The sequence below is a fragment of the Mustela nivalis genome (genome assembly GCF_964662115.1).
Source record: "Mustela nivalis genome assembly, contig: HAP1_SCAFFOLD_1769, whole genome shotgun sequence".
Taxonomy (NCBI): Eukaryota; Metazoa; Chordata; class Mammalia; order Carnivora; family Mustelidae; genus Mustela; species Mustela nivalis.
The window spans coordinates 31,919-99,686 of NW_028134895.1; the positions used below are offsets into that span (position 1 = coordinate 31,919).

General features: G+C 55.1%; 1 protein-coding gene across 1 annotated transcript; it reads right to left on the minus strand.

The window, feature by feature from the left end:
- Positions 1-23,274: 23,274 nt before the first annotated feature.
- Positions 23,275-59,170, minus strand: LOC309858030 (uncharacterized protein; the record flags this gene model as incomplete). The annotated part of the gene is made up of 6 exons (XM_082750727.1): positions 23,275-23,519; positions 23,823-23,920; positions 33,331-33,419; positions 50,505-50,692; positions 54,024-54,197; positions 59,107-59,170. 6 exons carry the CDS (start codon positions 59,168-59,170, stop codon positions 23,410-23,412), a joined length of 723 nt encoding a protein of 240 aa, XP_082606853.1. The 3' UTR covers positions 23,275-23,409.
- Positions 59,171-67,768: the final 8,598 nt, after the last annotated feature.

Genomic DNA, 67,768 nt, shown 5'->3' on the forward strand with positions numbered 1-67,768 from the left:
GCAGCTGAAGAAGCCTGGGTACCCGGGAAAGGGAGGCCTCTGGAGGGGTGGGGCCTCAACCCGAGGGGTTCGGGTGTTGGCTCCCAGTCCTCAGAGGGTAGCCTGAGCCTCCACGTGGTTCTTGGAGCACAACCCGGCACCCGCATAGGGGTGGCCCACTCCCCCGACCCCTTTCTCCTCCGCCCACCGTTCCGCCGAGGCTGGTCTCCCTCTAGTTGAAGGGTGAACTAAGGAGGTGGTGCAGGCAGGCGGCAATTCACTTCCGGGGCTCCCCGTTTTGCCACTGCAGTTTGCGCCCTGAAAACCATTTTCCTGATACCAACAGCAAATCATCCCGATTCTATCGGGTTTGTATTTATTTCTTTGTTTAGGCTTTATCAAATTGAGATGGCCGCTTTGCACACCGTAGGTTTGACACTTTGGCACAAGTTAATTCCTGCTAATACGGTCTCACTTTGAAGGCTCTGGAATCTGAGTTGGGCACCATTCCACCTTTCGGAGGTCCTATAACTGACCTCTGCCGTTTGAATATTTACTCCCATTTTTTCCCCCTCAGTAAGCCATCAAATCAGCAAAGCTGAGAAATAGTTGACCATGCACGTTTTTACCGTAGTAAGAGGTCTACATGTATGTATATTCTACTGAACTCTGTTCTTCAACCAATGCGCAACCCATTTGTACAGACACCATCAGGATCAAAAGGAACACACACGTTTTCCTGTCCAAACACGGGATCTAGGCTGGAGTCCCCTGACATTTCTAATAAGCGGTCATTCCGCCTCATGGAATACTTCCTGAGGGAGCCTGGTACATTCGCCAACACCTCTCTTAGAAAAGCCTCTCCAGCAAATATAGTTTCTGACCCACACATGATGCAACAGAGAAGTTATTCTGAATAATTTGCTTCCGTTCATGCAACATAAGAAAAACAAACATTAGGGTGGCCACCGCAACACCCCAGCTGTGAGTTTTCTATAGGACCTTTTGTGTTGGTCTGCTAAAACAGCCCTAACCACGTAGCCCTTGCGGGGTCATGACCAAGACAGGTCTATCTTCTCAGTTTTGGAAGACAGCCACTCAAGATCAAGGTGTCAGCACGTTTGGTTTCTCCTGAGGCCTGTCTCCCCAGCATGAGGGGAGTGGCTTTGTGCCCATGTCACTGACTGACCACAGTGCAGTGGCCCGACTTCAACTCTGCGGTCCCTGTGCTATTTTCCCTCACTTTTCCCTTCCATCCCCCAGCCTCTCCCGGCCCACTATGAGACATTTTTCAAAACGTAGTGAATCTCTTTTGGGGGGAAAAATTATGATTTCACTTTCAGTGGCCAGCAGTATTTCCCTCAGGATGTGTTAGTTGAGCACCAGCTGTGAACAGGATGAGAAAGTGATCACAGAACACAAAACTTCTGTGCCCTTTGAGAACTTACGTTCCGGTGAAGGAAGACACAAGAAGCCAACAAAGGAAAGCACTGGGTCTGTCTGGAGCTGTTAAGTGCTGGGCAGAATAATAAATATGTAATATGATAGATATATAATAAATATAAATCATAAATTGGGGAATGGGTGGAGGATGGATGGAGGTGAAGTCCAGGCTAAGTCAGTGTAATGAAGCGATCCAGTACACAGTCACTTGGACTGGTTACTCTTCTCTCTCAGCATCTCTGCTCCACAGTCACTCAGGTGCCCCGATACCTTCTGCATCGTTGCTCTGCCCTCCCCCTAAGATAACGTCTTCGTGCATATAGCTGTAGCCGGATCCCTGGCATGTCCAGGTTCCAGCCTGAGGAAAGTGGTCAAAAAGGAAGCCTAAGGCCAACATTTCCTTCCAGGGGAGTGAGTTACACCAGTCACTCACGGGAACCTGCTCACGAGGCTGTACCTGCTTGCAAGGGAAGTGGAGAATGTCGTCTTCATCAGGCAACCAGGTGACCAGAAAGAAGAGAGGGGCCTGGTGTGGTCAGGGGGAGCTTCCAGTCCAGTCAATGTTCTTTGTGAGTAAAGATTTGGGATTTTTTTTTAAATAAACAGGGGAGTTGGGGGTACTTTCAAGGGAAGACCTGGAAGAAGTAAAGGAGGGAGCCATACAGTTTTCTGACAGGAAAGAGACACATGCAGGAAACAGGAGGGACATGGGGGGCGGTGGCAGGGAGACCAGAGACGAAGGTCAGAGAAGTCACCTGACCAAGGAGGCCTCTAAGGCCTTGGCCGTGGTCCATCTTTCAATCAGAGTGGCAAGAGAAGCCACGGGAGATCTGCGAGCAGGAGTCTTGAACAAGAAGGGGCCATAAGACCTAATGTCCAGCATCAGGCTGACTGACGCTCCCCACCACTCCACGCCCTGTGGTCCCTTCTGCCTCCCTCCTGCATCATCTCAGAGCCCCAAGGCTCAACCCTCACCACAAGACACCACCTCCAAGAGATAGAACACCGGTTTTCCAACACCCACCTTCCAACTCTTCATGACTGCACGTGGCACAGACTGTGACAGGGGCTTGCCTGCCCATGCCTCTGACTAGATCATGAGTTCTCAGTGCAAGAACTTTGCTCACCTTCTCACAAAACAAACTGAGGGTTGCTGGGGGGAGAGGGTTTGGGAGAAGGGGGTTGGGATTATGGACATTGGGGAGGGTATGTGCTTCGGTGAGTGCTATAAAGTGTGTAAACCTGGCGATTCACAGACCTGTACCCCTGTGGATAAAAATATATGTTTATAAAAATTATAAAAAATTAAAAATTAAAAAAAGTAAATAAAGAGACTGTCTTTTTCCATTGGAAAAAAAAAAAAAAAAGAACTGTGCTCACCTGTTTGGTCCACCTGTGGCTGAGTACACAGCTGTGAACCCAGTAGAGAAATCAGAACTTGTCTTCCCGAATTATTTAATTACTATTAGAAGGAAAAAGGACTATGCCCACCAAGCTCTCCCTGACATTGAAAACCAGAGCCTGGAGCCCATTGACCTGCCTTCTCTCTGAGTTTCCTGAATCCTGCACCTCCAGGGAAACGTACATCCAACCACAACCCATGAAAAAGCTCAGAACATGCCAGAACATTAACCTAGCTCTGCATGGAAGCCATGCTTGAATGGAGATCTAGAATTTTCAAAGAACCTGATGCGCCCTCTGAGAGGAGCTACAGCCTGGGGTGGGGAACAGGAGGAGTGCACTCACTTGGCTGCCATGCCAAGTGTCCTATTGGGTACTGATGCATTCCACCAGTGCACTAGGAATGGAGGCTACAGGTGGGGAGAAGATACAGTCTTTGTATTCAAAAGTCTATAGTCCATGGAGATGCTGACAAATAAATATGCAGTTAGTGTCATGGGACAGATGTAAGACTGGAGGGCACATAGGACCTGTGTGAATAACTTGGAGGGGAGTCAGGAAGGGACTGTTCCCCACTGGCCCGCAGGTACATGGAAAGCACCCAGCATCATGAATCTATCACAGTACGCCAACGATGACAACAGAGATGGCTTCACCCATATCATCACACAGGTTTCAAATATAAGTGTGACCACACTGGGTGTTTGGGGACAACACAGCAAAAAGGGAATTCCCATGTTGCTGCTGTAGCAGCGTACGTTGCTGTGTATTAACCACGTCTTTGTTTTCCGTGTTCCGGCATGTTGACACGGGGCCTTGCTGACCATGGAGAGACAGCCCCTCCCCAAGATTAGTAAACCAGAGCCCACACACCCCACCACCTCCTCTACATGCTCTCACACTCTGGCCACTCCTGGCCTCCCCGCCTCCCAGCCACCTGGGGCTGCCCTGTGTGTCTCTTGAGACTTCCATGACTCCTGTTTCTAGAAAACCATGAGTGGGACAAGCTGCTTCTGCCTGATGGTCATTTCCTCCATCTGTGCATCCAACCACAGTGCACAGCCACAAAGCCTGGGCTCCCTTAAAGCATGCATGCCCCTTGGAGGGCGGCAGGCCAAGCCTCAGCTCCCAGAAGCAGCTCTGGTAGCTAAACAATGAGGCTCACACCTGGGAAGCAGCTGGGATGGGTCCCATTCTTAACTGGTCACATTCATGGCAGGTATTCTATGATGGTGGGAAATTTGGAGCAGCCTGGTGCAGGGGAAGGCACTCAGGGGAGCCCTGCAGCCCCCATCTAAGCATATCTCCCTAATGGACGAGCTGAGACACGACGGGGCCAAGGCCACAGGAGTGGTTTCCTCTCTCCCCGCCAGCCTGGGGCAGTGATGCCCAGCAAGGGAACCTCGGAGGTAAGGTCCACCTCCTCCATGGTGGTCATTCAGGGACATAGGCACAAAGCCACTTAACTATCTGAAGTTCGTGGCTTTCAGGAGCCTCTGGTAGTGCTTTCAGAAAGACCTGCAGGGGTTAATTACATTAAAAGTGTTATCTTCCTGACCTTTTTTTCATCTCATCACCTTGCCTTTTCTCCTGTTTTAAGATTCTTCCCTTTAAAGCCACCCTCAGCGCAGCACAAACCAGTTACTCAACGTTCACCCAGCATTCATTCAGCTTCCTTACAAACCTAGCCCTGTAGCACTTACACGTGGCTTCTGCTTATTCGTTCAGCAAATATGTTTTCCGTCCCAGTGCGGAAGATGCTCTCCGGGCCATGGAGAACTAGGACGGAACAAACCAATGATGCTGGTCTTCCTGGAGCGCACATTCCACAGAGGGACACTGCCGTGACTCATCCCCACTCCCCATGCTTCCAGCCCGGAAAGGATGTCCTTCACCTGGGACGTTCCTGATGTTTCAGGACTTTTCTTCTGGAAATGGTTGCCATCTACTGGGAATCTCTAAATTGACAGAGAGCAGGAACAAGGTCTTAATCTTCACATCCATCATGACGCCAAGGGCAACGATTATCCGCTGAATGAAGGAAGGGCGTGTCTTTCCACAGAAACACAACCAGTGTGGCCAAAGCAGGCACTGGACGTGCTTCAGTGAGTGATGGGGACATTTTCTCAGGGGACTTCCTGGCAGAGGACTTTGTAAATATTCACAAAGCCCCCATGTGTAACCCTGCAGTGGACCTGGGACCACCAAGGACAGGGGTGGGTGCAGTCATGGGGCTGTCCTCAGTGGGAATGAGAGTTCTCAGTGGGGATGTCCTTCTGGTCAGGGAGGTAAGAGAAGACTTCAAGAAGAAGTCTTGGGACCAAGACTTCAAGAAGAAGCCCCGTTCCTTTGGGGGGGGGGACAGTTACTGATGTTGCCCAGAACAGTGGCCATGTAGAGACCCAGATGGATAGACCAAGGTGCCTCTAGCCACCTCCTACTGATAGTAGCCTGGCCGAGACCCTGCCCCAGCTCTCCATGTGGGTGCCCGGGCTGGAACTGGGGGCTAGGGGAGGGCCGAGGGTGCGCACCTACTGATAGTAGCCTGGCCGAGACCCTGCCCCAGCTCTCCATGTGGGTGCCCGGGCTGGAACTGGGGGCTAGTGGAGGGCCGAGGGTGCGCACCCAGCTGCTAACTCCAGCAAAGGGCTCACGTACACGGGCATTATGCTACACGCAGACCCAGTGGACCACCCCGGCCAGATCCCCATGGCACAGCGGTCCCCCTTGTTCAGAGCTTCCTGAAAAACACTTTTCCTTTGAAGTTAAAAACCCCAGGCTCAACTGTAACCAACCAGGGGAGGGAAAGACAGACTTTAAAAACTCCATGCTTTTTTTAAAAGTTTTAACAAACTTAAACTTCAGAAAAACTTCAACAAAATGCCTGTTCTCTTGAGGATGAAAAAGTGACCCCTTACCGGGTACATGATGACATGCAACTCTTCCCCCCACGTTTCTACCAGAAAAACCTCTCTGGATGTTTAGCATTGCAAACTCTTTCCAATAAGATTCCAAAAGTAAGTAACTGTGCCGTTTTGCGTGTCTGGGTCACCATTAGCTAGGAAAGTGCTATTTTGACTCTTTCTTTTCTTCACAAGAATTGGCTAATTACCATCTGCTTTTAATTGCACAAAGGTGACAAATGGGAAAACCATCAAAATCCTGAAGTGCCGCTCCACCGCCAATGCCTAAAATCCTCTCCTGCCCCCCTTGACCACACTGGATTCCACAGCTCTGGTTTGGGTCCTCACTCCATCACCACGGGATGCCCCATCTGTGCCCCCTGTGTAGTACATCCCGTGTGTGCCCGCCGGAGGCCAGCCCCACCTGCGCGGCAGCCGCATGGGCTTGGCAGGGACCACGCTCACAGGGATGCTTCCGCATCCACTCCACCTGCTTACGTGCGGAAGCTCCCACGTGGAAGGTTCGAACCGTGCCTAAATGCTGGTCTCCATGGAAACCCGACTTTCATGGTGCCAGGCTCCTATCCCACTATTTTCTTTTTTTAAAGAAGTTTACAGACTACAGCTTTCATTCTTCGTAGGGCATGAGCCTAAGGTTTCCGCTGACCGCCCGTGGTGCTCACATGAGATTGGTTTTCCTTCACTGTTTGGTGGCTCTTGGATTGTTAGTGCGTCCGTGTCTTGCGTGCGCGCTTGGAGAGTGGCGCTGTGCCGTATTTGTAGATACTGTTACTCTGGGGCATCTGTGTTCTTGGGCGAGGTGAAGAAAACATGGGGAGGGCATGAAATACTGAATTTCTGTGAAACTATTCCAAAGCTGCATTTGGAAAATTCATAATTTACCCTCATATCCAGCCAGTGAGAAAAACACCTTGGACCCAGAAATTATCTTCTTAAAAAAGGCGATCTCAAAGGAATGCAATAGAAATATACCATGATATATATTATATATGGGGCAATTTTAAATTTACTAGTAGCCACATTAAAACAAGCAATATGTGAAATTAACTTTGACAATGTATTTTCTTTAATTTAAGAGAGAGAGAAAGAGAGAACAGGCAGGGGAAGTAGCAGGCAGGGAAAGAACCAGATTCCCCACTGAGCAGGGAGACGGATCTGGGGCTCGATCCCAGGACCCTGGGATCATGACTTGAGCCGAAGGCAGAGGCTTAACCATCTGAGCCACCCAGACACCCCAATAATGTATCTTCTTTAGTTCCTTTTTGTGTTTGAAATAGCATCTCGGGGCGCTTGAGGGGCTCCATTTGTGAAGCGTCTGCCTTCAGCTCAGGTTGATCCCAGGATCCTGGGTGGGAGCCTGGCATTGGGCTCCCGGCTCAGCGGGGAGTCTGCTTCCCCCTCTCCCTCTGCCTGCTCATGCTCTCTCTCACTCTTTCTCTCAAATAAATAAATAAAATATTTAAAAAAATAGCATCTCGGGGTGCCTGGGTGACTCAGTGGGTTAAAGCCTCTGCCTTCGGCTCAGGTCATGATCCCAGGGTCCTAGAATCGAGCCCCGAATAGGGCTCTCTGCTCAGCGGGGAGCCTGCTTTCCCTCTCTCTCTCTCTGCCTGCCTCTCTGCCTACTCATGATCTCTGTCAAATAGATAAATAAAATATTAAAAAAAAAAAGCATCTCAAGTATCCAGTATACAAAAGTGTTGACATATTTGGTCTACTCTCTCACAGTCAGTTTTTGAACTCCAGCATGCATTCTAGAACACTTGACAGTTGGAACCAGCCATAAAGTAGCTCTAAGAGCCAGGAGCGGTGCTGAGAGAGAACTTGAAGTGGCCAGAGCCAGCTTCCCAGGAAGCACGTAGAGCATACTCCCATTTCTGAGAGTAATCTGAATTGTGTGGTCTGAGCACGTTTGCCATATTTTCCAAAACTCCAACAAATGAAAAACAGGGGTCCCAGATCTTTATTTGGCAGAAGGCCCAAATTCTGGGGCATCAGGGAAATGCATTAGGGATTTTCCTGCCAAATAAAAAGAAAGTTGATTGTTTGCAGTATGGAGGAATGCTTGGCAGCTTAGCATTAGGAAAATATCTCTTTCATCTTCCCTGGGGGGCGGGGTGGGCATCAACTCCCCAGGGCTCCATCCAATGCCTGCCCCCTTCTGCTATGCTCCAAGCTCTCTAGCCTCCTTGGCAGCCCTCAGAGGAAATGTGTCTCCTCCCCCACCTCAGTCCAGTCCCTTCCAGGTATTTTATCTGTTGTTCCTCATCTCCAAGACTGTTGCTCCATGGAGCTGGTCACTACCATTCACTCCTGCCCAGGCTTCTCCAGGAGGAATCCACCCTCAGGTCCTGGTCCCTCGACCTCTGACCTGACCCCTCCTGGCCCCCAGCCTCTGTCCAGGTTCACCTTCCTTTTTGCTCACCTGGATCACCGAACCGATCTCCTTGCTCGTCCCTCTCCAATCCTCACTTCTCCCCAGTTTGCCCCCCACACTGCTGCCAGGCTGAGTTGCAAAACATAGACCCACTCAGGTCACTTCTTTCAGCTTCCAGACACTTCTGGGCCCCTCCCTGTTGTCTACACAGTAGATTTTCAGCTCTCTCTATAAGTAGAACTCCAGTTCTCCTCAATGAGGTGTTACCAAGAGCCCCAGGCTGTAGAGCAGGTAAAGCGTGAGCTGCTCCGGGGGGCAGAGAGGCAGAGGAGGGGCTGGGACAGAGGCCTCTGGGCTGCAAAGCTGCCCACCGGGCCTGGGGCCCACGGTAGCTGCCGCAATCCTGGAGTGGGAAGCTCTGCTCCCAGCCAGACATGGAGGTCCTCATGGAAGCCAGGCGTGGCCACAGTCCTGATGTCTTCACGTGGTGTCCCGGCTGCCCCTAACTTTCATGCCAACAGCACCTTGCGTGGAACCCTCCTGACTGACAACCCAGATGAACTCATCTTCTGAACTGGGCCTCTCTCTTCTAGGGATTCTGTTAAAGTCACTAACCACTTGTCACGTCTGTGCCCCAGATGTGTTTCTCCTGGCAACGAGGTGGGCAAGGGCTCCAGATGAACTTCTAACCCTGTGCCACGATCAAGTTAAGACTGTGAGCACCAGGAATGCCCACTTGGACCTTCACCCTGTTGCTGGATTAATCAAAATGGGTAAAGAACCCTAAAGGTCTTCAGAGCATCTCCTAGAGGCCAGAGTCGCACCACATGTGAGCCCACCGTCCAAGATGTCACCCAGAACCAAAGGGCCTGACACCCAGAGAAGGAGGCAATGCAGGCACTTGCCCAGGGAAGAGAAAATGCATGTAGCCCTGCCATGCCCGGCTGATGGGTCTGCAGGGGCGCGGCTATGGGACCAACTCTTGTCCCTGAGTGCTTCAGGCCCAGCCAGGGGAGAATGCTGGCACCCACTGCACTCCCGTTCCCCTTCCTCAGTTCAGCCTCCAAGCCCAAGAGATCTGTGAATCCCCCAAGGGTTGGGAACGAGGGAGTTGACCCCCCCATGGCGCCTCTGCAGGCCTGATTCTTGCACTGGGCGGTGACCCAACAGAAGCTGTGCGCGTGCACAGGGGTTCCTGCACGCGCGCTCACTCCTCAGGTTCCAGGTTCTAAAGCTGTGTCCTGGCAACAGGCCCCGCATTGTGCTCTAGGCCTTCAGCCGTGACTTGGCAGCTGAAGGAGAGCGCTGCGAGCCTAGTTCGCTATCCTCAGCGTCTGACCTTACCGGACTGCTCTATGGGCAACTCCTTGAGCAGGCCATGCCCCTCCCCCCATCCCCGGGCTCTGCGGGGTCCGCACCTGCCAGGAGGGCTGGTCCGCCCCCACCGGGCTCACTGTGGCCGCAGACAACTCTTGGAGGCCAGGGCTCACCCGGCGGTCCACGCCCCGGGGTCCACTCACAGGCGGTCTTCCAAGTACCCGGCAAGTTGGCATCCGCGCTCCGTCCTAGCAGCTTGGAGAAGGTACTCAGGGACCCTGGCGACCCCGCGCTTTCTTCTGGGGCTTCTTACCTCCTCCTGTAGGTGGGGCTGCCGGCTGAAATCAGTGCTGTCAGATGCCAGATCACAGATGTCCTGCCGCTGCCGCTCCGAGTCCATCGAGGACACGGTCACCCCCTGTCTGCTGCAGAAGCGGGTCATCACTGGGCTGCGGCCCTCAACACCCAGAAATGACCATGGTGACTCCACAGCGGAGCAGGTGTGCAGAAATCCCAGACAGAGCGGCAAAGGGACAGCCCAGATAGAGACTCACAGAAAGGACCCTAAAGGCACTGAGGCCCCACAGGGGGCATTTAGGCGCCTGGGGGTCCACGGAGGCCTCTCTCCCTTTGTGCCCAGGCCTGGGCCTCTGCCGAGAGCCGTCCCCCGGAAAGAGAGCTCAGAAGACCCATACAGTAAGAAGTCCCCCAGCTCCCACAGGAGCTCCTGCCCCACTCGAAATGCCATCACCAGTTCTTACAGTTCCACCAGGGGCTGCCACCTGGTCCAGAAAAAGAGGCGTCTGGCCACAAGTCAGGCCTCGCAGCCCCCGAGGTCCCCCAAAAAAGTCAGCCAAGAGAGCCTCTTGTGTCCAGCCAGAGTGCCTGCACTCTGCCAAAAGAACCAGCCGGAAAAGGCTGCCGATACCACCACGGGGCAGAAGGCAGCGCAGAGGAACTATTCATCCCCAGCTGACTGTTCCAGGCCCCGAAAACGCAAGTTTCCTCTGCTGCCACACAGGCGAGGGGAGCCTCTGAGGCTGCCATCACCCCCTGAGCCGGGGTTTCGAGTGACGGTTGAGGACCTGGACCGGGAAAGAAAAGCTGCTCTCCAGCGCATCCAAGATGCTCTTCGAGGGGACACAGAGGCCACCTGCAGCTGTGGCCCAGCTAGCCCATCCAGTGCCTTGGCCCTGCCTGCTGCAGTGGCTGCTCCGCTGCCAGCCTCTGACTCCCAGGTCACCTCCAGGGACTGCTCCAGTTCTTCCCAGCCTCTCCCTTTGGGGTCTCACCCTGGCTGCAGTGGGAGCAACGTTGCATCTACCCAGGCCCCCTCGATGCCGTCCGGGGACATCACAGCCTCAGTCACAGTCCCCCCAGGGCTGCCTGCACTGCCTGGAGGTAGGGGCAACCTGGGATCCACTGCCCAGGCCCCACTCTGGGCTGTTGGTGGGCAGTGGCCCGGAGCCAGCACCCTTCAAATCTCTCCCGCGCATGGACAGCCGGCAGCTCAGGCTCCAGACCCACTCCAGGCCCTGAGCACGGCAGTAGTCCAGCTGTCCTTGGGCAGTGGCACCCAGGTAGGTTATGTGGTTCCCTTACCCACATCTGCCTCCCGGGGGATCCGTGCCAGTGCCCAGCCAGGCTCGGTAACCTCCTCTGCTGTCCTCGCCCCTGGCGCAGCTGCTGCCCCTGGCTTGACAGCGGCCCCCCAGTTGCCCAGCGCTGTGCCCAATGCTGGGCCCAACAACCAGCACCCTGGCCCCCCAACTGGCACCACAATGCCGGCCCCCATCAGCATGGGGCTTTCGGCAGCACCCACAGTTTTGGGGAGAGGAGATTATGTTGCAGGCCTGTGCACCAGATTAGGGGCTCTCTGCATCACAGCAGCAACAAGCAGGGCCCCAAATGGCCCACAGGGCTCCAGGGCAAGCCTGGGCCCAAACACAGGGGGCCGCCCATGCCAGAGCACCTTGTCGGGGACCGCTGGAGCCAGCACGACGAACCAGCCTGTGTCGGGAGCCCCGAGTTTCCCTCCCTTCAGTCACATCCCCAGGAACCTGAGCCGGAAGAGGTCCAGATCGGACGGCTACAGCACTTCCAGCAAGGCCGCCTGCAGGGATGGGAGCATCCTGGCCTTTCCTCCTAGTGGCTCCACGTCTCTGGTCAGCAAGGCCCAGAGCAGCCTTGCCACCAAGACCCCCTCATCCCCTGCCCTGCGACTGATTAAGTGCAAAAGAGCTGCAACATGTAATAATCCATCTTCGGCCACATCACAGTCCACTGCAGCTGCCCCTGGCTTGGCGGTTGCCGCCCAGGTACTTGGCACCGTGTCCCATGCTGGGCCCAAAAGCCAGCAGCCCGGCCCCCCAATTGGGACCGCAATGCAGGCCACCATCAGCATGGGGCTTTCGGCAGCACCCCCAGTTTGGGGGAGAGGGGATGATGTTGCCGATCTGTGCTCCAGATTTGGAGCACTCTGCATCTCAGCATCAACGAGCAGGGCCCCAGGTGGCCCGCAGGGCTCCAGGGCAAGCCTGGGCCCGAACACAGGGGGCCGCCCACGCCAGAGCACCCTGTCGGGGACCACGGGAGCCAGCACAACGAACGAGCCTGTGTCGGGAGCCCCGAGTGCTCCTCCTCCTAGTCACATCCCCAGGCACAAGACCAAGGGGAGGTCCAGATCGGAGGGCGGCACTTCCAGCAAGGCTGCCCACGGGGACGGGGGCGTCCTGGCCACTCCTCCTAGCACCATCGCCTTTGTGGTCAGCACGGCCCACACCAGCCTTGCCACCAAGACCCCCTCATCCCCTGCCCAGAGATTGACTAGGTGCAGAAGAGCTTCAGCGGGCAACAAGATATCTTCCTGCACATCCCAGCCGACTGACGCTGCCCCTGCCTTCACAGCGGCCCCCCAAATGCCCAGCACTGTGTCCCATGCTGGGCCCAACAGCCAGCACACCGGCCCCCAAACTGACACCACAATGCCGGCCACCATCAGCATGAGGCTTTCGGCAGCACCCCCAGTTTTGGGGAGAGGGGATGATGTTGCCGATCTGTGCTCCAGATTTGGGGCACTCTGCATCTCAGCATCAACGAGCAGGGCCCCAGGTGGCCCGCAGGGCTCCAGGGCAAGCCTGGGCCCGAACACAGGGGGCCGCCCACGCCAGAGCACCCTGTCGGGGACCACGGGAGCCAGCACAACGAATGAGCCTGTGTCGGGAGCCCCGAGTGCTCCTCCTCCTAGTCACATCCCCAGGCACAAGACCAAGGGGAGGTCCAGATCGGAGGGCGGCACTTCCAGCAAGGCTGCCCACGGGGACGGGGGCGTCCTGGCCACTCCTCCTAGCACCATCGCCTTTGTGGTCAGCACGGCCCACACCAGCCTTGCCACCAAGACCCCCTCATCCCCTGCCCAGAGATTGACTAGGTGCAGAAGAGCTTCAGCGGGCAACAAGATATCTTCCTGCACATCCCAGCCGACTGACGCTGCCCCTGCCTTCACAGCGGCCCCCCAAATGCCCAGCACTGTGTCCCATGCTGGGCCCAACAGCCAGCACACCGGCCCCCAAACTGACACCACAATGCCGGCCACCATCAGCATGAGGCTTTCGGCAGCAACCCCAGTTTTGGGGAGAGGGGATGATATTGCCGATCTGTGCTCCAGATTTGGGGCACTCTGCATCTCAGCATCAACGAGCAGGGCCCCAGGTGGCCCGCAGAGCTCCAGGGCAAGCCTGGGCCCGAACACAGGGGGCCGACCACGCCAGAGCACCCTGTCGGGGACCACGGGAGCCAGCACAATGAACCAGCCTGTGTCGAGAGCCCCGAGTGCTCCTCCTCCTAGTCACATCCCCAGGCACAAGACCAAGGGGAGGTCCAGATCGGAGGGCGGCACTTCCAGCAAGGCTGCCCACGGGGACGGGGGCGTCCTGGCCACTCCTCCTAGCACCACCGCCTTTGTGGTCAGCATGGCCCACACCAGCCTTGCCACCAAGACCCCCTCATCCCCTGCCCAGAGATTGACTAGGTGCAGAAGAGCTTCAGCGGGCAACAAGATATCTTCCTGCACATCCCAGCCGACTGCCGCTGCCCCTGCCTTCACAGTGGCCCCCCAAATGCCCAGCACTGTGTCCCATGCTGGGCCCAACAGCCAGCACCCCGGCCTCCAAACTGACACCACAATGCCGGCCACCATCAGCATGAGGCTTTCGGCAGCAACCCCAGTTTTGGGGAGAGGGGATGATGTTGCCGATCTGTGCTCCAGATTTGGGGCACTCTGCATCTCAGCATCAACGAGCAGGGCCCCAGGTGGCCCGCAGGGCTCCAGGGCATGCCTGGGCCCAAACAGAGGGGGCCGCCCACGCCAGAGCACCCTGTCGGGGACCACGGGAGCCAGCACAATGAACCAGCCTGTGTCGGGAGCCCCGAGTGCTCCTCCTCCTAGTCATATCCCCAGGCACAAGACCAAGGGGAGGTCCAGATCAGAGGGCGGCACTTCCAGCAAGGCTGCCCACGGGGACGTGGGGGTCCTGGCCACTCCTCCTAGCACCACCGCCTTTGTGGTCAGCACGGCCCACACCAGCCTTGCCACCAAGACCCCCTCATCCCCTGCCCAGAGATTGACTAGGTGCAGAAGAGCTTCAGCGGGCAACAAGCCATCTTCCTGCACATCCCAGCCCACTGTCGCTGCCCCTGCCTTCACAGCGGCCCCCCAAATGCCCAGCACTGTGTCCCATGCTGGGCCCAACAGCCAGCACCCCGGCCCCCAAACTGAAACCTCAATGCCGGCCACCATCAGCTTGGGGCTTTCGGCAGCACCCCCAGTTTTGGGGAGAGGGGATGATGTTGCCGATCTGTGCTCCAGATTTGGGGCACTCTGCATCTCAGCATCAACGAGCAGGGCCCCAGGTGGCCCGCAGAGCTCCAGGGCAAGCCTGGGCCCGAACACAGGGGGCCGACCACGCCAGAGCACCCTGTCGGGGACCACGGGAGCCAGCACAATGAACCAGCCTGTGTCGGGAGCCCCGAGTGCTCTTCCTCCTAGTCACATCCCCAGGCACAAGACCAAGGGGAGGTCCAGATCGGAGGGCGGCACTTCCAGCAAGGCTGCCCACGGGGACGGGGGCGTCTTGGCCACTCCTCCTAGCACCACTGCCTTTGTGGTCAGCACGGCCCACACCAGCCTTGCCACCAAGACCCCCTCATCCCCTGCCCAGAGATTGACTAGGTGCAGAAGAGCTTCAGCGGGCAACAAGATATCTTCCTGCACATCCCAGCCCACTGCCGCTGCCCCTGCCTTGACAGCGGCCCCCCAAATGCCCAGCACTGTGTCCCATGCTGGGCCCAACAGCCAGCACACCGGCCCCCAAACTGACACCACAATGCCGGCCACCATCAGCATGGGGCTTTCGGCAGCACCCCCAGTTTTGGGGAGAGGGGATGATATTGCCGATCTGTGCTCCAGATTTGGGGCACTCTGCATCGCAGAAGCAACGAGCAGGGCCCCAAGTGGCCTGTAGGGCTCCAGGGCAAGCCTGGGCCCGAACACAGGGGGCCGACCACACCAGAGCACCCTGTCGGGGTCCACGGGAGCCAGCACAACGAACCAGCCTCTGTCGGGAGCCCTGAGTGCTCCTCCCTCTAGTCACATTCCCAGGCACCAGACCAAGGAGAGGTCCAGATCGGCCGGCGGCTTTTCCAGCAAGGCTGCCCACGGGGACGGGGGCGTCCTGGCCTCTCCTCCTAGCACCACCATTTTTGTGGTCAGCACGGCCCACACCAGCCTTGCCACCAAGAACCCGTCATCCCGTGCCCAGCACCTAAGAGGACGTAAAAGAGCTGCACCGTGCAAGAAACCATCTTCTCCCCCATCATAGCCCACCTCTTAAGGGCCTAAAGGGAGAGGCTTGGCTGAGCCAATAACTACCTGGAGACATATCTAGTGGTGTACTTCCACCTTCCAACATTGGGAAAACTTCCCAATCCCTGACCTACCATTTTTAAGGAAGGTGGGGGCCTGAAGCCTCGTCTGTGATCCCAGGGGCCATGGGCCTTCGGACAGTACACGGTAATCGGGTCCCTTGGGCCTCCAGTCCCACAGCTCCTGGGACTCCTGCCGCTGCCCACAGATTTCCCCTCCCCTCTCCCCACGTTCCTCTCAGAACCTTTAGGTAGTGTTCATTTCATTAATAAAAGCCTGTTCTAGTTTCTCTGCATAGCTCTCTTGAGTCTCCTCTGTGGGTCATGTGGGCAAAAGTTGGGGGCCGAATGGAGGCTGGCATGGGAAGCCAGACGCCACCGTTTCCAGGTTCCCGTGGCCCAGCGGAGCGGGTAGGGCTGGAAGGACAGACCCTCGAAGAGTGAGAGTAGGTTTTCCGTTTCGGGGATGGGCCTGGGAGAACACTGGCCTGGGGAGGGCAAACTGGGGAGACTCACCCTTGCCTATTGGAAGCGCTGCTCCTCTCTCACTGGGGACCCCACGGAATCTTCTTGCTTCACAGCCCTAGGGCGATGTAAAGACACTCCTGGCCTAGAGTATGGGTCTGGCATCCACGACTGTGGCTCAGGGCAAAGGAGGACAGCTTTGCCTTGAGGGTCTGACAGCTCCCTGAGCGGTGAGTGACATCCCACTTCATACAAGCACCAGGCCTCCCTCCGTGCATCTCTTCCCTCTGCCAGGCATTTGGGGGCCCCTTCCGGATGGCACTCAGGAGAAGAATGAGGAAGAAACAAGTCACCTGGGAGAGGGAGGGAGCAAGGACGACGCTGAAAGTACTGTCACCCCCAAAACTCCTCAGTCCCATATTGATTAGATACAAGATCACAGACAACGAACGAGGAGGTTATACATTAGTCTTGGGTCTTGTAGGTCAACCAGAAGGAATGGGAGTCCTACATCGACCATAGTCTTGCCGGTAAACAGAGTAGGCTGTGCCTGGCCCAGCAGCATGGAATTTTTGGCGGAGAAAAACTCACTCATATGTTTTTAGCTAAGTTTTATCAAGGCCTGAGACAAAATTAAGGAGAAATTATGCCATAAACTAGAAATTCCCAATCTATCAGGGTAGCACACCCATCAAGGACAACACAATTATTAGTAGATCAGAACATTCTGCGGGTACCGCCCATTATCTGTGTTGAATAAATGGAAGATAACAAGAGTCAGGTGGAGCTCTCTACTACTTTGTTGAATCCTTAAAAGGGACACTTGAAAACAGGTGCCAGAAGCAGTAGGAAGCCTGATACCTTCGAAATTCACCAGCGGATAAGAAAGGCAAGCATCCTAACTGCACCCCTCCTCTGTTTCAGTGCATTGCTGCAAGAAAAACTTTAGAAATTTCCTTTGCTTTTTTTGGATAGCCCAGATATCCATTACACACTCCTTGTAAAACCCCTCATCCAAGATCCACTCCACTAAGGAGCACACTCCCAAAGCAAGAGTTAGCTACACTCCCAGTCTAAAATTATTTACTCCCCTAATTGAAATATTTACTGAATCTGAACAACAGTGTAACCACTTTATAGTTGTCATATCCTTTTATGAGGTCAAGAAGAACACAGAATTGCCTAACTAGACGAGAGCCTAGAACAGTATCATCAAAACCAAGTATTCAAGGAAAACACCCACCAACTGTTCAAAAGTACAAGGTCACGAGTATAAAATAAAGGGCAGCTGTCCTAAGACCATATGCTAATGAAGCCATGTCCTGTATTTATTGTACATGGAGTTTGGGGCTTGTCAAAACAAAGCCCTCCTGCCCACCAACCCAGGTTCTTCCTTGTGGCTGATGGCATCTTGTTAGAAAACATCTTAAATTTTTAAAATGCCCATCACCTGCTGCCAAACAAGCCTGATAGTTTCAAGTGAACTGAGCTACACCACATAGTTCTGAGCATGGACGGTTTTAAGAAATAAAGTGGAATCCTCAAAAAATTCCACAGGGAGTGAGCAGTCAATCTAGATAACTTTCCATCTGCCCAAGCTCAGACATAATCTTTAAAAAAAATTAGTTTTACATGGCTTTCTGGTTTGTTGACACAAGTAACTTAATAAAATTGTTTTGCTAAAACCCTGATTTTTTTCCCCTTTGAACTCACACAGTATCTACATATTCCATTAGTTGCTTTTAATACTTCACTTGTCCTTTAAAAAAATCTTTTAAAAGGAAGAGAGGGGTGTAAAGATATGCAGGTAAATACAATAAGTGCTTTTCTCTAAATAAGCTGCCAGCATGTTCATTGCTGTATTGCTTTTATTAGTAAAATATTGGAAGCACCTTAAATAGTTTTCATGAGGGAACTAGCTAAATAGTTATTGATATATAAAGGACTGCAATACAACTATTTTTTTTTAAGTAGCTCTATCTGTACTATCATGAAAGATTTCCATTACAGCATTCAGTGAAAAAATTAAGTGACAGAACAACATGTATAAATGTGAAACCATGAATGTAAAAAACAAAAATATATTTGTGTGCTTGAAAGTTTGAAAGGATTTTACCAATATCTGAGAAAGAGATGGATAGAAGGGAATTACTTTTTGCTGTATACCTGTCTATGATATTTGTTTTTACTACAAGTAAGAATCAGATTGTAAAATAAAGAAAAATGTAAACCTAGAAAAAATCTCTAAGTGCACAAAAGATATACATAGGAAAATGGATACTTATATTTTCCAGTATGCTTTTTAAAATCTACTATCTAGAATTTTATATCATGGGACATATTATATATATGTAATTTCAATAAAGTAAATTTTCTAAAAAAAAAAAAAAAAGAGTGCATGCAGAGGGGGCAGAGGGAGAGAAGGAATCTCAAGCAGACTCCATTGAGCGTGGAGCCCAATGCAGAGCTCAATCCAACGACCCCGAGATCATGACCTGAGCCAAAATCAAGAGCTGGACACTGAACAGACTGAGACACCCAGGCACCCCCCAGAGGCAACTTTAGATCCTTATCAGTGACCCTGAGCCAGCATGTATCACCCTCAAAGTCACCCCACCCTGGACTCTGCAAACTGCTTCTCTGTTCACTAGGTGGCTGGGAGCTGAACTCTGTTGCATGAGCTATGGACACGTATACACTCATTCACATGCAGAGACGATCACACTCACAGGCAGACACACATGATCACATACGTACACACACGACCCACATGCTCACTTGGAGATACACGTGTACATGTACACACATGTCCCCATGCACTAACACACAGACACAAACACACGGGTATGTGCATGTTCACGCTCACACACACATGATCAAAGTCACACACACCGGCACCTACTCAGAGGTCTGTCCAGCTCCACAATACAGACAGGAGGGTGGGTCTTGTGGGCATCCTGAAGGCTGCGGAGGCCCCTCCCTCCAGAGCCCAGGCTTTGTTCCCCCATCTGTGCTGCCTTTAATGCTCTCAGGTTTAAACCCCCTTGGCTGGAGGACAGCTGGACAGTCAGTGCTCACTCTCAGGTGAGTCCTTCTGTCCCGGGTGACCCGTTTGGCCGGGTCAATGCCCTCCAGGAGACCCACGCCTGCTGCCTTGGGAAGTTGTTCATTTGGGCTTCACGATGGGAGGAAGCTGAACAATCATAAGAATGCGTTTCTGCAAATTTTGGATTTACCTAAAGACACAAGCATGTGCCTATTAGGCATGGGGGAAATTATCAGCGAATGTTTTAAAAGAACCAATAAAAAGGAAAATATCATTGCTCGTTGTTTTTTATGGATCCTAATGTTTCTTTCTTTTTTGTTTTCTAATGGAAACATCAACAAACTCCCCTCCTAGATGCCGGCCACTAACTGACACAGTCAGCACACGGTAATGCAGGCACGCGGGTACCCGCCTGTCATAATTCATCTTCAAAACTGAAATTGGCCCAACAAAGAGCACAAAATCACTGCAAAGAGCAGATTCAATAAAAAACCGATTTCACTCTCTTTTCCAAAGCAACAAGCCGGGGACGGGAGCTCTTAAGTACATATCAGGTCGCTTCTCCGATTGCCACTCCCACCCCAATTTGATGAATTCTCAGCTATTTACTGAGGACCTACTCCACTGGAATCATTAGTTAGGTACTGGAGGAAAGCAAAGTTTGAGGCAAATTCCCCATGGCCAGGAAGCACAGTCAGGTGGGGAAGGAGATAAGTTACACTGTTATGAAAGCCCCAGAAGAGAGGCAGTGTGGGTGACTCCTGCCAGGGAATCAGGGAGGGCTTTATGGAGGAGGTGGCATTTACACGTGATGGAGAGGCAGGAAGAGGGTGGGCAGGAGCTCAGACTAGCACGGGGGCAGTTTTAGCGGAGTGCAGGGGGTAGTGCGGGAGCGTGCAGAAAGGCAGGTGGAAGGTCCCTGATTGTGGAAGAAGCAGGTGTTGAAATTTGTAGGTGAAACCTGAGCCCCCTTCCCCTCCTACGGTATGGTAGGACAGCAACCTGCCCCCTGCCAGGCCCTGGGTGGTCCAGCTCCCTTGGCTGCAGGCCTGCCCCCAGGAGCCCAGAAGGGCAATGCAAAGGACTCAGCCAATGCTGCTAATCAGAGGAGGCGGGGGCGGGGGGGGGCCTGGGGGGGCTGTCACTGGGGTCACTGCTCACATGGGGCACAGGCCCCACAGTCAACCCCACAGCAGATGGCTCCCGGCGCTTCCAAGGCAAAAGGTTTTGGAGCATTTACTGTTCAGTGATTCTCTCCACCTCTGCTGCTGACATTCCCCTCCTTGAATGTTCAAATGTGCCAGGAAGAGACACTGAAGAGAAATGTTCAGGGGCACAGGAGGGAAATGCTAATGAGAGCCACAAAGCAGAATCCCAGGGAAGGGGAAGTCTCCTGAAGGAGTGGCAACCTGGTTGCTCCCTAACAGGGAAGTCAATTTGGTGACTGGGCAAGAGACTGTCAGAAAAGCGGGGCCCGGGGAACAGAGGCCGGGTGGCAGCCAAGGGTGGTGGGAAGGAGACCCACGCTGGTGCAGGTCTGCTCGCCCGCCGGCCATCCAGACCTCCAAGGGGTATTTGCTAACAGACCGACTGACTGTGGGGAAACTAGGGGTCACAGCTTCTCTGCAGGGGAAGGCAGGTGCTGCTGGGACCTTTCCGTCTCGGAGGATCTTGGCAACATGTGGAATGTGTCCCTCAGGAACGCCCCACCTACACCTGTGGCTCTCACCTTTCTGGGGCAGAAACCCGGACTTGGGGGATCTGGGAGATATTTGCCCTTTCCCTCCCCATGCACATTCCACCTGTTGCCCACTCCGTGTGTCCCCTCTGCTTCTCCTGCGTTTCTCTGCTCCCCCTACCCCACCCAACGACCCCATGGTTTCCTCTGGGACAGACTGAATCTCCAGTTTGGAGGATTCACTGCCTCATTCTAGATCTTATTTCTCAGCCTTCCCCCAGCCCCATGCCCCTCCCAAGACCCCCAGCCCCATCCCCCCACCCCACAGCCCCTTCCCCCAGCCCTTGCCCAGGCACCACAGCCCCTCCCCCCCACCCCACAGCCCTTTTCCCAGGCACCACAGCCCCTCCCCCATCCCCAGAGCCCTTCCCAGGCACCAAAGCCCCACCCCTGGCCCCATGCCCTTCCCAGGCCCTCAGCCCCTCCCCCCACCCCACAGCCCTTCCCCCCAGCCCTTGCCCAGGCACCACAGCCCCTCCACCCCACCCTAAAGCCCTTTCCCAGGCACCACAGCCCCTCCCCCATCCCCAGAGCCCCATGGCCAGGCCCTGCTCCCTCCCTGCCCTTGGGAGGGAGGTGCACCATGGTGGTCCACATGGGTGGACCATGTGACCTGTCTGGGCTAATGAACTATTCTTGATGCAATGCCTCCGGAGGCTTGCCACGTCCTTGTGCCCTGGAGTTGGGCAAGCTTTCATTCCTGGGATCCCCCAAGAAGGTTATGCACCAGGCAGAGGCGTCACTTCAGATATGGCCTCTGCAGAAAGCTGAGGAAAAGACCCAAGTCTATTCAGGAGCCTAAAGAATGCCCCGCTCGCCCGCCCCAGAATGAGGGTAGCCCAGATCAGCTGTAGCGAGGTGAACCCGCAGAGCCCTGGTCATGAGAAGAAATAGCCTTTGTCTCAAGTCACGGAGGGTCGGATGCTTTGTTACATGGCGTGGCTGCTCTGTTTGCGGGCTGGTGCAACCCTGGTCATCCAAGCTCCCCCCCTTCCTCCTTAAGCCCAACTGTCATAGGGATGCTCGCTGTAGCAGGAAAGACTTCCCCATGAGAGAGATTCTGACTTTCTTCCAGAGGCTTATTCCTTAGTTCACGTGCCAACATACGGAGATCCATGCTCAGCCTTAGCAGGGGCGACAAGAGGCAAGAGCGGGGTGGTTCTGCAGGAGGCTGAGACATACGCCCTTTCTTCGAGAGTGAGAGAGCAGGGCCAGAAGCCAGCAATCACATGGCAGGGTACCGGCCAAGTTTCTGACCCAAGAGCAGACCACGGGGAGACAAAGTCATCATTCTGCAGATGCCCGTGTTTCTTCTTAAAGACAAATTATCTCTATTTTTTAAAAAAATCCCCAGTAATTACGAGTATCCCTTCTTCTGCACACACCGCATGAGCCAGTGAGGAACTGGAATGCAACACAGCCTTCCCATATGTCAGTACCAGTTACGCCTTCTTTTAAAGCGTGTTCTGTGCATCCTTCTGGAAGGAGGTGAATGAAATGTTCTTGTAAATGGACAAACGATTCACGGGATCATGACTACTTCTCACCAGCTGCATCAATTCTAGGCAGCGATGGGACTTGGTGAGATATTATTTACAACTTGTTAAAAACACTCCTTGAGACACTTCGGGCCTTGTTTGGTCCTGGTGAGCTCAGCTGCACGTGGCTGGGATGGCAGTCGGCCGAAACTGGTCCTCCCGGCACACCCACGCTGCCTGGGCCCAGAGGAACTGCATGCCGGCATGGGGAGGTTTCTGGAACTCTTTCCTCTGAGAGGGAGGACGGGGAAGCCTGAGACATGCACGGGACTTTACTGGGCCATCAACGAGGCATTCGATCAGGCATCGATCCAAGTGACATTCTGTCTGGTGATGGGGTCACAGCTACACAGGGCAAAGGACAAACACACAGTCCTGCTCTCAGGTTGCCTATGGTCTCACAGAGATACGGTTCCCCGTCTATTAGGTAGTCTTCAGGAAAGAAATGACCTGGCTTGCCTGTCCCTTAATCTCCTCCTCCGTCAAATTATGAAAATGAAAATGGTCATCACATCCCAGGACGGTGGGGACAGCCATGTCAGCCAACACATGTCCACCATACCCCCTTGTTCCCTGAGAGGACCCTGAGCTTGTTGGGGCGGCCATGCTTCCTGATGATGGCTCACCTTCTCAGGCTCCCTGCGGCCACGTGGGCCACGCGCCCCGGTTCCTGTCCGTGAGCACAGATAGAAATTTTGGTGAGCGCATTCCTTTCTGAGTAAAAGGACAAAGTTTCGCGAGAGACGCTGCTCATTTGCCTTCTCTCCAGAAACACCTGAATGGAACCTCTGACCACGTGGGACCAAGGGGACAGTGACGGGCTGGAGGGGCCTTGGGCTCCGGACGTGCTCCTGGGCACCTGTCAGCCGTGTTCTACTTAGTTCCAGACAGCTCTTGCTTCAGCAGCTGTCTCACGGGTGAACGTGCTCTGGACAGTGTGAGCCCACAGACTGCAAGGTGTGCAGGAAGTACTCCTTGGGGCCGCACTGTGTGGTTACTAATGCCGTGAGCACCCAGGACGGTGGCGTGGTGAGCGGGTGCGGACGCCAGATGCTTCACGGGGTCTGCAGTCCCAGCCAGTGCCACGGGCTCTGAGCCTCAGAGGTCTTTCCAGGCGGACCCCTCTGCTCCTCCCAGCTGTCCTGCCCTCCACGGGGCTTCTACATTGGCCGTTCCAGGAGGATCCAAGCCGGAGCCCTGGCTTCCGTCCTGCACGAATCGTCCGCCTCGCTTATTTCCAATGGGGGTCTGCTCCCAGCTCACTCCCAGATGAGAACCTCCCGGAGGGACCCCTCACCATCAGTAGCCCCTTGACGTTCCCGTCCTTCGGGCCCGAGTGCCGACACTGCCACGGACATTTCAGCAAGGCCTGGGGAGACACAAAACATACCTCACTTTCAAAAATTCAATCCTAAGAAAAAAAAAAGAACCATGCAATGTTTGCTTTTTTACTGTGATATATTCTTGTTAACTTCAATATAAAAATGTTTTAACTTCCCTGCTGATGGAAAGAATTAATTGTATTCGAGGAAGATGCTGGGTGTTCAGCCGCAGTTTTGCGCGCCCCCTCAGAGGGCGTTCGGGAGCTCCCTGTCCTGTCGTCCATGGGACGTGGGTGCCCTCCTGTGACCCCTTGTTCCACACACCGTCCCGTCCTCATGGAGCGTCGTACCTCCCTGGCCACTGGCAAACTCCCGGGTGTGCTCCCGTCTGAGAGAGCCCAGCAGGCCGGCTGTGCTAACCGCTTCGGCCTCTGGTCCCACCACACACCTGTCAAGCACAGGGAACATTCTGTTCATCGTGGAAGGCTTCCAGTTACTCGTGTGTGACCAACGATCCCCACACCTAGAGACCCCTCCTCCCGAGGGGGACAGGTGCCCCAGGAGCAAGCGGGCACCAGCTGCCTGGACGCGCCTCGGTACCACAAGCGGGGAGGCGTGAGGACAAAGAGAGCGTCTGAGAACGGATGTGCCGGCCGGTGACGTCCCCACGCACCCTCGCAAGCCGTCTCTGCCCCGCACCCGAGTGTGGAGGTTGAGGCTGGGGCAGGAGGGCAGGGAGGGACCTGCTTGCTGCTGGGAGGGACCCGGCACGGAGGGACCCGTCTCCCGCTCCCCGTCCCTGGTATTTCTTATCCCCAACCCCACACGGGAAACAGAGTGCTTGGTGTTCATTCTGAGCGCAGGTCAGTGGTCTGTACAGGAAACCGGGATGGGCTCTGGTGTTGGCCACATCCCCCCAGAGCCACTTCTGTGTCTCCCACTCTCAGGGGCCCAGCAGAACAAGGGGGGCTCTAGGTGTCTCCCCCAAGCCCCTCCCCTCGGCCCTCTGGAGGGGCAGGCTGCCCTCCGGGATCTGTCCATGGCTGTGGGCTAAGTGTCCGAGGTCTAACAGCCCCTCGTCTGCCATTAAGAGCTCCGTTATGGGAGCCTTCATAGCAGGTGTCATTGAACAGACATTAAGACCCAACTGGCCATGGTTAAGGGGACCATTAGCACATGCCTGATGTTTGCCCTGACAAAGGGTGACCCAGCCAAGCACTCATGTGATAATGGGCTGGGAAACACTCCCTGGGGCGAAGAAACAGGATGGGGGGGGCCGGAAGGGCACGCCCTGCCTGGGGCCCTCAGAGCATCTGAGGACTCTAAGTCAGCCTCGCCCTGGCCTCCCTGGGTCTCTGGCGCTCGACCAAGGAGGTGGGGACCGCTGCCTGCCCCACCAGCCAGAGCATGCTCCGGGGAAGCCTGCCTTGTGACGGCAGGACAAAGGGTCACGCTGCCTCAGTTTCCCCTGAGCTGACGGGTCTTTGGGAGCCGAGACCAGCGTCAAAGCGAGCTGAGCTCATTTATGCTTCTGTGGGTCTGAAGGGGGCAGGCCCGTCAGGGCACCGACACCCCACCTCCAGCAGAACTGTGCATCCGCATAGGTGGCCGGCCCCACCAACCCACTCTCCCACCTGCAGCCTTCCATGACCAGGAGGCGGCGCAGTGTGGGGTGCAGATGGGCGCTTTGGGTTCAGGTCTCCCTGGGTTCGACGCCCAGCTCTGCCCCCTGCGAGTCAGGCTCCTCTTTTCTGTTCCCTTGGGGCGCTGCGCATACCATCCCTCTGGCCGCCCAGTTCCCTCTGCTCTGTGTTCATGCCTGCACCTGCTGGAGAGTGGAGAGCCCAGGGTCTCCTGGACCCTGCCACTCCCCAAGGGAGCAGACACCCCCTAAATCACGTTCCATCCATGAAGGTCCTTCCCCTGGGCCACGCCCGATGGCGAGCACAGCCGGAGACTATCCGCAAAGCCACCAACCTGCCCGCTGACCAGACCTTGAGCCCCCACCTGCGTACCCAGCCCCGGCCATGCGCTCAGCTCACTCCTGCCATGCTTTCTGCTCCCAGCGCCCCAGGTACCACTTCCTCCTACCTGCTCCTCCTCCTCCCCTTTCTGAGCCCTTCCCTGCCCCCACCCTGCCTCCTCCCAGGCGGTCCCTCCCCCTGAACCTATGGCTCCCCATAGCCTCTATGTCCCTCAGCCTGTAGGCCCCTTCTGCGGGGCACGTGCCTTCAGGAACCTGCCTCGGGCAGCCGGGTCCTCCTCCTCCTCTCTCTCTGCCATGTGCTGTGGTGACCAGCAGTGTATGTGAACGTGCTCTTGCCAGACTCATCCCAGCCCTAACTGAACGTCAGGTGCACTCTACCCGCCCGCTGAGCCAGTCCCAGGGCTGCGCCCTGCCGAAGGGGTGGGAAGGTCAGCACACCTCGTGCCGGGCCTGTAACCTTGCACACTTAGCCCCCAGCCACGGACAGCCTATACTCCCCCTGCCTGGAGTGCAGGGTACTCCCACGGGCCGCGGCCAGCCAAGCCCGCAGTGTTTCCCGTGGGTCATCCAGCCCCTCTCACGTGCACAAGTGCCTCCTCTAAGATTTCTCGTTCCCCGTGAGTGGTGGCGCTTTTACTCTTAGGACCGCGCTCACTGCGTCAGACATCGCGGTCCGGAAGGGGCTGAACAGTGGCTGCTAGAGAGGCACGTCTGCGTTCGCGACTCTGCAACCTGTGGCGGATACCTTTAACGGGTCTTGCCTAATGTAAATAAACGAAGGATCTCAACATGAGACGGTCCTGGATCATCCCCCAACCCAGACACAAGCGTCCTTTCCAGATACACACACACAGGACAGGACACACGGACACAGAGACAGATGGAGGGACGCAGCCATAACCACGGACCCTGGGGCCACAGCGGCTGTGCAGGGCCAGACAGACCCTGCCTCAGAGCCTGGCCTGAGTGGCTGCTGTGGCCTCGCCTCGCGCATGGACATACGGCCCCCCCGGACACTGATTCCGGATGCCCCACGGACACTTAAGGGGCAGCGGGCAGCTTGTTAGAGTCTCGTGGGTACTGAGGGGCTGAGTCCCAGCCTCCCCGTGAAATGGGGGGGGTAGTTGGTAAAAACAACCGTTTGCCCCTTGGGTTGCTCTGGACTTAAGGGTGTAGAAGAATGGACCCATGGACAGCAGGGAGGGCCCACGTGGGACACAGCATGTGCGTGGAAGGCACCTGCTGTAACAGTCCGTCTGCGGGGTCCCCAGCTCAAGCGCTCTGGTCTCCGGGGTCTCCGGGCTCACACGCTCTGGTCTGAGGGATTCCCCTTCTCATGCACTGTGGTCTGCAGGTTCACCCAGTCTCGTGCTCTTGTCTGTGAGGTCTCCCGCTCATGCACTCTGGTGTGCGGGGTATCCTGGGCTCCCGGTCTCTGGTCTGTAGGGACCCTGGCTCACCCGTACTGATCTGCAGAGTCCTCTGCTCATGAGCCCTGGTCTAGTGGGTCCACTGCTCACATGATCGAGTCTGTAAGGTCTCCGGCTCGTAAGCTCTGGTCCGCGAGGTCTCCCCGACTCTGCACTCTGGTCTGCGGAATTTCCGTGGCTCATGCGCTCTGGTCTGTGGGGTCTCCCCCTCACGCACCCTGGTCTGCAGCACCTCCCTGCCTTGGGCGCTCTGGACTGTGGGGTCCCCTGCTCACGAACCCTGGTCTGTGGGGGTCTCCTGCTAACGCACTCTCATCTGTGGGGTCTCCCCAGCTCTCGTGCTCTAGTCTGGGGGGTCTCCCCAGCTCTACACTCTGGTCTATGGGGTCTCCCCAGCTCATAAGCTCTAGTCGGCAGGGTCTCCCCAGCTCACTCACTCTGGTCTGCGGGGTCTGCCCCTCATACACTCTGTGTCCACCCCGCCACACAGCATGTGTTTCCCAGCCACCACACTGCTGACACTCCCTGCTGAGAGGCTGTCCTGGGCTCTGTAAGATTTGAGTGGTGTCCTTCCACTGCATTCGCCCCGGCTTGGCTCCCTGTCATGCGGAACGACCCTGGCTCACTCTGGCCCAGGTTGGGAGACACCGCTGCCCTGGTGGAGAATAGCCTACTAGGTGGAGGGGCCAGGACTTCAGAACCTGGTGCTCCTGAGTGCAGTGGGCTTGAGATGCAGGCAGGGGTGCCGGGTGGAGCACTGGAGCCAGCAGATGGTTAGCAAAGGCCCTGGGGTGGGCAGGCCATGCAGGCGGTACACAGACAGGGACCCGGATCGCCCTGGACAGTGGCACCAGCTGCACGGTGACTGCAGGTGCTTCGTGAAGCTGCGATGTGACGGGAGCCATCTGCCCGTCACGGGGTTGGCTGCCCCGTGGCTGTTCCTGCTGTTCCAGCCAGCTGAGTAAACCCTTAATGGGATGCGGGACAAAACATCTCTTCACGGGGCTGCAAAGCCTCCCAATCAACTCTTCAAATAAGAGTCACACGCCCAGGATGGGGGTGGGAGTGTGCAGTGTGATTTGGAGCAGTGTCTCTGCCAGGGCTGAGATTTCTGTCGTGGTGATAGAGGTTCCTAAAGACCCGGGTCCCCCCGGCCTGGGATGACGATACTAGCTGTTTACAGACAAAGCTGAATTGGAAAAAGAGAGACCACGCTTGGGGAATGTCACTTCATTTTCCTTTCCTGTGACTGCGGTCCAATCCACGGCGGTGCCAGCCCCTCCCCGCGGAGCTCCAGGGTGGCCCTTTCCCCCTCACCTGTCCTCTGCCTAGAAACTGAGGGGAAGAAGCACGAAGTCCCTCAGACTCTGGAGGTCTGAGCCCATGCGACTCTGCCCTTTGCTGCTGTGTGACTTCAGGCCATGCGAGCCTGGCCCACCTTTCTGAACAGGACAAGGGTGGCCACGATGATACCACGCCTGCTTACTAGTGGCTTATTCCAGAGCCCACAGGAGTCACGATAGCACTCTGAGGGCGTGTTCTTACTACTCCCATCTTACAAAAGAGAGAGAGGCTTCGAGAGGTCAGACAGTTTGCCAAGGCCAAGCACCTCATCAGGGCCACCCTGTGTGGTTGTTCCGGTTGTGTACTGCAAAAAGGAGCTCCACCTAGGGCGACAGTTACACTGCCGATGAATGCTGACGTCCAAGACAGCATGAAGAGGGCACAGGGCTCCCAGCGTGGCACTGGGCATGTCCGAGAACGATTTCCTTCATGACCCACCCACACGCCCATGCCCGGATCCCCATGCAGGAGCACAGGAGCTCACGCTCCCTCTTGGCCTGACACCTGCTGTGGAGCAGACCCTGAGTCAGCTCTGGCTGCCTGGCTGGAGGATGGAGCAGGTGCATGCTGGTGTCCATGAGACTGGGAGCCCAAGGGAACAGCAGGTGGACGTGGGGCACCAAGCAGGACCCTGCCCAAGGACCAGGACCACAAACACTGCTCTCTAGCAGTCGGGAGGGTAGACATCCCAAGGCAACCTTGCTGGCTGGACCCAGGAATCACAGGGCTAGCCTCCCTGGCCTGACCTGTTTCATGCCTTTTCCAACCTGCCCTTCTGCGCCCCAGGATCTCAGGATGGCCCAAAGACAGAAGGGAGCCTCACATGAGGCCTGTCCTCCAGGGCCCGGGTGGGTCCCACCTGCTTGCTCAGTGAGGAGCATGGGAGGGGCGTCAGCTCTCACCAGGCCTCGAGATTTCTGTAGGTGGATGTGTCCCTAAATGTTCCCTGACTCCTGCCCAACATGTTCCTCTGGTGCTTCAGCAACCCCTCCGAACCGCCCTCCAGCAAGCATGTCGGGCTCCAACTGCAGCACGATGTGCGAGTTCTCCACACACCATGCTGCACCACACGGGACGGGGACTTCATGCCAGCGGCCTCTGTCAGTACTGTGCACGACACACTCTTCCCTTTGTACGACTGCCACTGATGATGAAGTCCTTGAGACTGTGCTAGGGTCACCTCCACCAGGAAGCCCTCTCTGATTACTCAGGAGTCGCCCTGAAGATTCTCACCCTCTCTATGTCACATGGCAGTCCTCAGCTCCGTGGCCTGTGCCCAGGGGCCTGCACTCCCCTCTGTCATGACGTGTACCACTCTTGGTGCTCACCTTCTCCACCAGAATTTGATCTTTTCCACGCTGTGGACTCTATCAGCAGGGACTTGACCAACTGAGAAAAGCTTTCTCAAGGTCTGGTGTGGACCAGAGCCAGGGACTCACAAGTCCTTGTGACTCTGCTAAGTCGGGAGCTCCTCACCAGGCCACCGCCAGCAATGTCCGAGGCTCCCCATCCCCCGCACCTCTGGCCCCCCTTCTGGTCCTGAGCTTATCTGGGACAGGGCAGCTCCTCACAGACGTGCTCTCAAACCCTCCAGCAGGCGCCGAATGCTACCCATTCTTCCCAGGGATACCGTGAGCGTTCCTGTGCCAGGACGGAGCATGCGAGAATCTGATGTGACACGCTCGCCATCCTCAGAGAAGGTTCTGACCAGTGAGGAATGGGCTGCAAGGCAAACCACTGGAACAAGACGTGTTTGCATTGGGTCGAGCAAAGCGCTGTGCAACGCGGTCCTGAGACGGGCTGGCCCTACATGGAGGAGAAGGGGTTGGCTCTGGCCGAGAACAGCGCACGCGAGTTTGGTCCCAAACTGCACAGCACCAGAGCGCCTGACCAGCCCTCCATGCGTCACGCAGGATGCAGGGAAGAGGGATATCCAGAAGAGCCCAGCCCTGGAAGAAAGGCATCTTCACCGCCTGGACAAGGGACCTAGAATTTGCCCTGCATGCGACAGGTGCCAGGACAGTCCCGTACTTCATAGAGACACCACCTTCTTGGGACCTGAGCCAGCGCCCCAGCAGCTGATGCCTTGCTGGCTCTGAGCTCCTCCGGCAGCAGAAAGGACAGACAACCAGGAAGGCCCAGGAGGTGGGAGACCGGGGGCAGCTGTCCTTCTGATGGGGATGTCCTCTTCTTGGCCAGAACCTTCTGCAGCCCTCAAAGCAGGAGCTCATCAAGGAACAGACAGAGTGACCGGGCCATGGACACCTCCTGGATCCTGGGAGCATGCTCAGGTCCGGGCGAGATGGCGCAGAGGTCAGAGAGAACATGGCCTCACTGGGTCGAGGATGCGGCCCTTCCTTCCAAGGAAGCCTCGGTCTCCACATCCAAACCATCTGAACAGCTTCCCAGGCTTGTGGTCGGGATGCAGCCCTCGAGCACGGAGGGAGGGACGAAGGAATCAGATGCTGCCAGGCCTCTCCCCCAGCACCATGCACGCCATCCCCAGGACCGACCGGGGAGCCCCAGGCCAGGGCAAGCTCCTGCCCTGGACATGAGGACCTGGGCCCAGCCCTGGGGAAGCAGGACGGAGAGGAAGACTACGTTCTTGGTGCTGGTCCTGCCGGCCTGCTGGTCATCCCCTCAGGACCAAGGGGCAAGAAAGAGCAAAAGACAGAGTTCTCATCCCCAGGGATTCTCAGTCCACACAGCAAGAAAGACCCAAAGGAGCACCCCAGCTCATGGCCCCAAAGCCACTGGAATGTCACAGTGTCTAGCCCCTCCTTGGTTCTCCTGCACGAGTGGGAGACACAGCTCCTCTGAGAGACCCCCCGCGTCCATGGCGATGCTCCCTTCCCGCATCCATGGCGACGCTCCCTTGCCTGTGATCCTCCACACCCGTCTGAGCTGGGCCTGCAGCCCAAACCATGCAAAGATCAGCTTTTTCTCAAAACAAGGAGTTCCCTGAGGCCGGTGGCTTTGTCAAGCCCCAGGCATGGCCTGCAGCAGGTGCACAGTCCCTAGTCCTGAACTGCAGAAACACGTGCCATTAGGCCACCATAGAAGCTCATGCGGTGGGTGCGCCACCTGCCCTAGATCCTTCCAAGCTGCTCTCTGAGATGCAGGACCTTAGCACCTGGATGAGCAAAGATCACTGACAGTCTTTGCCCAATGGAGGACCCTCCTTTCTCAGGGAAGTAGGTCCTTGGTGGCCAGTCACATCCCCTGGTCAAACCATGGGGCAACCGCTCCCTGAGCACAGCTGATGCACCCCCACCCCCACCAGGCACCCTGGAGTGTAGGACATGTACGGGCTGGGGCGAGCCTCCAGCGCTGGAGGCCAGTGGGTGACCAGCACACAAAGGCTCTGGGGGCGTCCAGGAGTGGGCAGCCCACAAGAACCATTCCCCCGGTCTCATGGAAACTGTCCACGTGGCGGAGAACCTCGTGAGGCCAGCCCGTGATGGTCCGCCAGCGAAGGAATTAGTTTAAGTCTGATGTCTGCTCTTCATTCCAGGAGACGGAAACTGGGACCGCACGGTGGAAAGCTATTTCTGAACACTCAGAGTGGATGGTGGCTTCCAGTCCACTGCCATCCACGTCACCCTGAGGTCACGGTCAGCACCGAGACGCACTGCTCACAGCCCGTCTCCCTCTTGAACTAGAGGCAGGCTCTCATGCCTCTAACGGGTTTCCCGCGGCCACCGGGAAAAGTCACCACACGCTCTCTTGTAGCTCTGGAGTCACGAGGTCTAAATTCGGGGCCGTGCTCCCCAGACAAGTGTGTTCTCTTGTCTCCGAGGAGTCCAGACACAACTGTGCCCTTGCCCCTTGGGCCCTCCTCCACCTCCAGCAGCGCCTGCAATCCTCTACCTGCTTCCCTCGCTCCCGGTCTGTCTCTTCCACACACAAGCCCACACACAGCAACATATACACGTGTGCACACACATGCCTCTGCTTCCCTTGTCTCACCTCATCTGAGGCAGACCCACCTGCCCCCACGTAGGAAGCTCCTCACACGGAGCTGGTGTGTGGCCCAACAATCCAGGATCACCCCACCCCCAGTGAGAACCTTGAACCAGTCACATCGGCGAAGCCCCTCCTGCAAGGGGATGTCACACATTCCCAGCTTGGGGGCAGCAGGACGTGGCATCTTCTGGAGGCCGGGACCCCACCTGGCCCAAGCCCCGGCCAGCTCCTCAGGTGCAGCTTCTAAAGCCCCTCGGGCCTTGGCCTGACCACCCCCCACCCCAGACAGAAGCCTATCTGTGTGGCTCTGAGCAGTGTGCCACCCCCGCCGCCCGGCCCTCAGTTTCCCGTGTGTGCAGGGCCATGGGCTTCCAGTTCTGCCATCCAGCCGCAAGACCGCTTGGCACATAGGCTGAGCAGGGAGGGCCCGGCCGTTCGCTAGCAGCACGGCAGTGAGGACACCTGTGTCCAGAGAGAGAAGCCACTCACCTAGGACCCAGTCATGGAACGTGAAGAAGTCCCTCAGCTTGCGTGTTCTAATTGAATCAGCACAGATTTAACTCGGGTGTGACGTTCAGAACATGACCCATAAAAACATCCACCAGTGCTGCTCTACGGGGCCTCCCGGAGGAAAGATGCCCTCGGGGGGTTCAGGAAAGGGCCACCTGGCTGGGGCTGTTAGCCGGAGGCTGGGAAGGGCTGGCGGGAAGCGTGTGAGGAAGGATCTACGACAGGCCAGAAGATGTCACCCTCCCACCTGGACGTCCCGAAGCAGAGGACGGGGTGTAGCGAGGGTGACCAAGCTGGCCACGGGTCTGAGGCTCAGTGTTCTTGGCTCCAAGATGCCTGTGCCCCTCAGCATGGCTCTGAGATGGGTTGAAGGCAAACCCCTCGTGCTGATCGGCCAGCAACAACCTCCAACGACAAGTGTCCACTAGACCTCCTGACCTCCGTCTGACCAGCCTTCGCCCAACCCCAGAAACACTCTTACTGGTTCCCACTCTGCTAGTGAGGAAAAAGCCCTCCTAATAAAAGCTCCTCACTAATAACAAGAATCCTCTCTTGTGGAAATTTGGCACACATTCTTCAACAACAAAAAGGAAAACAGGATGTATGCTTTGCAGCACTTACCAGCCCTGAGAAGGAGACGTGGTAGACTCTGACTCATTTTTCCAACCACGCTGGGGAACGGAGATGCTGTCAATGTGAGCGTGAAGGAGCTGTGGGGACAGAAGTTAGAGATGAAGTCCGTGAGAGTCTAACAGATGTTATTTTTGGAACTGGATGTGGGGCAGCAGATAGAACCGTCCCTGCTGGGGCTGTGAAGGTCACACCTGTGCTAGGACACCAGGGGCCCCAGTGTCAGAAGCAGAGCTTCCAAGGGCCAGGACCTCCCCATCCCTCACATGGAGGATTTCCTCTAAGAACACCTCCATCCTCACATGAGGGTCCATGTCCACACAGGACGGATGAGAAAGGCTGACACAGAGAGGAGCTTGTGGGAATGGGGACAGAGGTTCAAGCCACCGGCCAAACGTGGCACGTAGCCACCAGGTAAAGCGGCGTGTGGTGCCAGGAAGGTGCCATCAGACGTCCTGGCAGAGAGGATTGGAGAGACCACCTCCCCTGCGGACGCAGGGTGTGGGCAGGAGGCCAGGGTCACCTGTGTACTGGACTTCCAACTCCTGAGGGCTGGCTACAATCTGTCTTGTCCATGCCTCTGTGCCCCATGCAGAGAAACGGGCCCAGCAGAGAGCAGGTCCTCACAACATGGTAGCTGGCTGAAGGAACCATGAATGAGTGAGTTCCTAAGCACACGGCGCTGAACCAGCTCAGAGCTGGGCCCTCGGGACTCCAGCGCACTCTGCTGGGGGATCACCCAAGCCAGGCCGCCTCGAGGACCCCCCCAACCAGCTGCCCTCTACGCAGACTCCTCTGGCTTCTCTGGGACTCCTTTACTCAGCCCTCCCTGATGGCCGGCTGGCCACGAGGTGGGACACAACCCAATGCAGGGGCTCCCGGGGTTCCCCGGACGGCTCCCTCCCAGCCCCGCAGACTTTTGGCCACCAAGCCCTCCTCATTCCACCTTCCATCCTCCTTCTGCCTTACAGCTAGCTCCCTCCGTCTCGGCCGGGCCTGCATCCTGCCCTGCGTCCTGGCCCTCTGGCCAGGGGGCCCGACCCGCCTCTGCTGCACTAACAAGCAAGCCCCATTCCAGAGCCTGTGGTACCATCACTGTCACCCGAGGCAACCACAGTACGGCCACTCTCCCAACACAGGGCCCAGCATTCAGGGAGGGGAAGTCCCGTCTGAGATACTGCGTTTTCACGGTAGAAAGAGAAGCCAAGCCAGGAGTGGAAAAACTCAGTGCCTCCGGGATGGTGCCATAGCTGGTCCCCAAGTGTCTGATGCCCCTCCCTCCATAAGACGGAGTTAAGGGCCCCACTCTAGGTGAGTGGGACTGCGGGCCCGCTGCAGCCAGCAAATGTCTGCCCGGGTTTCCTGGGATCCCTAGGGTGTGGCTGCAGGGTCCCCAGGCAGCGTGCTGGCCTCCACCTGTGCCCACAGGGCTCTATCTCCACCGTCTGGGTGACCTGGACATCCACCACGGGAGGATGGGGTGCAGGGCATTGCCTGAACCCTACACCAGCAACGGGCGCAGAAATGTGTGCAGAGAGGCGGGACAGCAGGCCTGCGGCGAGGTTGGGAAATACGGCTCACCCCCCAGTAGACTGCCGCCTGGGAGTGGAAGACCGGGATCTAGGTGATGCCTGTGTCCCCAGCAGAGGGGGGCTCCCCAACGACCCCTTCAGTCTCCCCTCACAGCACCCCTTCCCCTGCCTCTCACCTCAGGACACACAGTCAACCTGCCAGATCAGGTACATAGACTTATCACAAACCCATGTCAAAGGCAGCACACCTTCCCTGTAAAACCTGCTGTGGCTCCCCGTTCCAGTCGCCCAATGCGGCTCCAGCATCTGGGGGCTAGGAACCAAAGGCTCAGGTCATCTCCCGTGAGTGTGGATTGACGGTGCAGGGACACATGCACAGCGGCCCTCTGCTGGCCGGCAGGGGTCGGGAGCTCTCCTACACGCTGGGCAGACATCCAGCAGGCAGAGCCTGCTGTCTGTCCTCCCCGAGGGCCTCTCTTTACAGGTGGCCCCTCCCCCCAGCAGCATGGGGGCAGGATTGCAGGGAAGTGGGAGCATGGGATGGACCCTCAGGGGTCAGCCCTGAACAACACAGTGTCACTTCTGGCACATTCTTCACATCCAAAAAGACCGCAGGGCAGTCAAGTGCTACAGGAGGGGATGAGATCTGTCCTCGGTCGGGCAGGAGGAACAGCGTGTGCCTTTGTGGAGGGGGGACTCCCTGGGATCCATGCTGGGATGCTGCATCTCATCACAAGCTGAGAACAGGGTGCTCGGTATCCACACACTACAGAGATGCCTTGGGTCATCTCAGGAGGGTCTACATAGGGTTGACCCCAAAGTCACACACTCCGGAGGTCTGCCCAGGGAGACTTGGGATGGTGAGACGAGGTCCCATAGGCACAGACCATGAGCAGGTGCAGGGAGAACTCCATGGGGAAGGAGGACCCCCAGGTCTGGGTGGAAACTGACACCTGGCTGCACTGGCTGGTGCGGGCAGACAGACGGACCAGAAGGAGGAACAACTGGTGAGTGATGCCTGGTGCCCACAGGAGGGGAGTCTCTAGAAAGAGCCATCAAGGGCCACAAAGAGCTCAAGGGCACTGAGAACAGATGACTCCACAGTGTCCGTGGGTTGGCACTCCCACATCCTCCCAGGGCAACACCTCCCAGGAGAATTTCGGAGCCATGGGGGCTGGAAGCACACTGCGGCGGGTCAAAGAGGGAGCTAAGAGTGAGGAGAGAGACTCGGTTCTGTCCCGGGCTGGCCGAGGAGGACCGCTGTGGAGGAACCTGTCCTCACACCCCGTGACTCTTGCCGTTCTGGGACGCCAGGAGCTTCATAAGCCTGAGAGCGGCACATCCATGGGCCAAGAAATGTGTGGGCCAAACCTCACAGCCCCTAAGGCCCGCCGCCATGACCCTCGCCCAGGGCACACCTGCCCCGGGCGATGGCCCACAAGCCTCCTGCACTAATCATGCTCCCTAAGGAGGACTCCATGGTCTCAACCGGGGCTGTGACATGCTTGTCTGCACCACAATATCATGCATCCCACAGGAAGAAGGTACAAGAAGCCAGGCAGCCTATGCTGTCCATCGCTCCCCTTGCCATGACAGCCCAGTACTAGGAACTCCACCCTGCCTCTGCAATGGACAGCTCAGGCTCTAGAAACTTCTGGGAGCCTCCAAGGGGCCACTTCAGCCGACGGGGGAAAGCCACCCCTCATGGTATGGAGCCAGCCAGGGTGCTGGCTGGCTCCATGATCTGCATCACCCCTGCATTGGGGAAGAGGCAAGAAGGCACACGGGTGCAGAGAAGGCCTTCTGGAGGTGAGCACGGGACTGGGAAGCTTACTCCTTCAAACCCTCACTCACGCGCAGGCCTAACGATGGCCCTGCTCTCCCAGGAGGTGAGCCCTCCAGGGGCTCTAGCAGGAAGACCTCCCCACAGGAGGTACACAAGGCCGGCTGTGACCTACAGGTGCTCGGGGAGGGAGAGCACAAGTGAGGCAGGCCTACCTTGGGAGAGACTCCCCTGCAGGAGACTTGCTTAAATTTCCTATCTCAGAAATGCAGAAGGACCCCAGACAAAGACGCGCAACCTCCTCCATCTGACTCCAGTGTGCAAGGCAGCCTTCTGATGGCTGCGCGTCGGTGCCTTCTGCTCTAGGAGAAGGAATGAAAGCAGCACTGATGGCAAAGATACCCGGGTTTGATGCACACAGTCCTCATCTCACAGCCAGCCACAATCCGGTAACTCGCAGAGATGCTGCTGTCAGTCTATACACCCAGGGGTGCATACAAGAACCACAGCCGCACTGGGCCTGCCTGGCCCCCGTCACAGGGTCGTGTCGCCCTCCCCAACCCCGGCTACCTCCGGAACCCGCCACGCAGAGCCAGATGCCTGTCCGGTACTTGGCAGGCCATGGGCTCCGCCGCACTTAGCAAGCTGGATCGTGATTCAGCATCAGGCGCCGGCAGCCTCCACCGGAGCAAGGCAGACGCTTAAAAATAGCAGAGCTGTGGCTGCATCCACCAGTGGGGGGCTGCTAGCCCCCAGCCAAGACCAACCTCCCCAGCCCCCCAGAGCAGTGAGCGGGGATCCCATCAATCCCCCCAAAAATCCAGGGAACCCTGGGCAGGGAGCGGGGTTCCCGTCAAGCCCCCCAAGAATGCCAGGGTCCCCTGAGCAATGAGCTCACAGGTCATGAGCTGTGCAGCTGGGATTTGGAGATGGGCTCCAGGCTCTCCCTGAGTCCCACCTCGGCCCAGGGAGCCATTGGTGAATTCCCGGTCTTTAGTCTTCTCTCTGGGCCACAAACACTGATCACAATTACTGCTTCCCAGAAGAGGACTAGAAATCTGCCTTCACAGCACCAATGTGTCTCCCCACCTGTCCCTTTGTCCTCATTCTCATACACCTGCTGGGCTGTTCTACCTGTCGAACACAGATGTCTTGGGACCAAATTCACCATCTTCCTAATAGGAACTCTTCTCCCCGACTTTCCATTCCACATACGGACGCTCGTCACGAGAACTCCGACTACCGCTCCTCCCTTGCTTCATGGCATCTTTTTGGCTTCCTGTCCCCTCCGCCCCAGCCACCGGTGTCCAACACAGCCAGACCATTTTCCAGAGCAGCTCTTCCCAGCCTCGGGCCCAGGGCTGAGCTGGGCTGTGCGCCTCCGCGTGGTTCCACCCGGTGCATGGGCCGGGGTCAGCGGCACCCCTAGTGTCTGCCCTCTGGACGCCAATCCCAGTCACGGCAACCGCTGTGTCTCAGACAGCGTCCAACACCTGAGGACAGATATGCTACAAAGCATGGCTCAAACATGCTGCTCCTCCCAGGGTCCCGCAAGGGCTCGCCGAGGGCTTCCCGAGGAGTTCTTGGGAAGGAAACGGTGTTCAGGGTATTATGCTTCTGGTTCGTCATTTCCTTCCTCTGGGGTTTTGGGCTTAACCTCCCTCAGGCTGGCAAGTCCCTCAAAGGCTCTGGGGCTGAGTGCCCCAGCAGGGAGGCCGTGGGGCCACGGGCCAGGATGGGACCCCAGCCCCACCACCCTAGCCCGCCTGTATCCCAATACTGCAGTTTGAGGTCTGAAAATGGAGATGAACACAGTACCTGAGTACGAATTAATATGTGGAAAGCACGTAAACCATGCATAAAGCAGCCAACCACTACACGCTGGCCTATGGCCACCATGTCACCATCGTCATGCTCACCATCCTGGCAATGCTTCGTGTCTCTTACCTACATGTCTCCAAAACACACTCGCAGTTCAGGCCAGAGTGAGGCCCCCCCAAGCAGCACCAAGCCTCACACTTTGCCCAGGGACAGTGCTGCCTTTGTCCCCTGCCCTCCACCCGTGTTTCTACTCCTGGACCCCACGGTGCTGCCTGCACTCAACACAGAACTTCCCCATCACTGCGGCAGGAGACAGAATTACCTCCCGTCAAACTGCGTCCCAACCCCCGGGGGATGGAATCCCAGCTCGAGGTCCCAGGGAAAGCCGGTGACGGTGCCTGGTGCACAGTGAGTCCTTGGTGATTCTCATGGGAATGCTCTTCCCAATACTGTGATAACTCTTCGCAGAGGGGTATCCCAAGGCAGAGCTGGACACTTGTGCTAAGGTATTCTCCTAAAAGTACAGGGTGAGGACAGGTTTCAAACTCTCAGTTCTTATGTGCAAGGTCAGAAGCATGGCAAGACCACGGCTCTGCTGGTGTAGTGTGTGCAGAGTTCATTCATTTTCTCCCAGAAATCAGCAATTGCTTCATCACAGTTCAGCCTTGGTATTGGCTTTAATGACTTATCCATGGTCAGGAGAGTGAAACCCCATGGACTGTGCTCGGGACCATGACTTTCCCAACATGACGGGTTCCCCACGACACCTGCTCCCTGGTCTCAGCGTGAACAGGTCTGGCTCGGGAACCGTGTTCACTGGGAGCTGTCATTTCTTCACTCAGGCCTCGGGACCCATCACCCCGTGTGTTGGGAAACCCTGGTAGCGCGACCAACCACATTCCCCACACCCTCAGAAAGGGACCTGCCATGCCAGCTGTGGAAAGCTGACTGCCAATGCCCCACAACCCTTCCTCCGGGGGCTGGAACCTCAGGCCCCAGGGGACAGACCTAGCACAGGGACAGATGAGGACACATGGGGCAGACAGATCCTCCACGGGGTCAAGAACAGCTGCATAGTAAAGTATGCAAGAAAGTACCAGCTTATCCGAGTACCCCCCAACCATGAATGTGTCCAAGGGAAATTTAAGAGAGGACAGAGTTGCTCGTGAATGCACAAAGTCTAAAACCCAAGATGTGAGGGAAAGCACCTGCCCAAGGCAGGCTGAAGAGGATTTGTGGAGAATGAGATGCACAGGAGGTACGGATGGCTCGCAGCCGCGGAGCTCGCATGCTGGCCCAGACACCGCTGTAAGTGCTTTTCCACATGTGACCTCATCTAAGCCAGAGAACCCCTGGGAGGTGGCCACCGTTACAGCCCCCACCTATCTGCAGGAAGGCAAGTGACATCACAGGGAAGACCTCAGGGAGAGGAAATCAGGGTCACCATCCTGGCTCCACTGCCAGCCTGCTGGGAGACCCCCAGTCCACCTGCTCAGCGATGATTAATCCGCCCTCCGAGGTCCCTGCAGCATGGGTGCGTGTCCAGGGCCCACGCTGGGTAGGCCACGGGTCTGAACGACCAAGACGTTTACTATGTTGCTAATAGCCATCATGGGAAACAAAAACAAAAACACGGTTTCTCCTATGCCACGAAGCTATCCGTTTATAACAATAGCAGATAATCACACTTAGAAAGCCCATAATACTTCAATGTGTCCTAACGACGTGCTGAATTACAGAGATAACTAAGACAGAAGCATCATTTTTGCCATTTATTGGAGTATTTCTCACTCTACGCCCATTTTCACGGGGGGAGAAATAAAGATGACTATTTCCCACATGTGACTTTCCAGACAACGCAGGCCTTGGGTCCTGCCTGTTGTTCATCTCTGACTCCCACCCTGGCTGGCCCAGAGCCTCGCACATCAGAACGACTCAGAATATTCTTGCTCAGCAAATGATCGCTGCCTCTTCGAGGCTTACTTATTGTTTTACTATTTAGAGTGAAACGGCTGGACAGCAGTCTTTCTAAATTGCGGCTTGTGCCACAGCCAGGGGAGCGAGAGGTTTAACCGCGGGGCGACTCCAAAGGCACCTGCCCATCCCGGTGAGCCCGGCCCCTCCACCCAAAGGTCCCCAGCACATTCTGGTCCCAAGCCCAGGCATTTAAGTCCAAAACTTCAAAAACAAGGAAACCCTAAGTATGAGAAACAGTTTCCCAAGCCCCTGGCCACCGTGTCCTCCCTTGCCTGAGCAAGGGCCCTGAGCAGTTGGCCCTGAGCCTGGGATGTTCTGGACTCTTTTCGGGTAACGAATGCATGTGAGGCTCCTCACACCAGTCTGCACACACCCCTGCGCCGGAGTGGGGCCACCCACATCTGGAAGCTAGAATGTGGGTGGAGACAGAGGGCTCCCAGGAGGCAGTGAGTAGACGGGTGACTGTGGGGAGCCCGACCTCAGCTGGCCTGGCCACCGCCCACCCCATCGGCCTGGAGGAGGCCCCTGAAGAGCTCAGGCCCAGCCACCACACCCGGACCCACAGGTAGGTCAGAAGCCCTGTGCGCTTCAACTGGGAATGTTGGAAGGAGGAGGGGAGGAACAAAGTAAAGGTCCGACTGGGAGAGGAGAAACCGCCCCGGGAGAGATAGATGCAAAGCGACTTAAAATGCAATCCGAGCCAACTTCATACTACTGTAGGTATTGACCCATCACTACTCCGCAGGCCCACTCCAGCAGTAATTCAATGTTTACCTGACCTAAGCCAGACGTGGCCTACTTGGTGGCCCGGGGACCCACTTGCAATTGATTGTTTTAGGGGCCAGCAGCTGTAATCAAATACTGGGAGTGTCTAGCAGTTGGCTGATGAGGTTAGAGCAAACATTACAGCCTGTAATTTGGGAAACTGCACATGTGAGCTTCCGGATCATCCCCGGGCCCCACATCAGTGTCTCCAAGTTCTGTGTAGAGCAAACCACGGGGAACGTTCAGGGAATGACTTAAGAAAACACACGAATTGGAAAACAGCAGATTGTTAACACCCCCCTTCTCTCTCACACACACACACACGCACATTTGCACACATGCCACTCTTCCTTCAGAGCTCCGCTCTGGATCACCTCCTCCTGGAAGCCTTCTCTGCTCTCCCCTGAGCTCTGAGGCCTCACAGTACCCCTTCATCAAAATTCACACTGGTCTGTCTCAGGTACCTGCCAAGGGCTGACTTCTGTCCCCCCTTACCCCCAGACTCATATGTTGAAACCCAAATCCCCCTGAGCGACTGGAGGAGGGGACTCAGATTAACAGAGGTCATGAGGGTGGAGCCCTGAGCCACTATGGCTGGTGTCCTCGTGAGAAGGGACTCCGGGGAGCTCCCTCTCCCCACTCCCTCTACCCACCACACACGGCAGGAATGGCCACTTGGGGCCCCAGCAAGAAGGCGGCCATCTGCATGGACCTCGCTGGCCCCTGACCTCTGATGTCCAGCCTCCAGAACTGCAAGAACATGAAGTGCTGTCTTTTAAGCCACAGGTCTGTGGACTGCCCACACCTGACGCCAGGTCCTCTCCCCCATGTCTCGTCTGAGCTCCTAAAGCAGGACTTACACACAGTAAGCACTTACTAAGTTTCTTTGGTTAGGAGGAACCATGCAACGGGAGGCAGGCAGAGGCTGGCAAGACCACCTCAGTTCCTCACCCACAGCAGCTCAAAGCCCTGCTTGAATCCGGCGGGCTACAGTGAGGAAAATCTCGGGCCCTTCAGGGCTGCATTGGCCGAGGGCAGGACAGGGTTGAAGACTAAACCAGTGTCCTTCTTGCCAGTGACACAGGCATCCAAAGCCAAAGGGAAGGAAGAGTCAGAAGTAAAAATTCTCGATTCAACAGTATCTCTTAATCCCATGGTCTCAGATCTTGGCTGCCAAACCACTAAGGAGCCTATTGACCCGCCGACCAGCCACGAGGCCAGAACAGACTCCGTCCCTCTGTGCTTCCAGAGCTCAGGAGAGCCAGCCCGCCTGGAGACCACCCTGGAAAAGGAACCTAACATTCCCTGCAGAGGCCCAATGCCAGGGCTGCCCTTGGTCCCAGTGCACAACACTGCTCAGGAGAAACCGTTACAATATTTCTAGAACACACAGAGTGCAGTTGGGACAAGAGTCAGTGGGATCCTGGCATGGTAAGTGAAGATGCTAGGCGCAGCAACCACAGACTGGCACTGGACACGGACAAAGCCCTTGGTGACTCCTGGATCCAAACACAACCCCCTGCCCCCCGTGTCCCACTGGCCCAGTGCCTCCAGCAGCTGAGGTGGTGCCTGGGATAAAGGGAGACAGAGGGGGCATGTGGAGGAACCCCTCCCCTGCTGCAGACTCATTGGGGCTGTCCGGAGTTCTGTGGTGCCTTCCCTCTCCTTCCCCCAGGGAAAGAGAGGAAACCTCCCTGGTCATAAGCCCAAGGCAGCCTTCCAGACTGACATGGACTGAGCGAGCCTTGACCACGTCGGCTGCAGCACGTGCACCCCACTGACAGCACACAAGCCTCCCGGGACCACCAAAGGGTAAGCAGGAACGTCTGCTGGACAGAGGCCAGCTCTGGGATGGGTGGCGGTGGATCCCATCAAAGTCTGCAGAGTACGCAGCAAGAACCCAGGGCTGAGGGGCACCTGGGAAGGAAGGACCACCCACCCATGCCAGGGTGCTGCCAGCAGAGTCCCCGAGAATCCCCGAAGCGTCCCAAAGAGAGAGGACCAGCTTGGACGCAGCCCACCCCGAGCCCCAGCCCCCGGGGGCTGCCCTCCCTCAGCTCCCCCAGTGGTGGAGAGGGGGCGTCCTTGGCCCCTGTTGCCCACGCAGCTGTCGCACCCCACGGGATACCGGGCTGAATGGGGGCTGGAGATGCAGCTGGACACCAGTGAGAGCAGTGGAAGGTCCGGCGCACACCCACCTTGGACGGCAGTTCCTCAGAATCAGGGAGCACCGCGCAGAGCCGTCAGCATACCGGGCGCACGCATTTCCCGTCTCTCGCGGCCTCGGGGGCGTGGGCTCTGCAGACTCTGGAGCAAGTCCATCCCGCAGGCCGCAGGACCTAAGCCCAGCTCTGCCGCCTCAGCCACGCCAATGGAGGCGAAGTGCGCAGCCGCCCGTGACACCCACCAACGCGGGGCTCGAAAAAGAGTCACGGGGTGATTCAACGGGCTGAGCTGGAAGGCGTGGGGTGTCCTTAGCCGAGCTCTCTCAGCGCCTTGGCAGCCGGCCTGGGGGAGCAGGCGGCTGGGCGCAGGCCGGCCGGGCGCCTCAGGGACATCCTGCTCCGCAGCTTGCCACGCTCCCTGTGAGCGCCTGCGGACGTTGCCGGCGTATTTCCGGCACTTCCGGCGTCCTGCCCGCACTTCCGGCTGCGCCCATCCCATGCGGCCGGCTGGCCTGGATACTTAAGGCACTTCCGGGCCGGCCCTCTGATGCCCCTAGCGGGTGTGGACACCCCTGCACTTCCAGCAGCGTGGGGAGGAAGGGCTGCTGCTGTGGTCCCGCCTCTTTGTGTCCATAGAAATTTTGTGTTCCATAGAAACACAAAATGTCTGGGACGCCTGAGTGGCTCAGAGGGTTAAGCCTCTGCCTTCAGATCAGGTCATGATCTCAGGGTCCTGGGATCAAGTCCTGCATCAGGCTCTCTGCTCGGAAGCAGGGAGCCTGCTTTCCCCTCTGTCTCTCTGCCTGCCTCTCTGCCTACTTGTCATCCCTCTCTCTCTCTGTCAAATAAATAAGTTAAAAAATGTTAATAAAAAAAAAGAAAAAAAAGAAACACAAAATGTCTTTGTGTTCCATAGAAGTTTTAGGACTGTTTCGAGCAGCTCTGTGAAAACTGCTGATGGAATTCTGTTAGGGATTGCATTAAATTTTTTAAGAAGATTTTATTTATTTATTTAACAGAGAAAAATCACAAGTAGGCATAGAGACAGGCAAAGGGCGGGGGAGGGGGGAATCAGGCTCCCCACTGAGAGAGAGCCTGATGCAGGCCTCGAGAACCCTAAGATCCCGACCTGAGTTAAAGGCAGAGGCTTAACACTGAGCCACTCAGGCACCCTAGACATTTAATGGATCTAACTGACTTCCATATCGAGCAGGTGCTAGGTTCTCGCTTAGTCCAAAGTGCCTAATTTAATTAATTATATAACAAAACATCTTTTGAATCAATAAAGTAAATTCAAATGGTTTTCTGATTCTTGACATTCTGACACTTTGTGGTGTGTAAAGCAGTTAAGTTAAAGTCAGTTTTTCTATTTTTTCTGTCTAATAATGGAGTCACCTAACCTTTCATCCATAGAGTGAAAACTCAGGAAATCTGCCATGATCAGGGAAGGTCTTTGGCAGCCACAGTCTCCCACCTTTCCGTCTTTGCCTGGATGAGCAGCCAGCCAGAAGTTGTTTGGGTCTTTTTCATCTTCATAGGGATCTTGATGAGGATGCCCTTCAATTATCCCTGTGAAGGTTTCTAACCTTTGCCAAACTTCAGCACCTCCAACCACACCATGTAGTTATTTCTTATCCCTACAGCTAAATGAAGCCAACCATATCAATTTTATTCTCAGGGCATTTTTACAGCAATGCCAAGTGCTAGCAAACATAGTAGTCAGCTTTTGAGGCAAAAGAGGGGGAAAAGGTGAATGTCTTTCAGGGAAAAACATTTCCTTGTATAGCCTCATTGACACCAGAGACAAGGACAGAGAAACATGCTTCTGTCAACACGAGTTTAATTGGGTGATATTGATCCCGAGAAAAAGAATGCAAAGGACCCTGCAACAAATCACCCAAAAGGAGGCGGATGTTACTTTCCTGAGACATGTACTCTGTCCTCTTTACTTGCTCAAGCAGCTGCATAAACCAGGGAGAAGAGGTTGACACAAAAATCTTATTTGGAATTGACTGAATTTTGGCAGAAAACATGTCCCAAGATAACTATTTCATGATGGTCTTTGGTTGTCTTGGGGAAAATTTAGTTTCGCTGAGAGGGCCCAAGAATATGTTGATGGTGGAGTGCTTCTTCAGAACTTCAAATTGTGAGAAAGGTAGCTCTTCAAACTTCATTGATTTTATTCATGCTAATTTATTAATTAATGCTGATTTTAGTCAGTAACTTGAAATATCATTTTTCCTCACTGGCTATATGATGGTTAGTTTTATGTGTCAGCTTAGTTGGGGTCTAGGACCCACCTATTTATTCAGGCACAATCCAGGTGGTGCTGTGAAGTTGTTTGGTAGATGTGGTTAATAACAACAATAAGTTGACTTGAAATGAAAGAGATTGTTCTCAATAATGGAGATGGGCTTCATCCAATCAGCCAAAGGGACTTAAGAGCAAAAACTGAGGTTTCTCAAAGAGGAAAGAATTCTGTGGGTCATGACCACAGCATCAAACCCCACCTGAGTCTCCAGAATGATGGCCTATCCTATGGATTTTCATGTGCCAACCCCACATCCCATAAGCCAATCCCTTGACTCTTTTCATTTGGAGAATCCTGATACAGTTGCTATCCAGCATGTTTTTTTAAGAAGTTACCACTACTTACACATAAATGGAATGATAAACCATACTCACAGATTGGAAGAATTAATATTAAAATGTGGATACTACCCAAAGCCATCTAGAGATTCAGTGCAATCCCTATCAAAATACCAATAGTACTTTTGACAGAACTAGATTGAAGTATCCTGAACTTTGTATGGAACCACAAAATACCCCAAATAGCTAAAGCAATATTGACAAAGAAGAACAAAGCTGAAGGCATCACAGTCCCAGAGTTCAAGATAAATTGCAAAGCCATCATAATCAGGGCAGCATGACCTTGACACAGAAACACACACTCTTTTTAATTTAATTTAATTTAATTCTTTCAGTGTTCCAAGATTCATTGTTTATGCACCACACCCAGTGCTCCATGCAATATATGCCCTCCTTAATACCCACCACCAGGCTCACTCAACCCCCAACCTCCTCCCCTCCAAAACCTTTAGTTTGTTTCTCAGAGTCCACAGTCTCTCATGGTTTGCCTCCCTCTCCAATTTCCCCCAAATCCATTCCATTCTCCTCCCCTTCTCCCAATGTACTCTCTGTTATTCTTATGCTCCACAAGTAAGTGAAACCATGATAACTGACTCTCTCTGCTTGACTAATTTATTCAGCATAATCTCCTCCAGTCCCATCCATGTTGATAAAAAGTTGGGTATTCATTCTTTCTGATGGAGGCATAATACTCCATAGTGTATGTGTGTGTGTGTGTGTGTGTGTGTGTGTGTGTGTGTGTGTGTGTGTGAAAGAGACAGAAAGGGATGAAGGCAGAATGGACGTTGCACAGGGATGACAACTCCCGAGGCCGCAGTGAGCCAGGCTGGCACACGGGGACGCGTGGGGCTCTGGCCAAGTACATTTATACGCACACATCTATTTTTGAAGGATAGACCAACAACCTGGTTCAAGACCTCATGATTTCTGTTGCTTTATCCACTGCCCCCAGCTCAGCTGCAGGGAACACAGGCTCCAGAGGCGTCTACTCTCAGTACAAGCGCACAGACATCAGAAAACACAACCCGTACCTTTGAAGAAGCCGCCAGAGCTTTTCCTTTCAAAGCATAAACTCCGTCACAAAGCGAGGCATCCGTTCTGGGCTTGCTGACATGTGTGTGGGGCTGCCTGATGCCAGTGCCAGAGAGGCCTGATCTCAGAAGATGCCCCGCGGCCCATGGAGGACAGGAGGCCCCACATGGCAGAAAGAGCCGCCATAGCCAAAGAGATGGAGCGTCCGGACACGTCATGTCACCCTTGAGGTGTCCATCCGGGCCTGTGAGAGGAGACACAAGCCTGGCCAGGCTCTGCACCATGATGGGGACATGGGGTGCCAGGGGGGCAGTGAGCGGCTCTTGTCCGCCACACATCCCCTGAGGTGGAGAGCTCCACAGGGTCAGCAGCCAGTCTAGAAAGATGAACCCCTTCCTACGTGTTAGTGCTTCCAAATTGTTTGACTCTGCAAGAAAAGGTTATAAAAACATCACACTGCTTGCCCACGAGGCTGCAAAGTGATCAGAACAAGCTAGTTAGGTGACGCACCCTGACGATAACACGCGCGAGCTCTGACAGGACAGGGACCCATGTCGAGGTCCCAGTGCACCCGTTTCCCAGCTATGTCACTTGCTGAGTTTCTGGAACTTTACAAGCCCAGGCTGGCCCATCTGTGAAGTGCGTCAAAACCAGCGCCTGCCTCACAAGGCGCTAAGTGGCTTGCCACATCAACCCTCTGGCCACATGCTAAGCTCTCAGAACCAATGGCATCACTGGTGCTGCTGAGCACCTCCTCCTGACACGTGGGATTCACCTTCCACGCGAGCACCAGAACACCCTGGACGATCCCGAGTGTGCACAGAAGTGTGGGTACTGGGCTCACATGGCCACGCCCAGGTTCTCACTTATTTACTTAATGTGCCTCTGCACAGAATTCCAAGAAGAATGATAACAGTGGCCCTGGAGGGAACACCCAGCATGTGCCACAAGCCTCCCTAAATGTGTGATGTCCATGCTGGATTCTCACGGTGTCAGGAGGAGCGATGACCATCTGCCCCATGTGACAGGTGAGGGAACAGGGCTGACAGAGCTAAGTGATGCACCCCACGGCAAAGCCATCGTGTGGGAACCTACGATGTGAGCCCAACCAGTCAGACGTCAGTCCACGCTCTTGCTCAACATTGCACGCTGCCTCCCGACCCACTTGGGGACCCCATCTCCTGGCTGTTGGTGGGTGTGGAGAAGGCTTGGGGTGGGGACCACAGCCGACGCACTGGTGGGTCCCGGGGAGCCCCAAAACGGGAGGGAACCACTTTCCTGGCACAGCCAACCAGACCCAGGTGCTCAGGGGGCAGATCACCCCTACATTTAAAAGCCCCTGAAGGCTCCATGCTTCCCAGCACCATGCAGTGGATTTCCCTGGGACATCAAGAAAAATCAGACTGTGTGCTAAGAAAGATGGGAAACTGAAGGGGGAACCAGATGACAGAGGGCAAGGGGCAGAGTCCCTGGGGATGACAACGGGTGCCCCGTGACAGCATGACTCCTCCTTTCAAAGACCGCATATGATTCCAGTAAGGCTGAGGAAACAGCAACATCGATGCATCTGGATAATCTTCCATGAATCCTTGCCTGGTACCCCGAACCATCGTTCAACCTGGCCCCGTTTCTATCAAGTCTCGAAACACAAAAATCCTTCAGTCGGCGCTGTGCCTCTTGGTTCTGAATCACAGTTTTGGCATCTTTGCCCAGTTAGCAGTTCAAGATCCCACGAGTGCTTCCACCAGATACTTTACAGGGAGAGCAGACATGCGAGGATTATTAAACACATACACATGGTGTACATACATGTGTACATGTGCATGTGTACACACACACACATGCACGCAGCCATGCATGCACACACTCGCACACCAAAACCTCAGAGGAAAGGCCACTGTGGCCTTTGTGGCAGCGGTCACTCTGGCCATAGCCCTTGCTGGCGAAGGACGAGGCTACACTCCAGTTCTATGTTCCAACCTTAGCTACCAGCTACTAACACTAGGGTCTGTTTCATTTGCTCCCTGCAGATCCTCCAGACTCCACAGAAACAGCTCTCAAAGCTTCAAAATGAAGCTTATCGGAAGGTAACCGATTGAAAAACATTTAAACAAAACTTGTCAAAATCTTGAAACAGGCATCTTGGACTGATAGAATCGTAATCATGACACCGTCCACCCAATCTAGTTCTGGCTTTCTGAGCAACGAGACACCCCCAGGCCCAGAGGAGCCCCTTTCCTTATGGCCCAGGCTCACCTCTACCTGCCTGCACTTCTGGACATGGGGGACACCGCATCCCTGCAGGTGAGGGTCCCCAGAGTTAACAGGTGAAAGTACTGGGTGCTCAGTTATATTTGAATTGAGAATTTAACAAATGAGTTAAGTCCCATGCAATATTGAGAGTACGCTCAAATTAAGAAATGATTTGTCATTTATCTGAAATTCAGCTTTTACCAGGCATACCGTGTCTTACCTGACACATGCACTGGAGGCCCAACCCCAGGGACCTGGGACGGGTGGGGGCCGGACTCACGAGAGCATGCCTGCTGCTGTCCCAGGGGCCCCCACTTGCCCTTCCCCCAGCACTGCTTTAGGACGCCCCCCTGGCCTCTTTTGGCTGTCAGCACTCCACACAACCCATGGTCCAGCGGCGTCTTCCCTGCTGCATGCACACCCTTGAAAGAACGTCATGTGGTCGTGTCTTGTTTCCAGGAAAAGCTCCAGGGGCCTCCTAACTGGAGCCTGCTTTTGTTTTCCTCTTCCCCCTCGTAGACCCGTCCTGCACGCTGTGCTCAGAGGCCCACATGCAAATCAGTGTGTGTGCGTCAGTCATAATTTCAAGACCCACATGAAACTGAGAGCTGAACCAGTATGCCCACCTTCGCTAGCAGGAAACCCCTCAGACCCCGACCTGCTGCTCTCCCTGGATGCCCTGTCCCCTCACTACTGCGAACCACTGCTCAGGGAAATGACACACATTCGAGGAGAACAGGAAGAAAGGAGCCCTCAGCTCCAGGCTTCCCAGCGTGTGCCAGCCACGGCTCAAGCCCAGCCATAAAATGCACAGGAACAGGGAGAAGCACGGACAACACAATAAAGCAAGGAGAAAATGAATGACGCCATAATACAGTCTGTTTTCATTTCGTGCAGAGAAAATTAATTTTTTAGGACATTTCACTTAACTTGGCAATATTTTACGGTTTAACCTCTGATGCCTGAAGCGCCTCTCTTTCATGCCCTTCAGCCTCAGACGGGGGAAGCCCGTTTTACGACTAGCTGTAGGTCCTGCCTCTTGGGGGATGACCAGCCTCATGGCCCAGCTCAGGGCCGTGTGCACTCAAAGGAAGGGGAGTTGCGCTGACCAGGATTCCCAGCTCATCACCTCCCGCAGGAGCACCCGCTGTAACTGTGAGTCACCCTCCTGAAGAGTGGACACATTACTTTCCAGAGCAAGGAACCGGCGTGGGCTGGTCGACCAGATGAGGCTGTGTAGGCACTCGAGGTGCTCGGCCCCCTCCAACTTGTACCCAGGGCAGCAGTGGTAGGAGATGACATCCCCACGGGGAAGGAGGTCTGCAACTCGGAGATGTTCGCGTAGCCATTGGAAGAGGCAAGAGGTCTCAGGCAGCCTGTGGCGAGGAAAAGAGGAGGGACGGTCGCACTTGGTCCCCTCTGCACCAACGAGACCCGCAAAACCCTGGCCCCCTGCCCGCCACCAAGGGCTCTTCAGCCAGACGCCCGTAACCACTTTCCTGTTCGATTCATGTCGCAGAATTTGGCGTCATGCTTGCAAACCACACAGAGAGGCCCAGGGGAAGAGGGAGGAAGTGAGGGGGGTACAGCTGGGATCAGGGAGCCCCAGACACACCTCAGAATCATCCGGGAACCTTTAAGCAACACAATCCTGGCTGCGAGCCCTAGGTCTATGCACAGCCAGGGCACCCCGAATTTTTTAAATCTCCCCAGGTGATGCTAACATGCTCCTGGGGGTGAGAAGCACTGAGGTGCTGTGCAGCAAACATACACCCCAACTGTTTCAACAATGGGGACACCTGGGGGGTCTGAGGAGGTGGCAGCAAAAACACCCTTCCCCTGCTTGGACTGTGAGGCAGGGGCCTGCGGACCCCGTGTGATGCTACGTGAAGATCAATTTGCATTTTAGGTGCACTTGACATGGTTCTCAGCCTTGAGAACTACCCAGAAAAAGGGTGTCTCAGAATACACCCCACTGGGCCCCCTCCCAAGGAGCTCCTGGTCAGGGTCTGCGCAGAGCCCAAGGACATGCACGGCAGGCATGGGGCTGGGTGTCGCAAGCCCCCACGCACACCCAGAATTCTCCATGCTGTCTGTGTTCCCACACTTCTGCTTCTGCCAAACGGAAGCTGCTTTTCCGTGTTGAAACCTGTGCCTGGGGAACATTCCCAGGGGCACAGAATCCCGTTCTGTGTGGCCCCCGCTGCGATCCTGGCATTTCCTGTCGGGGTCAGTGGTCTCACTAGAGGAAATAATGACTCTGCAGAGCTGGGGCTCTTCCCGCGGAGAACTAATTGTGTGTGAAGTAAATAACGTATAATGGAAATCCCGACTCTCCCTTCCAGTCGCCGAGCACGGATCACAGCATGCCCATGGCAGCAGGTGTCTGAGCTCTGCTCCCGAGCTGGCTTGCTTTGACATTCTGAGCCTCGAACGGCTTCATGCTCCGCCGACTGCCCTGGTCAGTGAGCTGGTACGTGGGATCGATGTTTCGGCGTGAGACCAGAGAGGCCAGGGCAGCCCTGGCATGCAGAACTTAGGGAAATGCTCCCTTTGGGGCTGACAGTGTCCCGTGCCACAGAGATCCACGGGCCTACTACCACACAGGCCACATCTGAGACACGTGGCCACATCCTTTCTCCACGGCCTGGAAGGATTTACCCGTTGAGCTGAACATGAACTGTGTTCACAGGAAAAGTGAAGTGTCGGGGAGGAGGGGGAGATTGGGACTCAGGAATAAACAGAATCCGTGACTGAGAAAAGTAAGACAAGCACGTCAACATGAACAACTGACCGTATCAGAGTCCCTAAGTGCTGTTCAAATGAGCTGGCACAAGGGACAGTGCCTGCGGCTCCTCCCAAGAAGGAGTGTCATTCCTGGCCACTCCCACAGAGAAGCTGGAGTCCCCTGAATATAAAACGGACAGACCCACAGTGAACAGCAGGTGCGTCTGGACACTGCTCTCCAAAACACAAAGTTCCCAAGGAAAACATGGCCTTGGAACATGCCCGCCTGCTTGCCTGCCCCAAAAGAAGCCAGAAGGGGTTGTAACTGCAGTAGTAAACCAGGGAAAGAGAGACATGCTCCTTGGCTGGGGACAGCCCATCCCAAGCATGGCAGCAGACACCAGGCTTTGACACAATAGCTTGGTGCAACCTCTATTTACACTTCCAGGCAATGGCGAGCCGGCTTGTCAGGCTCTCTCCCCCGGATCTGGAAGTGCAAAGAAAAGCCACAGGACGAGACGTCATGCTAAGGGCCAGTCATGCTCCCCGTGGCGCTCCGAGGTGTCAGGCCATCTAATGCCGCCAGACCCCTCACGCCCATGCCATGTTGGGCAGTCACTGCTTGGGCAGCCAGGCCCCTACCTGCCTCTGCATGGAGATGAGTTCAGGGCACAGAGCAGGGGACATGCCCTGAGGGAGGGTGGTGTGGGTGACGGTGCTATCCGGGGAAGGGCACCTTCCGAGAGCAGCCAGCCGGCTCTGGGCGACGCTCTGAGATGCAAGCGCAGGGTGGTGGACAGAGCAGAGCAGGAGGCCACACCTGAGCCCCTGATGAGGATGCCACCCTCGGGCATTTCTTAAGAAATAATAGGGACCAAAAGAACTCGTAAATAGGTGCACGGAATTTGCAAGACCTAAGAGGGAGAAATCTCTAGAAAGGGCAGGAGAACAGGGGACAGTGGGGGATGCAGGATTCATGAAGGCAGAGGGGGCTGGCATCCGAGGGAGCGTTCTTGGCCCCGGGAAGGAAAGGGACCAGTCGTTGGTAATGTTCACGTGAATATTCAGCCCAACCTCAGATCACGGTGACAACTCTCCACAGCCTCCCGAGAAGTGCCCCCAGAGCACATGTATCCCTGGAAATGTCATCTGTGCAGGCTACGTGGCACAGGGAGTTTGAGCAGAGAAGCTCACAAAGGGGTGGCCTGGCCGCCCTTGGTCCTCCCGATCCAGAGCCTCTGTTTCTGCAAAGGGCCATGTAGGACTCTTAAGCCCTCACAGAAGGAAATAATTCATTTCCGACCCCGGGGCACGCAGAGTAATATCAGAGCCTGCCAGCCATGACCTAGAGCCCAGCGCTAGCATTCGTCTCGACCGGAACACGCCAAGGCTCCGGCGCAAACAAGCCTCCTCCCCGAAGAATGAATTATGCACTGGCTTTCAAGTCACATGTCAAGAAAATAAAATCAGAATTAATGTGCACGGAAGGACTTATTTTCACAAACAGGGTCCTCCGTGTTGGCCCAGGCAAATGTTAAAAAGGCAAGAGGATTCTTATTTACTGGGTAGTTTGGATAAAATCTGAATTTGATTATTTTTCTGCTCCTCATGCATTATAAAAATGGATAACGTTAAGAAAAAATAGCCTCTGTAAAGATGCGTCTTTAATCTACCCTCACCACCACTGAAATAAGTATAAACGTTCTGCTGTTTTCATTAAAAATGCCATAGTTCATCATCGTGCTCACAGCCTGGTTACAAAATGCCTATTTCTTAAAAGACTTTTGGTTCTCGGTGTGAAGGAGAAGTCAACATGCTCAAGAACAAGGGCTCTTCTGGTCTGGGCTCTCACGGTGGGCACGAGGGGCTGTTGGGGACCGCAGGGAGGGTGTGCGGATGCCAAGGCCAGAGCCGGTGGGCCCTGCTTCCCTCCACGTCCCAGTGGAGAGACACACACGTGTTCCCAGCCCGCGCCCCTACCTTGACAGAGCGGCAGGTTGTCCCACGTCCCGTCATCACGGCACAGAGAAACCATGTTGTACAGATCAGGGTAGCGGATCTTGAATCCCTCGTGACAGGTGACGATCAGCTTGTCTCCGTGTCTGTATGTCCTGTTATGAATCTCAGCATCGTCGATTTGAGGGATACGGCAATCTGCAAAGGTGTAAAATGGACACGTTATTTTTTTAAATTTCAGCCTGTTGTGCTTCCCAGCTTGGCACAAAGCTCTTCTTTTCGGACCTGGCCTCAGGCTTCCCTGTGATAAAACGCCCTCGCACACGGACTGCTAGCCCCTGGTCTGGAGGGGACTGAGGACAAGATGTCCCAATCCAGCCATGAAAGGAGCTTCACCTCCAGCCTGGAACCCTTCACACCTCACAGTGGAGCCTCAGGCGATTTTGGAACTAAGAGAGGAAGGACAGAGCTAGGGGCTCACAATGACCTGCTAAGTGGTCCCACCCAGCCTACCGCCTCTGCCTTGGGGCAGAAGAAAAAAAAAGGCCTTGCAGAACAGTGGGGACAAGCTGGGGCCACACCGGCCGGCACCTCCCTCCTACCGGATCTGCTCCACGCGGGTAATAACATGGAAGCACATGCAACCACCAACACCACACAGCCCCCCACAGGTAGGTGACCTGCTTCTTGGAAGCAGGTGGGAGCAGAATACAGACTCGGAAAGGGTCTGTAGCCCAGCATCAGGGGCGCAGGAACAGGAAGTCCACACAGAACGTGATTGAGAGATAAAATACAGTGGATAAATTATAACCCTCCACTTCGAACATGGTCTCCTCCCAATTCCGCGTGTGTCCCCACATAACCTTGTGCAGCCATCCCCGGAGGCGTACAGAGGGGTTGCGCTCCAAGCTTCGCAAGTTTTAAAAATGAAGCAAAATCCAAGCACAGCATTTCGACAATCACAGAAACTTTCTCCAAGAGTATCTCAATGCTGTAAGACTGGGTTTCTCAGCCACTCCCGAAAGCCTTCTGAATCAGCCATATGGTTGGAATGGTGGGAGACTTGACCATGAACTGCTGGCTCTGAGGCCTGAGCCCAGGAGTCCTGAGGCTGCGGAGGGAAGGGACCCAAGCAGCCCATGGCCGGGAACACAGGTGGGTTTAAAAAGCACATCCCAGGAGTTTTGATGTAGGGTTGGGGCTGGGTTTACAGGGACCAATGAAGAATCTGACAACAGACTCTAGAAAACAGGATGACCTCTTCGCGGGGTCAAAGTCAAAGCTTGGGCGTGGCATCTGCCTTCATCTCCAGATTAGCTGGAGAGCAGGGACTGCACCCCTGCATTCTCCCACATGCCCTTGGAACTCCGGGACTCCACACGTGGCTGGCAAAGAAATGTCGAGGAAGTGCGGCCATGGAGCCCCGGGACAACCCCATCAACCCTCTGTCTGCAAATTTCAGCAGGAAGCGTCCTTGATGGAAAACTGTTGTGGTTCTAGTTCGACCTCTTATTTTTGAGTTTCAAACTGTGGAAAGGGGTTTCCAACCTCTCACGTTTAACCAAAAATTTTTCTACCAGAATAGACAAATTCCCCCAAAGTCAATGCCAGAATGATCCTGACTGGAGTCACAAGGCAAGTGACAACTTGGCACCACTGCTGCCTTCTTAATGGAAACGGGAAATCACGTTTCTCAGTAGTGCTAACGCAGGCATTACTCAGAGCAAATAAAAACACCTTTATCCAGGCGCCCCTCTGTAAAACCCCAGCTGCCAACTAACCCCATGTTGCTGATTTACGCGACAAAGCCACCGTTCCCCTGACTGGCTTCCGACTTCTCCGGGAGCTGACCCAGGTCCTTAGCAGGCAGCCAGCGTCAGTGAGTAAAGCCAGTGGACAGAAGGGACACTGCGGCCCGTGAGTGTGTGGTCACTGGCTGTGCAGAAGCAGCAGTCACTCACACAGAGTGCCCTGAACTCCTGACCAGATGCCTCTGTCCACAGCCAGGAGCTGGGGGCCACCACGGGGCACATGGCCCAAGGATCCCAGGGCACTACGGCCTCCCAAGTTCTGCTCATGATGGAGTCACCATGGGGACTGGCTGCTATGGAACAGAGACTCGCACTGACCAGGGAGCTGGGAGCAGGCACCGGAGCTATGGCCAGGAGGCCAGGAGGGCTGTGGCCCAGATAAAGGACAGAACAAAACAGACCAGCAGTAGCTTCACAGAAGTCGGCCCCCCAAAGCTGAGCTATGATCCTACCCTTGGCGTCTGGCGCCTGAGCCCCCCACCAGAGGAGGGGAGATAGGAAGACGAGCCTGGCCCAGCCAGGCCATCCTTAGCCGGACGTGACTATGCACTTCATGTCTATGGAAACAGAGAAGCCAGGATCTTTAGTGCCCCAAAACAAATACATATAATCTTCATCAGTTCTGAAGTTTCAAACAGAAATAAGAGAAATTTCCTACAGTATGAGTGCATCCCGTCAGCCAGAAGAATGTTTAAAAGCCGCTCCAAAAATGCCATTACCAAGGATGACAGATAAAGCTCCATCGGTATCTGACTCTGGCAGGAGTGGGGATGTGATCAAACCCGACACAGACAGACACAAACGGGCACTTTGGGGATACAGCTGAGAGGGTGCAAAGCTTCCACTTTGAGACATCCTTTCTCCCCAGACCACTGCATCGCTGCATCTGAGTCCTGCTCGTGTAATAGGGGATTTAATAGAAACAAGTCAAAGAGGGGATATTAAGGTGATATTACACAGTTATACCTAAGAACAAATTATTCAATGACATTAGTTAGCATAGAGCAGAGTCCTAAGGAGCAGAAAAGGCAAAGTTCTAAGAATACATACCACGACCAATATTTACTGGCCTTTTTAAATGCCAGTTATATGTGAACATGAACCTGATTCCTTCAAGTGCCAACTCTGACACCCATTCTCCCTAAAAAGTGTTTCCAGGAACATAACTACGTAATCGACCCTGGAGACACAGCATTCATATCCACACAGGAAAGGTGCTGGAAGCCTCGCTGTAAAGGATGGTGTTGGGTTTTGTTTACCCCTGCATTTATAACACCCGGTATTCATCCATCCAACCATCCATCTGTCCACTGGTGACTCGCTGAGCACCCAGCTGCAAGCGCTGGGCACGGAGAGTTAGGAATCCTACCCTCGCTGCATGGAGAAGGCCGCTAACAAGTTAGTAAATCTGCGAGGTAGAGACTAACATGCAGTGATTGCTGCTCGCATGAGGAGGAACAGGTGCTGAGGTCACAGGGACCTACCAGGGGCCCCTGGAATCTGGGTGCATGGGACAGGCACCCTGAGGAGATAATGTTTATGATGCAGGGCCACATGGCAAGGTGGCCTTATCGAGCAGATCTGGGAGAAGACAGCTTTAGGCAGAGGGAGAGTAAGTGCAAAAGCCAGGAGAACACGAGTGTCCTTAAAATCACACAGGAGGAGGGGACGCCTGGGTGGCTCAGTGGGTTAAGCCGCTGCCTTCGGCTCAGGTCATGATCTCAGGGTCCTAGGATGGATTCCCGCATCGGGCTCTGCTCAGCGGGGAGCCTGCTTCCTTCTCTCTCTCTCTGCCTGCCTGCCTCTCCATCTACTTGTGATTTCTCTCTGTCAAATAAATAAATAAAAAATCTTTAAAAAAAAAAAAACACACACACAGGAGGGGGACACCTGGCTGGCTCAGTCCCAGGGTCCTGGGATCAAGTCCCGCATCGGGCTCCTGGCTCAGTACAGTGTCTAATTCTCCCTCTGCTCCTGCACGCTCTCTCTCTGACATATAAATAATAAATAAAATCTTTTAAACACACAGACACACACAGGAGGGTCCATGTGTCTGAGACACAGTGAGCAAGGGGAGATGAAGGCCTTCTAACTTGGGGCATACTTCATTAGGTAGTTAGGACAGGACTGGCAAGAGGTTGTCTTTTAGATAAGCTCTCTGTTTCCCAGGATGATAAAACAATAGAAGGCCTTTGTCTCCAGGCAATATTCGCGGAGCCTGCGTGTTCTACTATTGCTGATATGTTCCTGAGCCTGTCTGGGTTTTAAATGCTGAGTATCTTGGGCCAAAGGATTTATCAGGGAAGTTGATCTACAAAACCAAATAAACTTTTCATTACTGAAACCTTATGGAAACCACAGCCTGCATGGGCTGCGCATAGCAGAAAATATTCATTTATTTCTAAAATCCTTTTCAAAATTTGTTTTGATTTTTCAAGAGAAAGCTTGTGTAACCTGCAAGGCTGCAAAGTTAAAGAGGAAAAACCACATGCCTGTCTCAATAAATATAGAGAAGCATCTGTATCAAGGGACACAGACTCCTACCTGCAACACAGGGAGCCACCTTCCCTACACAGCATCCACCCGAGGCCCATAGCACCCGTTCTGAATGGTGACGCTGACCATTATTAATTGAAGGATACTTGACCAACCATGCCCTCTTGCTATTAGGCATAACCACGGTGATTCCATATTTCAGAACTTCCGACAGTGCCGCCAGGGGTGTCCCCGTCTGTCCCCACACACCATGGTCACAGTACCACAGACAGTACTCCCGGGCGCATGTTCCTTCCTGCGACCCACCTCACAGCTGGAGCTCTCTCAGCCCTGCTCAGCCACCACTCCCATGTTCGTTCCAACGCTTCTCTTACTTGTTCATTTGTTTTGTTGTTGAGATTCCACCTGTCACACACACACCTGTCCTTCTCTGTGTGATTTAGTTCACTTTACTTCTTTGTTTTAATTTTGACTCTTTTAGAAAAAGACCTCAAAAATAAAAGCAGAGACCACGCATGCTCTCAGCTTGGGGAAGCCTTTGCCTATGCTCAGTGACAGTCGAGTTCGGTGCTTCGAAGACTTCCATAAACACGGTCTATGCTAATTCCGAAAAACAGTGAGCTGTCAAGGTCAGGAAAGCTCCATCCACACCCACGGTCAGGGGTGGTGGGGAGAGACGGAGCCCTTGCCCGCACCGGCACTGCCTCCCTTGCGTCAGCCCAACCTGCCGCGGAGACAGTCAGCCCCCTGCCCGCCGCCAGGTAACCTCTGAGCAGTGTTCTAAACTCACACACACCCACGCAGCATGAACCACACAGAGCAGACACCGCCACGCTTGCCAGAGGTAGGCAGATACCGCGCCATGACGAGAGACCATAGGGTAACTGCTGGAAACAAATGCCCACTGTGCCGCCCAGTCTCCCTATCAAAACCCGCCTGGAACAGACGCGACAGTGACTGAGTGGATCTCCCGAGTACCACACGTTCCTGCCTCCACGGGCAAGTCTGAGCAGCACGTACTCTGCTTTCTCAGGCGCCGGGGCTGGGAGTGCGCGGCTGGCTAGGGACGCAGCAGTGAGCACCCCTGGTGTGACCTGAGCTGCTCTCCTGCCTCGACAGAAACCAGGACCTGGGTCGTCATTGAGGTTGAGGAGGGACACGGTGACTTGTGACACCGAGCCTCCTTTGCGCCCGGCCTGGCCACAATGCTCTCCCGCCAGCATGTGGGGTGGGCCCCTGGGCTGACGCGGCTGGTCCCCACAGCCCCACGAGCAGCCTCCACGGACGAGGGGGGCACTTTACCTTCTTGTGCACAGAAGGGCTTATCACTGGGGATCCAGCCGAGGGTTCCATTGAGATGTCTCACACACAGCCTCTTTGTAGGGCCCTGGAGCGTGAACCCGTCTTGGCAGTGAAACTGGGTGACAGACCTTTCAAGGAAAAGCCCTCCACCGGGTGTCCTGAAGCCATTCTCAGGGACACCGGAAGGTCATCGAACCCTACATTGACAGAGAGAAGAAAAGGAGCCTCTAAATATGTGCTTCCGAGGCTGGGAGCCTTCCTGCATCCGTGACGGACACTGTCACACACCGCCAACACCTAGCCACTCCAATCAGCCCAGAATGTCCGCATTCTGCCGTGTGCCACACTGGCTTCTTGCTTAGAACAGCGCCCGGAGCGTCCTCCATCCCCCGGCCGACCACAGCCCTTCATGGAGGCTCGGGGAGGAGCAGGGGACAAGGAAGCCACACAGGGAACGACGCCGTGCAAGACGCTGCAGGGGGGTGAGGCGGGAGGGTCAGGGAGGAGGCATGGACTCTGAGCCACCCAGCAGGCCAGACGACATTTCAGGGACAGAACCAAGGATGTAGGACTGGCAGGGCTGGCATTCTCACAGGACAGGCCTGAGCCACCAACACTCGTCTCCTCCCCGGCCCTCAGCCTGGCCCCTCCCGCCAGGCCTCCTCCGGACTTCCCGAGGATCTGGGTACCTTCCAAACCTCCCAGCCACCCATTCTGTGCTCCAACTAGAGCTCAACCGCCACGGGTGCTGAGCTGGGAGCCCTCCAAGGACGAGTCACCTGTTCATCTTTGTGACTCTTTTGCAACTCTTCCCCTGGAAACCGTGAGAATGCTTCCCCGTTTCAAGAAGTATCCAGAGATGAATACAAAGTCAGCTGTGTCACAGCATCTAAGTAAATGCAGCAAAAGTAAATCTTAATAGCATAATTTAGACTTGATTAAAATGCATAAAGACCACAGATGTGGAAGTCGACGCTCTCTCCATCTGATGCCAAAACTGATATTTTCCCCCTCTTGATTAATTCGCTTGGATTACCCAATTATTCCAAAACCCTCTCACTCGGTTTCAGCTCCTACAAAACCGATAACAGTGCTAATGCCTAACATGCTTTCCACTCCAGTTTCAATACTGCTCCATAAATGTGCGACCAACACGACAGAATTACTCCAGACTGCATCCCAACATGGAGGAAAAGAACAGGCCTTCCTATAGAAAACCACCCATCAGAATAACCCGAGGGCCTCGTCTATCAACCAGAGATGGGGCACTCACACCTCATCACTGACATAAACCTCGGGGTTATTAGCTGACGGCATCCCACAAACACGTGGATAAATTACAAAGCTGATTAGTAAGTTGAAAATGGCAGGGGGGGGGGGCGCCTGGATGGCCGTTGGTTAAATGTCTGCCTTGGGCTCAGGTCATGATCCTGGTGTCCTGGGATTGAGTCCCACGTCAGGCTCCCTGCTCCACGGGGAGCCTGGCTCTCCCTCTGCCTGCCCCTCCCTGTGCTCGTGCGTGTGCGTGCTCTCTCTCTGATAAATAAAATCTTTAAAAATATTTTGAAAACTACAAAATAATATGTATGTATGTATCAGCTGAAGCTTTTTAACTACACACAATTTACAGAATGTTCTTGCTGGAAGGAATCTTAAAATTCACCCAAAATAATTTCCCTCATTTTATAGCTGAGAAATCTGAGACCAAAAAGTTTAACGGAGTGTGCAGACTCACGCAGCTCTGAATGAGGGGGCCCAGGTCTGCATCTGATCGGGGAGGCCACGGTGCGGCACCCCCAACAATGGGCACCCTGACCAATGAATCTGTACCTCCGGCCACTGCCAAAACTGACCTCCAACACACACATAGGGGTCAAGGCGTTGAATAGAAGGCTCTCCTCTGGGTTAGGATGACAACATGAATTCGTTCCAACAAACTCGCATAGTCTGCCACTCTGTCATTCTTTTCTGACCGTAAGATGCAGGCACATGACCCTTCTGATGCTCTGTCCCTCCATCAGCCACCTCCAAGCATGAAGGGCAAGGCCGGCCTTAAACAGCTTCCTGCCACAGGTCAACAGGGCTGCAGGGTAAAACGAAAACAAGGAGGTGGCAGGGTACACACGCCCTCACTGTCCCACAGGTCCCCACACCCGCGTGTGGACCACTCCTTCCTTTTGCACCTTGCCCTATGCTGTCTACCCTTCCCCAGCTGCCTCTGTCCCAGGGACAGCCGTGGGAACAGGGGCATGTAGGGGCCAGGGAAGCAGGACAGGCATCATGATCAGCTTTGGGGGATGCAGCCTGAGCCCTCCAGGAGGAGCCAGGCCTATGACACGGGCCTGGGCAACCCCAGAAGGCAACGTGGCAGCCGCCAAGGATGGACAACCCAGGGTTCTCCCTGCCAGCACCACGGGAAGCCCAGGTGGCTGCCTGGCCCAAGGACCATGGAACGACTGTGGAAGGAGCACCCCAGCCAGGCAGTGAGTGGCTCTGAGGATGTCACATTTAATCTAGAAAAATGCAGGAATCTGCCACATCTGGGCCCTCTGTCTCCCCGCAGAGCCTCATCCCCAGTACAGACGTCTGGCGCAAGAGAGAAGGAGCCGACCCCCACGGCGGCTACTCCAAGATACACCAGACTCAGGTGAAAGGCATCCCCGAGCACAAGAGGTACCCAACCAGTAACTGGTGTTTGCGTCTGAGCCCAACAGACCTTTGACAGGCAGGCTTTTCTGATCTTATTTGTCCTTCATGAAACACAGGAAATCGGGGTTCCCCGTGTGATCTTTCTCATCACACCCCCAACGTCTGGCCGCCGAGTTCTAAACCCATCCACACAAGAGCTCCAGCACCAGGAGTGCCTGAAAGGGAGGGGAGGGCCTCCCTCGGGGCCTGGTGGTGGAGAGACGGAGGGGAACGTCCCGGGTGCATGCAGGAAAAGGCTGTGTCCCACTTCAGGGAGTCCTGGGGTCCTGCAAGGCTCCCCCATCTCTGGGGGCGGGCAGGCCCTGGGTTGGTGCCGTTCCGCAAATGGGGAGGGCAGCAATTCAGATCCGACCTCAGCGGCACCCCGCAACTGTTCCTTCAGCACGCTGGCCAGCTGTGATGCTCCGGACTCGCTACAGCAAGCCAGTGTGCTCCCTATCACCCTCCTCCCGGGAACCCTCACATGCCTGCCTGCCCCACAGCACTTCCCCAGGAGCCCCCACACAGCAGGCCCCCAAACCTCCAGCGTCGCTAGTGATCCATTCACACCACGCAAGGCTCTCAAGATCTTCTGATCATTAAATGTGGGTGATTATGAGACAATTCCCTGCATAGTTAATTTAAAAAACCACAAAATAGCATACACATCATGATCCTTGTTTTTAACATACAAAAAGCACACGTGTGTGTGGAGAAAGACAGATGCCCCAATAGGACCTGTGTTATTTGGGATTCAGGACTGATGAGCAACTTTTATAGTCTTCTTTATGCATTTCTGTGTTTTCCAAATTCTCTATGATGAACGCTTATAATCAAGAAGCCCACATTATGTTTTAATGAACCCTGGTGGGAAGGGAGTATCGGACTGGGGCGGGTAAGAGCCGGCCCAAGGGGATCTTGGCAAAGTCACTGTCTCAGAGATGGACAGAGTGAAATGGGCTCTCCCGAGGCAGCACATACGAGGACAGGCTCTGTATTGGCGGGTAGTAAATCTACCCAGGTGCCTGCAGACCACATACCTCCCTCGAGTGGTATCCCTAAATCATCTCCCCACTGGGGGAGTGGTGCTGACTCAGCTCCCCGGGCCCCCGCAGGTTTATAGGGAGCGTCCCCCGGCCACGGGCACTGAGATGCCATGGGCGTGATTGACAGGTCTCATTCCGGTATGGGGTCCTGCACGCTGAAAACCGATGGCCGCAGGCGGGGCAGGCACTGGGAGACCACGAGAGCAAAACAGATGGATGCCGGGGATAAAAGTGCTGTCTGGCCGACATCGAGAATAAACCGTTACATCCTATCCGAATTACTAAATTTCTGAAACTGTGTTATAAATATGCTGTCAGTGGGCTTAGCTGGGGAAGAAAGGAGACGGAGAAGAAACCGGGCTAATGGAACACCACCCCTTCCCAAAACAAACATCAATCTCTCTGATCTCAGCAACACACTACCTTGGAGGATGAAGGGAAATGCTACACATGATGCAGGCTGTTCTGCTCAGCCTGGGGTTGCTAATGAGCAGCTTTGCTTTCAAAAAAATCACACTCACTAAAGGGCATCGAAAGACACCCCGTTCATCACAGATTTCCACCCTCACCCACAGCGTGAAATGTTGCCTTACTGTATTACCGCAGGGATGGTGGGGGTTTGTGAACAGTCCGGGTGGGAACACAGTAATTTCAGATGAACGCAAAGGGGGAAAAAATGCAGCAGGTGTTTGTTGACTCAGAAAGAGCTCGGGGTTTGTTATTATTTTTCTTGCAAAATTTTATAAGCTCCCCAAACCTCTACGATACAGAAGCGAACTAGGCTTTCCTTCCTAGTGCCAAGATGCAGTCCATACTGTTGTCATAGGCCAGACCCCAGAACAAAGTGGGAGGAACTGCACTGAGGATGGGGGTGAACCTAAGGCTTGCACTGTTCCTCAGTGACCGTTGCTAAAACAGCAGCATCTGGGGTCTGGGATTCCGCATCTGGCTAATCTTCCCCCGGCTCACATCACCTGCTCCTTCCACCTCCTTGCTAGTATTCCAAAGACAAGCTGCAGGTGCTTCCCCTACCTGAACGGCATTATTAATTAGAGCTACCAGGCTGAGCAGGCATCCCGTGCTTCATGAACATGGTGACTGGTTCGGGTTGGGAATGCCAGTGCTCAGAATATTTCACTCTGGCCAACCCGAAAACACAGCAGGACTATGCTTACATTTCAGGGTTCTTGGGCGCTACAGGCCCCAAAAGCCCTAGCTGGAGCTGCCTGCAAATGAGGTCATCATGATCTCAAAGTTGGAGAGGAAGAAAATGAAGCAGCTGCTGTTTAATTTGTTTATGGAGCCTACAATTGGTCTCATTAGCTGGCAAATAGGACGGGCTGGGCAGGAAAGAAGCTCTGGCCTCAAGTCTGCATGCGGAAAACCAATCCACATGCAATCACTCATGGGGCTTAGGGTTGGTGTACCCAGTGGCAGCTACCTGTTCTAGCACCTCAGGGACACGTCTCCTTCAGCAAATTGCATCAGCTTCCAGAGCCTTGTTACTATCTGTAAAAAAGAGAGATCTGGAATTACCTTGCCTGTCTTGAACCTCTGGGGGGTGGCAAGGGGAGCAAAGACCCCTAACTTCTCTGAAAACTCTGAAAGGCTATCCGAATGTAATTTGAGAAGGACCTGGACTGGTAAACTGAGGTCCCAGAGCAGTACGGCTAGATGCCTGGGCCCCCAATCACCCTGGTCTGCTCCCCATGTCCCCGGTCCCCGTGTCCCCAGGCGGCTGGAGAGAGGCGGGATGACAGTGTTTCCAGGATCACTGCAACTCAGAAGCACGGTATGTTACCCAGAGGCAGGCGGTGGTAGCCTGCTGACGAGGTCGAGGACCGCGGGGCCGGCCGGCGGGGGACGGGAGGATCTAGCTGAGATGGGGGCAGGCTGAGGTCTGGAAGGAGGAAAGCCCAGGCGACAGTGGCAGTGGGTGGGGGCAAGAAAGAATCTGCCTGTCCCGCCCCCCCACCCCACCCCCACCGCTATTCCTCCAGATCCCCTGAGTAGCACGTCTCTTTCTTACCCATGGTGGCCCTCAAACAGCGCCCACAAGCCGGATGACTCAGGTTGGAGATGGGCCACGGCAGAAACACCAGTCACGTGACCAGGGGTTGGTGCTTCAGTGAACCAAGCCGGCCCTCGGTGGAGGAGGGGGTGTTACAGCTGCAGCTCACCCATGTGGTCCGTGACGCAATCAACCGTTCGGAGGAGAAGCTCCCTGCCACCTCAGAGGCCCATGCGCACACTCGAGGGCGCTTCCCTGCCGGGATGCACGCGGACACCCGGAAGATGAGGCTCCCGAGGACATGCGCTCCGCATCTGGGACTCTCCCTGCCATCACCCTGCCTGTGTGCTATCTAACTGACCTGTACTTACCATCAGCTGTAATCCCATCAGCTCCCCCGGGAGCCGCGGTCGTTACGGAACCTGAGGAGTGGGGGACTCCCAAACCCACAGCCAGCCTGTCAGGGCACGGACCTGGCGGCCCCCCATCGCGGGTGGCCCAGGTTTGGGGTAGGAGGACGGATAGGCGAACTGGACGGCAAACCCTGGGACCGAGCTGTTGCTCCATCATTCCACCCTGTGACAATGAGGTCACTAACCTTCCTCTGCCCAAAGCTCAGTCTCCACATGGAGGACCACACGGAGCCACGAGGGAGGAGCAGAGTGTCCCCCTGGAACCTGGGTGGGTATTCAACAGACAGCCGCTCCACGCTGGGTAGAAACTGCCGGGCAGACATCTACATGTGGGGAGGTGCTACAGAACCTTACAGCAAGTCTTTCCCCAGGGGCTTATCAAGATCCCCCTCAGACGGACAGCAAGGCCCAGGCAGGGGGCTATGGGACCACCACTCATCTCATGTCTTCTGTGTTGGGGGTGACAGGTAAGACTCATTTGGAAAAAGTGTCTGATGCTGTATGTAGGTGTGTCTTAGAAAACAGATGTGTGTGCCAGCTCCCCAGTTCCTATGGACCCAAGAGTTCGGGTGGGAGGTCCAAGCCTGGAGAGGGATAGGCTGCTCACCAGAAGTCAGTTCTGGGTCTGAATGCAGGGCTGTGCAGCCTGGGGCCCCTACCCACACAACACCCCCCCAGGCCTTGAACCCTGGCACAGGGCTGGGCTCAGAGGGCAATTCAGCCACTTTGTCAGGACAGGTGGTTCCCTCTTCACCCTGAAGCTGTTCATCTTTCTGGAGGAGGAGGAGGGCCTCCATTGTCTCCCTGGGGGGAGGGATGAAGACAGTGGCCTGGAGGGGGCTGTTTTTGCAGAGGTGGGAAAGCTGTGGGAGGGGTGTTGGTCTGGATTTATGCTTTCCCCAAAACCCCAACTTTGGGCCTGCTTCCTCTTTCCTGTTCTCTGCAGCACCTGGTACCCTCGAATTTAGGTTGGGCTGAAGAGTGAAGAAGGTGTGAGCAAAGCACATGCCATGGGGGATGGCTCACCCCAAGGCCCAGGCCTCTAGCACCTTGCTCTGATTGCTCCTGCAGGTGTTCCTGCCCCTCGCCTGCCGCAGCTTCTGCAAGCCATCACGCTGCTCTTCGTGGCTCAGCCAACTCCTCAGTCCACCCTCTGCTTTTAAAAAACTTAGAGACTGTTTCTGCATGGTCACTTCTCTTGTTTTCAAGTGTTGTTGGGGATTTGTGTGTTTTCTTATTCCTTAATTCTCATTTTAGTAGAGTTTTGGGAAAGGAAAAAAAAAAAAAAACTCTCCACGTGTTAAATCTGTCGGGTTTAGCAAAAAGCCCTAATTTCATTTTATCTTCTTGCAGAGTTACTTTTTTCTTGCATGGATGATAGTACAAGACATGTTCTGAGTGATTTATGTGTGCAATCCCGCTGAATCCTCACACTCAACCTGGCAGGAGGTGCTGGTACTGTGGCCAACAGTTCTGCAGACACAAACTGCCACAACTGGTGGCGAGCGGCAGGTCTGGGTCCTCCCACAGCAACTTCGCGTCACGGAGCATTGCAGAATAACTCAGACCAGTGCCCAAGAAGCGAATGCTGAACTCTCGGATCCAAACTACAGCCTTAAAAACAACTCCGGACCTCTGGCTGATGGACAGATACTAAGAAACCATGTGGGTTCAATGGGCCAGGAAGGCTGATGTTAGAGAACGCAGATGCCTGGAAGTTGTTATAGGGGCCAGCAGCAGGTGACATGTGATTTTTGCAAGACCTCACCAAGGTCATTTAATCCCGGTGGCGCTTGCTGGAATCCAGGTAGTATGTGTGAATATAGATGTGTCTTTTACATACATACTGTACCATTTCCTGCAGGAACATGGGTCTGTCATCAGAAATACAACAGGCTGTGCTGAGGGAGCCCAGGATTTCACGAGCCACATCCGATGTATCTTATGGCTGCTTGTAGCGTCCCCAACAAGCCCCCGCCCCCCCCCCATAGCTTCCTCCCAT